Below are 72089 nucleotides of genomic sequence, written 5' to 3'. Positions count from 1 at the left end.
AACAAAAGAGAAATGTCTCTTCTCTCATGGAGTTTACGCTCTGATTCTATTCTATAACACATTTCTACTTTTTCTTGGAAAAGAGACTTAAATATAAATCTTTTATGGGTAGAAACTTTGCTTTTTTTGTTTATCACTTTCTATTATGGTGACTAGTAGATATTAATTATTCCATAAATATTTATTGACTAAATAAATGAATCTCACTTCCAATGGAAACTTGCTGGCACGGAAATATCTGCATTTATTGGTCACAAATAATAGTCCAAGAAGAGATTAAAATCCTTAGAACCCAAGGGAATGAGGAGATAAGCGAAGTTCTCTTTGTATTTAAATGAGGCCAATCTAATAGTTTTCAGTTAGTATCAATATGACAAATGAATTGTCAATTTTCAATCGACACTAAAAATCGTTCTTTATTAGGTAAGAATTTAACTAGAAAGTAAATATGATTACAGTTACATAGAAAAAGTAATGTGAGAGAAATGTAAATAAAATAATAAATGTATGAATAGAATTTAATTCATAGTTTAATGAAAGAGTATTCTTTTCGCACAAATCATATGAGATATAGTCCAGAGCTTTAAAATAAGCCAAAATCATACTCTTCATTGATTGATTTTTGTCATCTCATCTTGCTTTCTCTTTTAGAACCCCTATTTTTATTTTAAGATCACATTTTATTTTTCATCCCAGTACACATTTTCTTATTTCACCAATTTGTGTATGTATATGAGAAAGATTGGCCCTGAGCTAACGTCTCTTGCCAATCTTCCTCTATTTTGTCTGTGGGATGCTGCCACAGTATGGTTTGATTAGGGGTGTGTAAGTCCACGCCCTGGATCCAAACCGGCGGACCCTGGGTCACTGAAGCAGAGCTTGTGGACTTAACCACTATGCCACCAGGCTGGCCCAGATTTTACCAATTTTATTTCATTTTTAATGGTCTATTTTCCCCACGGATCCAACTATTTCCATTTCAGTGTCTATCAAAATTTGTATCAAATGAGTTATTACCAGGTCTCAGATCAGATGCCTGTTATTATTGCACCAGAAGAACTTAGGATGGCGGATTCTCAGAGAAAGGGTTCATCTCCCAGGAAAGTGATATGTTTGTGATGTGGCATGGGGCTGACAGCCCGCACTCACTCTTTTTGTATCCCTGAAAACTACTGGTTTTTCATGCTTGCTGGATAATTAAAAGACAAATGAATATGTTTTCTTGACTTTAGTGACAGCTACTAAGTTCTTCTTAAAAGAATCAAGTGAGTTCACCTTAATTGTCTCTAATACAAAGGGGTCAGGTCAGGTTATCGGCTAAAAGCAATCAAGCAGTCAACCACATATGTTCAAACGAATGAGCGATGAATAATTGGTTTGTTTTTCTGTTATATTTAATACAAACTGAGTGAATAGAACAGATGGGAAAGCAGGGATAAGAAAATATATGCTGTTCGATCCCTCTGTGAGCTTGGTTAAGCCGAGAGGATGTTTTAACAAGTGGCCTAAAATAGCAGAATTTAAATATTTCTCACTACCGTGCAGCTGCTTCTGAATGAAAAGTAAGTACAATAAAAAGAATAGTAATTGAACACGTACTATGTACAAGACAATCCAACAGATACAAAGATGAGTAAGACTCAATTCCTATCTAAAATAAGATCGCAGTGGGAGAAAAAGAGACGATGTGTTAAGCATAAGGCAGAAAAAGAGGCATGAAAGAGAGATATCAAATACAACAGTCATTAAAAAGAAGTGCTCTCTGGTGGGAAAATGGAGACAAAGATCAATGGGAGCAGAGATATACAGCTGTGAAGGAGCATGAGGTGTTCTAGCAATAGCAACTATGTCTCTGGGGGCTGGGGAGCAGAGGGTCTGGCGCATGCCCGGTGGAGGGGGAGCGGTAGAGGAAATGGAAGAAGCAGCAGCTGGAAAGATAGGGCAAAGAGTGTCTGTGGACAGCTTCTTGTGCCAGGCATTAACTGTACCATTCTGTAAGAAAGGAGAGCTATTGAAGGTTGAGAGCTGGGAGTTGACCATCATCCTAGCGCTGTTCTGAAAAGATAATTGGTGGCTACGTGAAGGACAGATGACAGAGGAGAAAGACTGAAGGCTGGATGAAGGGTCTGGGACGTGATGAGAGCCATGCTTTTAGAAAACTGATCTGCTGGCAGCTGTAGGGCTGCGGAAGGCGCACAGAGGAGAGGACTGTGTGGTTGACAGGGGTTCTAGGAGGCCAGGCAAGGACCTAAACAAGGATGGGGGAAGCAGGCAGGGGAGAGAATAGGAACACCAGAAATGCAGTATTCAGCACCCACCGGCAACAATTACCTCAATGTGAGCAGTGAAGAGAAGCTAGGTGACTCTGGGATGTATTTTCTCTCTTGCTTGCTTTTGGTGTGTGTGTGTGAAGACGATTGGCCCTAAGCTAACATTTGTTGCCAGTCTTCCTCTTTTTTTTTTTCCTCCCCAAGCCCCAGTGCATAGTTGTATATCCTAGTTGTCAGTCCTTCTAGTTCTTCTATGTGGGATGCTGCCACAACACAGATTGATGAGCGCTGTGTAGGTATATGCCCCGAATTTGAATGGGCAAACCCTGGGCTGCTGAAGTAGAGTGCACGATCTTAAGCACTATGACTCCCGGCTGGGATGTATTCTCTAACCGGTGTTTTACTAGGCATTCTTTTAAAAAGTAGGGAGGAGGGCATTCTATCATCAAATTTTTTTTTGAAAAAACACTAGTATATACAAAGTTAAATTATTTTGTTTTTTCCTGAAGGACCTCTCAGAGCCTTTAATATGATAACGTGCATTATGATTGTCCAAGAGAGAAGAACAGAATGCAGCACTTATGAAGCCCAGTGTAACACAAACATCTATTTTAGACCTATTAACACAATTTGAAACAAAGTACAGTAACGTTACTTTGGGGTTTTAAACCTACGTGCCTGGGAGGGTGAATTGTAAAGTAGAGGCCCTCTTACTGAGTCAACTAGGATGCAGATTTGGTTTTCTAATCAAAATATTGGGTTGATTATTTAAAATTTTAGTCACAAAACATTGTATTTTAACTTAAAGTATACAACAAGGCATCCCTTGGCTAATTTCTTGAGGAAGGACCAGACGCTCTTCTACCAGTAAGCACTCCCTGATGGGACTTTCCTGTCCTCGTTCAGGCATAAGCCGCACGCATACAGCATCACCCACAATACCCAGTTTCCACTTCTTTGAAGCAGAATGGAAAACTCTACTGATGCACAGACGAGTTAAGAAGAGGACTGTGGGTGGGAGGGGAAGTTGATGGCTTTAGCTTTGGATATACTGAATTTACAGTGTTTTTAGAATATGCGTGTAGACATTTTTAGTAAGTACTTGGAAATGCATAAATTGCCTTTCCCTATGAGAATTAATCACAGTTACAATATTTACTTTAATTTTTTGACACGTATACAAGAGTGTTTGTGTTTATTGTTTCTTTACCTACTGAAATCTGCTAATGAAGTTATTAAATCACTATCAAATCTCGTAAAATTGCATGGTTTATTTTAACGTCTACCTTCACAATAAACATGATTTTCAGACCCAGGAAGTTTACATTTAGATATAAAAGATATAGATATAGATGCAATGCTTCTTGTCCCCACTACAAATCACAGAGAAGAACAAACAGGTGCCACCCTAGTAAGGATGCGCACCTTTTGTTGAAAACAAGTCTCACAATTATAGGAATAAGAAAATAACTTCAATGGAAAAGTCTTGAAACTCTATAGAAAAATATCTTGAAAACTGTCATTTCTTTGGCAATGACAGCATACCATTCTGTTATACATCCTTGTAAAGATTTTACACCATCGAGTTGTAGTATTATATTAGAAGTTTCCTCTAAATGAAATTGGGTTTTCCATTTATTTGGAGGAAAACAACTAGTTTCTCAAAATAATTTGAATCTCCCTGAATGCTAATGATTTGTGAGTGGGTGTATGAGTTTGACCTGTTATTATCATACCTAGTGAATAGATTCTCATGTTGGATGTGTGTTTTGTGCATACACATACCATGTGTTACTTCGTGAGCTCCATGTATTGAGTTGAACACTCATGCATATATAGTTAACATGTGGCTTCTCTTCATATATAATTTATCAAGGTGAAGACAATTACAGAATTCAATTTATATTATCCTTTTTGATGCTGTCTGCCTGGAAATTCTGATAAAAATGTAATGTTAGTAAGAACTTCTCTTATTTCTTATGGTTAATTTATCTCCTTCTTTCTCATGTTCTCAATTTTTTAAAAAAAATTTTACTGTATTAGTCAGGGTTCTCTAGAGAAACAATGTATAAGATATATATATCTTATTCATATATATGTATATACATATACAGAGACACAGAGATATTTTAATAAATTGGCTCATATGATTGTGGGGGCTGGCAAGTCTGAATTCTGCAGATCAGACCAGCATGGTGGAAGACTAAGAAAGAGTGATGTTGCGGCTCAAGTCCACAACCAGTCTGGAGGCAGAAATTCTCCCTCTGGAGAACCTCAGTCCTTTTCTCTTAAGGCTTTCAACTGATTGGATGAGGCCCACCCATGTTATGGGGGGTAATCTGCTTTACTGAAACTCCATTCATTTAAATGTTAATCTCATCTAAAAACTACCTTCACAAGAACATCTAGACTGATGTTTGGCCAAACAACTAGGCACTATAGCTTAGCCCAGTTGATGAACAAAATTAATGTCATATGTAATAACGGTATCTTGTGTCCATGTAAAATCCATCCTGAAATTCTTAAGAGAAAGAGTTCATACTCAAGGCAATGTGCAAATAAACAAAATGCTCCAAGTCCTAAACTATTGAGCTAGGCTAGATCACAAAGGCTAGGCATGGTTAAAAGACTGACAAGAATGATGAATCGCCTCAGTTTATCATTGCTATCACTTAGATTTATTACCAAATCAGTCAATAAGCAGATCAAAGATGTGAATGGACATGAATACCCAGCAGCCATCCCCTCACAGAGAGGCATGACGAGGTGGTCTGTGTAACCACAGGGAGTAGGGGACTTACACTGTCAGAGGAGCTCAGAGCCGCACAATCACCTTTCACAATACTGGTCTGGAAGAGAGCCACACCCACATTCAGTGGTCTATTTTAGTATAAGGAATTTCTTGCTGTGCCACCTGTTTTCATGTTACAATTATTATTATGCCCTGCCATAGCCTACCTTAACATTTTAAAAAATAGTTTAAGTGTGGTGACAATAGTCAAAACTTTAGAATCTGTTAATATTGGATACACATCTAACTCCTCATAACTCCTCATAACTTATCACTGATAATCTTTTGAGTGAGTCCACAGATATTCCTTAAAGTTTCACCCCCCAAATTATATACTGTTGTTTTTAACACAGCATATATTAAAGAGCAGATTTAAATGTGAGTGTTTTTACAGAGGTTACAATTAGGTTCACAGTGTTGAGTAAAGATAATCAGATAAGTGAATGGAATCTTTAGGAAATTTTAAATAGCTTGCAGCAAGCAAGATTTTAAAGAATTATTTACTAAGAATTTTAGCTTAAAACACTGAGAAAACCTAAAATACAATATTATTTTCGCCACAATGGTGTATTTATCAAGTATTTTTGGTAGTTGCTAGAATCTTAGGTCTAGAGAATCCTTTCACCTAGCATTTGGGTATCTCATAATACATAAAGATAGAGCTACTTTTCATTCACAGAAAGACAGTACAGTCACAGCGTTTAGTATTGTAGGCGCCAAAGTTAGACTGTGGGGGCTCACATCCGGCTTTTTCACTCATCTACCGCATGCTATTAGATGAAGTGCCGAAACCGCACTGCAAACTTTGGGCGTCTCATCTGTAAAATGATTACCCTTATCGTGAAGCTAAGTGAATAGAGAATATAAAACATTCAACTAATTTGCAACTTGAAATTTCATAATTTTAATACATAAAAACATATAAGATTCTCTTGAAATAAAAAGCATGATAATTAGAAATGAAGAATTCTTTCAACAGGATTACCAACAGACTGTACACAGCATAAGAAAGAGTTAATGAGGGGCCGGCCCAGAGGCGCAGCAGTTAAATGCACACATTCTGCTTCGGCAGCCCAGGGTTCACCAGTTCAGATCCCGAGTGTGGACATGGCACCACTTGGCAAGCCATGCTGTGGTAGGCATCCCACATATAAAGTAGAGGAAGATGGGCATGGATGTTAGCTCAGGGCCAGTCTTCCTCAGCGAAAAGAGGAGGATTGGCAGCAGTTAGCACAGGGCTAATCTTCCTCAAAAAAAAAAGAGTTAATGAACTTGAAGATGGTTCAATAGAAATTATCCAAATTATAAACAAACAGGAATAAAAATAGCAAAAACAAAACCACAGGACAGAGGATCAAATTCTGGTACAACATCGAACAGTCTAATATATATGTAATTGTAGTTTCAAAAGGAGAAGAGAGAGAGGAAAGGGGGCAGAACAAATTTGAAGATAATATAAGACAAGAATTTTCCAAAAGTAATGAAAAAAAACAAACCATATAAGCAAAAGCTAAGAAGGTTCTAAGCAGGGTAACAAAGAAAAAGACATTTAGAGACATTCTAACTAAACTACTAAAAATCATACATGAAAAGTAAATCTTGAAGTTAGCCAGAGGTTGCAGGGGAGGGGTGCCCAGGGGAAGTCTGAGGAGGAATTAAATACAAACAAAGAATGACAGCTTTTGTCCCACCAGAAACTTTGCAAACCAGAGGACAATGTGCTCATCTTTAATGTACTGAAAGAAAAAAATCAACACAAGATTATATACTCAGGGAAAACATCTTTCAAAAATAAAAGTGAGGTAACATTTCAAACAAATAAAAGGTGAAAGAAATCATCGCCAGTAGACATGGGCTATAAGAATTGTTAAAGGAATTCTTGAGCAGAAGAGATATGATAGTGGATGGAAAACTTGACCTGAAAACAAAGAAATGAAGAGTGCTAGAAATGGTAAAAAAATGGGTAAATATAAAGGGTTTTTTCTTATTTTTATACCTTTAAAAATAGTTGAGTGTCTAGAGCAAAAATGTTAACAATGCATTGTGGGGTTTATGTCATATGTAGACATAAAATATATGACACTAATAACACAAAGTGTAGGAAATACAAAATGGAAATATATTATTGAAAGGTTCTTAAGCCATATGTAAAGTGTACTTTTATCTGAAGGAACACAGTTATAAGCTAATGATGTGTACGGGAGATCCGAGAGCAATCACAAAAAAATAAAATAAAGATCTATAAATAATAAGCCAAGAGTTAGGATAACATGGAACCAAAAAATAATACTTACTCCAAAACAAAACAGGAAAAGAGAGAATAAAGGGACAAAGAACAGATGAGACGAACAAAAAACAAATAGCAAGATGGTAGACTTAAACTCGATCATATCAACAACTATATTAAATGGAAATGGTATAAATATTCCAACTGGAAGGCAGAGATTGTTGACTGGATAAAAAGTAAGAACCAACTGCATACTATGTACAAGGAACCCTATTTATAAAGAAATAAATAGGTTAAAAGTAAAAGGATGGAAAAAGATATACCAGGAAAAAAGACTTTAAGAAAGTTGTAGAGGCTGCACTAATATCAGACAAAAGAGACTTCAGAATAAGGAATTTTGCCAAAGATAAAGGAGTACATTGAATAAAGACAAAGGGTTCAATTCATCAAGAAGGCACAACGATTCTAAATTCTTAAGCAAAATCTGAAAGATATGAAAGGAGAAAGACACTTAACCACAACTATAATTAAAGACTTTAGAACTCCCCTCACTGATTGATAGAACAAGTAAACAAGAAAATGTAAGAGGGAGCTGAACAACACTTAATCAAATTGACATAATTGGCACATATATAACACTTAATCCAACAACAGCATAATAAGTATTTTTTTCAATTGCACATGGAACATTACCAAGATAGACAGATACATTCTGGGCCATAAAACAAACCTCAACAAATTTAAAAAGACTGAAGAAATTTATATAGAGTATGTTCCCTAATGCCATGGAGTAACTAGAAATTATTAACCAAAACACATCTTTCCAGAAAATATTTGAAGTAATACCCAAATATTTAGAAAACAAACACATTTCTAAATAACACGGGTCAAAAAGAGAAATCAGAGGCCAGCCCAGTGGCATAGTAGTTAAGTCTGGGCACTCTGCTTCAGTGGCCCAGGGTTCACTGGTTTGGATCCTGGGCCCGGACCTACCCCCTGCTCACCAAGCCATGCTGTGGTGGCATCCCACATACAAATTAGAGGAAGATTGGGACAGATGTTAGTGACAATCTTCCTCAAGCAAAAAGAGGAGGATTGGCAACAGATGTTAGCTCAGGGCCAATCTTCCTCACCAAAAAAAGAGAAATTAGAGGGTAATTAAAAAATATTTTTAACTAAATGCAAATGAAAAACAATATGCCATTTGTAGAATGTAGTTAAAGCAGTGCTTAGAGGGAAATTTATAGCATTAAATTATTATATTAGGAAAGAAGGAAGATCTCAAATATTCTAACGTAAATTTTTTCTATAAATGGCAAGACAGTAAATAATTTTGGCTTAACAGGTCATACAATCCCTGTTGCGACTACTCAACTATATTTTTGTAGAGTGAGAGCAGCCATAAAGATTCTGTAGAAGATAGCTGTGGCTATGTTCCAATAAAGCTGTATTTACAGAAACAGGCAGAGGACTGTGTTTGGCCTCCTGGCTGTAGTTTGCTGACTCCTCATCTCATCTCCCACCTTAAGAAACTAGAAAAAGAAAATCAAATTAAATCCAAAGTTAGCAGAAAGAAGGAAATAATAAAGAAAGAGCAGAACTCAATGAAACTGAAGACAGAAAATGAAAGAAAATCAGTAAAATCAAAAGCTGATATTTTGGGCGCCGGCCTGGTTGTGCAGTGGTTAAGTCTGCACATTCAGCAACCTGGGGTTTCACAGGTTCAGATCCTGGGTGTGGACATGGCACCGCTCAACAAGCCATGCTGTGGCAGGTGTCCCACATATAAAGTAGAAGAAGATGATCATGGATGTTAGCTCAGGGACAGTCTTCCAGAGGAGGATTGGCAGCAGATGTTAGCTCATCTTTCTCAAAAGAAAAAAAAAAGCTGGTACTTTGAAATATCAATAAAATTGACAAACATCTAGCCTGGATGATAAAGGAAAAGGAGGGAAGACACAAGTCACCAATATAGAAGTGAAAGAGAGGACATCACTACATATCCTACAGATATATGAAAAGGGTAATAAGGGAATTTAGGAACACTTTTAGGTCAATAAAGGTGATATTTTAGGTCAAATAGAAAAATTACTTCAAAGACCCACAGCTCAAGAAATAGGTAACCTGAATAGCCTTACATCTATTCTTTTTAAAAAGTATTTATGGTAAAACACTTTCTTAATAAAGAAAACTTCAGGCTCAGATGACTTCACTGATAAATTATACCAGCACTTAAGATAAAAAAAATACCATTTCTACATAAATATTCTTCCATAAAATAGAGGAGAAAACTTCTCTACTACTTTTCTGAAGTCAGTGTTACTCATACCAAAACCAGTCAAAGATATTTCAAATAAAGAAAATTTCAGACTTATATTCCCTATGAATAGAGACACAAATGCAAGTCCAATCCAGCAATGTATAAAGAGAATAATACATCATGATCAAGTAGGATTTATTTCAGAATTGACTGTACGATCATCTCAGCACAGGCAGAAAAATCATTTTACAAAATTCAACATTCATTCATGATCAAAAATTCTTCACAAACTAGGAATAGAAAGAAACACCCTATGTGATTAAACGCATCTACAAAAGATCTACAGCTAACATCACGGTTAATGGAGAAAGACTGAAGGCTTTCCCCCTAAGGTTCATAATAAGGCAAAAATTTCCATTCTTAAAACTTATTCAATATTATATTTAGGGCCCTAGTCAGTGCAATAAGGCTAGAAAAAGTAGTAAAAGATGTATAGATTGTAAAGGAAGATATTCACTTTATTCATAGATGACATAATCATCTACATAGAAAATCTCTAGGAAACTACTAAATATCTACCAGAAATAATGGGCGAATTTAACGAAGTCAGTAAACACACATAATGTTATTCCCATATACTAGCAACGAACAACTGGAAAAAGAAATTTAAAAAAAACCCACTATTTTACAAAAACATCAGAAAAAATCTTGAAATACTGAGAGGTAAATTTAACAAAATACGTGCAACAACTCTTGCACTGAAAACTACAAAACATTGCTGATAGACTGATATATTGTCTTCATGGATCAGAGGACTTCAAATTCTTAATGTCAATTCTTTCAAAATTATCTATAGATTCAGTGATATCTCAATCAAGATCCCAGGAGGCTATTTTTTGTGGATATTAACAAGGTGACTTGAAAATTTACATGGAAATGCCAAAGACTTAGGATAATCAAAACAGTTTTGAATAAGAAAAAAAATTGGATTTACCATAAAAGTAATCAGGAGAGTGTGGTATTAGCATAATGATAACCATACAGACCAAGAGAACCGAAGAGTCCATGAATAGATCTACACATATTTGTTCAATTGACTTTCAACAAAAACGCCAAAGTAATTCAATGGTGTAAGGACAGTATTTTTATCAAATAGACATTTGTGTCTAAATATACAGAGAACTTTTACTACTCAATAATATGAAAACCTAATTTCATCCTAACTGAAAAATGGGCAAAATATTCAAAGATACTTCATCAAAGAAGATATAGAGATGGCCAACAAGCATGTGAAAAGAGGCTCAACATTAGTTGGCAGGAAAAAACAATTAAAAAATCACAATGAGATTTAACTATATAACCACTGGGATGGTTAAAATTTTAAAAGACTTTTGGTCTAAACAAGGTGGTGTGGACTCATTTCCCCTTGTTCCTCCCTGCTAAGGACAACTACAAACTCTGGACATAAGGCAAGAGGCAACCAAAGTAGAAGTCTGGAACGTGGTGAGAGGAAAGCAAACTGGTTTAGCTTTCCAGCCTGAAAGTACGACACGGCAGTACAGTGTCTTACAATTCCCCAACATGACACACAAAGGCAACCCAGGCCTGGCTTTGCCAGACACCCAACCTAGGAAGAGAAGACAGCCCAGGTAGGCTCGTTTCTCTCCCTCGTCAACAGTCTCACTGACAACCCCAAGAACAGGCAAGAGGGATTGATCCTGGGCCCCACTAACATATATAAGTGACCAAAGGTAGAGCTCTCCTTGCCCAGGGGCCTGAGACTTTTCTCCCCAGCCTTGAAGTGGAGGGGGCCATTAGCAGGGAGGGTCACACCACAACTTGACACCCCCAGGAAGTGTTTGTCTCCTCCCCCACTGAGTCATGGGAGGGGGGACCATGGCCTGGGGAAAACCCTTCCCACCCCTCAGGCAGCACCAGCAGAGACCAATGGGAGCCCAGCAGGTTACACTGAGAAACTAGTAAACCAGCAAAAGCAAAGAAAATTAACCCAAAGCAAGCAGAAGACAGGCAATAAAGATCAGAACAGAAATCAATGAAACTGAAATAGGGGCTTCAGCAGGCCCAATCAAGAAAACAGAAAAAGAAAAGAAAAAGAAACTGAAAGCAAGCAGAAAGAAGAAAATAATAAAGGTAAGAATAGAGATCAATGAGGCTGAAATAGAAATCAATGAAGTTGAAAACACTAACAATAAAAAAGGTCAATGAAATCAAAAGCCGATTCTTCAAAAAAAATCAATATAGTAAGTTGATAAACCTTTAGGAAGAACGACAAAAATAAAACAAAGGAAGACACAAATCACTAATTCAAGGAATAAATCAGGAGTGATAACTGTAGATCCTGCAACCATGAAAGAGATAATAAGGAATACTAAGAACAACTTTACACTTGTAAAATCGACAACTTAGAATAAATGGATCAGTTTCTTGAAAACTACAAACTACCAAAGCTCAACCAAAATGAATTAGATGCTATAATCATTAAAAACTTTGAATTCATAATTAAAAAGCTCCTGAGTAAGAAATCTCCAAGCCCAGAGAGTTTCACTATAGAATTCTACAAAACATTCAAAGACTAATTAACATCAATTTTACATAATCTCTTCCAGGAAACAGAAGAGGAGGGAACACAGTCCAACTCATTTTATGAGGTCAGTATTACCAAGACCAAAACTAAATAAAGACAATACAAACAAAACTACACACTAATATCTCCCATGGGCTTAGAGGTAAAATTCCTTAACAAAATGTTAGCAAACTAAATCTAACAATGGATAACAAAATTTATACGTCATGACCAGGTGGAATTTATTCCAGGTATGCAAGGCATTGGACAAAATCTAACACTCATTCATGATTTAAAAAACAACAACAAAAAACTCTTTAGTAAGGTAGGACTAAGAGGAATTAACTCAACTTGATAAAGAGCACCTACAGAAAACCCTATAGGCAACGTCATACTTAAATGGTGAAAGACAAAATTCTTGCCCCTTAAAATCGCAAACAAGACTCAAATACCTGCCCTCACCTCTTTATTCAACATAGTACTGGATCATCTAACCACTGCAATGGCAAGAAAAAGAAATAAAAGGCACACGAATTGGGAAGGAACAAATGATACTGTTCCTATTTGCAGATGGCATGATTCTCTACACAGAAAGTCCCAAGGGATCAAGGGGGGGAAAAAAAAGGAATTCAGTAAAATTACACATAGAAATCAATATACTAACAATGAACATGTGGAACTTGAAATTAAAAGCCCACTTTCCAATTGCTACAAAGAAAATGAACTACTTAGATATACATTTAACAAAACATTTAAGGATGTGTATATGAAAAATTACAAAATGCTGATGAAAGAAATCAAGGATCTAGATAAATGGAGATACATATCATATTCATAGATTGGAAGCCTCAACACAGTAAAGACATCAGTTCTCCTCAAATTGACGAGGTTTATGCAATTTCTATCAAAACTTTAGCAAGTTTTTTCGTTTTAGAAGAGCCTATTCTAAAATTTCCACAGAAAGGAACAGGCTCTGGAATAGCTAAAATGTCCATGGAGAGGCACAGGTCCTAGAAAAGCTGAAACAATCTTGGAAAAAAAAATATGGGAGGAATCACTCTACCTCAAATTAAGGCTTACCATATATCCACTGTAATCAAGACAGTGTGATACCGGCAGAGGGAAAGACACATAGACCAAAAGAACAAAACAGAAAACCCAGAAATAGACCCACGCAAATATGCTCAACTGATTTTTGACAAATGTGCAAACGCAAATTAGTGAAGGAATGATAAACTTTACCAAACAGTGCTGAAGTAACTGGACATTCATAGACAAAAAAAGGAACTCCCCCTAAATCTCACAACCAATACAGGAATTAATTCAAAATGGATCAAGGTCTTAAAAGAAAATGTACAAACTGTAAAACATTTAGAAAAGAAAGGCTAAAAATCTTTGGGATCTAGGGATAGGCAAAGAGTTCTTAGAGTTGACAGAAAAAGCATAATCCATAATTAAAAAATTGATAAATTGGACTGCAATTGAAAACATTTGCTCTGCAAAAGACTATATGGGGAAAGTGAAGACAAGCTAGACTGTGAGAAAATATTTGCAAACCACATATCTGACCAAGGACTAGTAGCTACAATATATAAAGAACTCTCAAAACTCTACATTTAAAAAAACAAAGACTTCAGTTAGAAAATAGGCAAATGATACAAACATTTCACTGAAGAGGATCTATAGATGGCAAATAGACACATGAAGAGATGTTCAACACGTCATTAGAAAAATTCAAATTAAAACATGATGAGGTGCTACTACACACCAGAAAGGCTGAAATAAAAAATGACAGCACCAGATGCTGGCAAGGATGTGAAGAAATTGGAGCACTCATCCATTGGTAATGAAAATGTAAAATGATACAATCACTCTGGAAAAGTTTGGCAGTTTCTTATAAAACTAAACACGCAATTACCATGTGACCCAACAGTTGCACTCTTGGGCATTTCTCCTAGAGAAATGACACCTTATATTCACAGAGAAACCTATACACAGATATTCATAGCAGCTTTATCCATAAGAGCTCAAAACTGGAAATGGTCTGGAAGTCCATCCATGGGTGAACAGAAAAATAAACCGAAGTATATACATACCATGCAATACTACTCAGCAATAAAAAGAAAAACTACCATAACAGACAACTTGGATAAATCTCAAGGGAATTCTGCTGAGTGAAAAAAGCCAATCCACAGAAGCTACATACTCTATGATTCTATTTAACAATTTTGAAATAACAAAATTATGGAAATGACGACTAGATTAGTAGTTGCCAGGAGTTAGGAATGAGGGGCTGGGTAGGAAGCAGGTGAATGTAATTATAAAAGGCCAACCTGAGACATCCTTGTAGTCATGAACTTTTGTATTCTGACTGCTGTGGTGGATACAGGAACCTATACATGTGATAAAATTGAACGGAACTAAATACATGCACGCACACACACACACATAAATGAGTACAAGTAAAACTGGAGAAATCTGAGTAAGATTGGTGGATTGTATCAATGTTCATATCCTGCCTATGATACTGTTCTATAGTTTCACAAGATGCAACCATGAGAGGAAACTGGAGAAAGGTACTTAGGATCTTTCTTTATTATTTTTTTTGAGGAAGATTAGCCCTGAACTAACACCCACTGCCAATCCTCTGCTTTTTGCTGAAGAAAGACTGGCCCCGAGCTAATAAGCATGCCTGTCTTCTTCTACTTTATATGTGTGGAGCCTGCCACAGCATGGCTTGACAAATGGTGTCCAGGTCCGCACCCGGGATCTGAACCAGCGAACCCGGGGCTGCCAAAGCGGAACGGGTGCATTTAACCGCTGTGCCACTGGGCTGGCCCAGGATCTTTCTGTATTATTTTTTACAACTGCACATGGATCTACAATTATCTCAATTAAAATTTTAATTAAAAAGACAATACCAAATGTGGGTGAAAAGGTGGAGAAACTGGAACTCTCATCCATCGTTGATGAAAATGCAAAATGGTACAGTCACCGTGTAAAGAGTTTCATCAATTTCTTAGAAATGTAAACATATACTTACCTTGCAACCCAGCAATCCCACCCCTAGGTATTTATCCAAGACAAATGAAATCATGTCAACACAAATGTCTAAACACAAATGCTCATAAAAGCATTATTCATAATAGCCAACAACTGGAAACAACTCAAAAGTCTATCATCCTGTGAATGGATCAACAAATTGTGGTACAGTTCTACAAGTAGAATATTGAATACTATTCAGCATTAAAAGCCCTGCTACTCATACACGCTACAACATGGATGAATCTCAATACCATCATGCTAAGTGAAATAAGTCAGGCACAACAGTGTCTACATATTTTATTTATCAGACATTTCCAAAAAGGCAAAACTATTAAGAAATTAGACCAGTGGTTGCCAGAGGCTGGGGGTGTGAGAGAAGGGAATTCATTTCAAAGGGGCATGCACAAAGTAACTTTTTGGGGTGATGGAAATACTCTACATCTCAGTTGTGCTGGAGTTTATACTATATACAGTCATCAAACTATCCTTAAAAAGCATGAATTTTATCATATGTAAGGTACACTTTGCTTAAAGAAATAAATTTAGCAAGACAATGATAGTGTGTATTGAAAGAGCAGAAATCTAAACATGCAGTACATTTCAAATGACTCCATTTCAATATTGGATTATTTTAATTTTATAGGAAGACAGGCAAGCAGAGGCCCTATCTCGAAAATAAGAATTGTGCAAATATTTGCATGATGAATGAAGTTTTCCCAGATATTCAGGAATCTAAGCCTTTGGTGTGCATCTCACTGTTAGTTGGAATCCTTCCAACTGCTAGGGCAAAGGAGTGAAAATGTTAGTCATTGCCAAGTTCTCAGTGTATTTCCATGGATCACCACGTAGAAAACTCTGTAACATAGTTTATTTAGTCAACCAGTCTCTTTTAAAATTTTTCTATGTATGTCACCGATTTGTGTTTAAACATTGTTACTAAAAGTTTTTAGAATAAAATTTTTATTAATCCAGCAAATTTATAAAGAATATAACGTAATTAATTATTGCAGTACCCTGTAATTATGATAAAATTACCTAACAGAAAATACCATGCTGACCTTCTTAGAAACCTCTCTTTCGTATATATATTCTATTACTATTCTCTCATATATACACATATATGATACTGAGTTCTAGTGGGGAAGCTGAAGGTCAGGAAAAATTGACTCAACTTAACTGAGTAAAGAATATATAGACATTTATTTAGAAAATGAATAACAACGTTTGCGATAAAACTCCAAAATATCAAATGTAAGATGGCCACAATACTCTGATGATCAAGGAGCACACATTCACACAATTTATTGGATTACTGCAATTTCAGAGGCATGAAACCTGACATGGTAAGATATAGTATGTTATCAGTCAGGAAAAAAATAAAAAGAACATTAAGTCCTTATGAAGCTTTAGGAAGCTATAAAGGCTAGATCATTTTGTCTTCTTAACTGCCTTTGGAAAGTTCTTATATCTCATCTTTTTCTTTGTAAAATGTTTCCAAATTCATTTGTTCAGTATTTATTTAAAATAAGTAAGCATGTCATGCATGTTCTATTGAATGTTCAAGGATAAAATTAAAACAAGATATCCTCTGTAAAGCAAATATATTTATTATGCACTTTCATATACATAGGGATTTTTGCTTAATATAATACAAGGAATAAAATAAACTTTTACAATGTGAAATTCAATGTACATTTTAGGCTATTTACATACCCAGAACCAAGGGAAAAATAAAAAGAAAGCATTTGTCTGCAACTACATTTGCTGAGAAGCGTAAATGGAGGACATCAAGCAAAACAAACATTTGCATAGCCAAATAATATTGAGAAAAGTATTTACTTCTGTTTTTTAAGTAGTGAACTATTTTTAGTGATGATTCTGGTGGGGGTGGGGGTGAGGACAAGGGACAAGGACATTGGTTGTATTTTGTATTTGTAGTACACACTGAGTTCTGCAATTTTCCTTCCAAAACCTTTCCTACAAACATTCAGAGTTTTATTTTTCATAACTACATTTTTTGTCACTTCCCTTACTATCAACTCATGACTTTTAGGGAATGGGCACAGATGGAATGTTACAAAAATGGTGTAAGCACATGGCGTCACAGGTGTGTAGTGGTATCAGGTGATTTACAAAATTTAAACATTTTAATTTTTCTAATAGTTATTTAGGAGTTTTATATTTGGGGGACTTATTTCTACTCTTCTCAGTGGAGCAAGAGCCATTTTCAGTCATGGTCTTAAATCCCCCACAAAAACAAACAGGCAGAGCAGGGCATTATCCTTATCCTAACGAAAAGCCACTTCTGTCCTATTCCAAAACATAATCAGTATAAAAACATCCAGAGGAATACTTACTTTTGAAAAATCTTATTTTTCCAAGAGGTTCTCTTCCTACCAACTGTTTCAAGTTTATATAAAAATGGATATGAAAACATTTAGCTCTTTGAAAAACATAAATCCCTTATGTAATGAGTCATATCTTTGCCCTTTGGCCACAAGGTGCATTTTTGTAAAAAAACAATAAAATTAAATAAATACAATTCCAATAATTCAAGGTTAATAGAAAAACTGGCAGCTTTCAGGGTTCTCTTTCTAAAGAAAAATACACCTAATAAGAAATTACAGCTTCTTCCTCTACAGTAATGTAAATGTACTGTATTTGAGATATGAGTAAGATTGGTTCTAATAATAGTATGTGTTCATATTTATTAATAGAATCATCAACACTTTTAAGGCTACTTTGCAAGAGTCCTATTAAGTGTATTTAATAAATGTCCCATAGGGACAAAAATTCAATACTTGAAACATTCACATTCGAGTTATCAATATTGCCATGTCACCTTAATATCAATTGAACTTATCTCCTATTCCTGAAATGACTTGATGACATAAACAGAATGAGTTTTGCTGACTTTGAAAAACAAAAGCAAAAATAAAAGCCTTACATGAAGATTCAAGTGAAACATTTATCACAACCAATTACACCTTTCTACTTCTGTGAGCAATGCATCACGTGTGTGTCCTTCACATATGAAGATGACATTACTGACCTCTATTACTAAGACAGTTTTTAAAGATTTTTTTGCCAGTAGTAGCAATGGTTTTGTGCTGAATCTCTAAATTCTCTTTCCTCATTCCTCCTTCTCATCAACAGCACATGGAAAAAATAGAATTTCTGGGTTTTGTAAGATTCTCAGGGCTTATTCAAAGATCAAACTTGGCTTCTAAACAATGAATCTGAACCTTTCCAGACACACACACAACCCATCTAAGCTACCTTCACTGGTTCAGGGGCCACCCAGGAGGCCAAGGCTGTGGGTCACATTTGAGCAGTCAACTTTGTTTCCCTTGGTCACAGATTCCACCCTTAACCCTGGCATTCCGTCATCCTGCAAGCAATTGTCCAAAGAAGAAAACAGAAGAGTGTGTAGACAGAAAAATGCAAATCCGTCACTATTGTTTATCAAACACCAATAAAAAAATACAAATGTGCTATAAGCAACAGGTTAGTGGTGCCATCTGTGAAGGACAGCAACGTGTTACATTCATCAAGAATATTCATCCAACTAACCACGAAAATTGATCCAATTGATTTTGGGTGGGGGCTATTTTAGTCACGAAGAGATTTACAAAATAGAAACAACTGAAAGAGAAGCAGCATTAAAATTTACACTGGTAAATTACTTTATTTAGCTGGATGGACGAGATAAGGCTAGTCAATGAATTGTTCAGGGATCAAAACTCTACCCTCAGATAGACAGGTGAGTCTCCCTCTACACACACAGCACTGAGGCTGGCTCTGGCCCTGAGAATGCTCACGCCTCAGGAATGACAGTCCGTCTGCTAGGAGGTGGAACGACAAGTGAGTGGAAGGTGAAACTGTACCCCAGGGGAGGAGACAGAACTTTGTTCTGCCCAGAGTCTGGGTTTGGGTTATTTTGACACCTTTAGCCGGAGATTAGGAGGATTCTACCAGGAAACCCAAATTTAAACTACTTAGAGCAGCTCCCTAAAATACTAGAAGTTATTTTTAAAAAATCTGTCAAGAAACCATTTTTTCACCTCAATGTGGCATTAAATAGAAACTCATTTTTAACCAATGCTGAAGGTGTAGAAACATAAAATAGTTGATTTATTTTATTGAGCAACATTTTTAAAGATACAAGAAACAAGCCATACGCTACAACAATGCAAATGGGACTGAAACAGTATGCTCACGTTTTGTTTGCCACAAAAAGAAAAAAATAAATACAAGGAACACTGCCTTTTCATATATATTTGATCATGGCACATGCACATTTATCAAATCTTAACTTAAAGAACTTTACTCAAAAATTTTTTCAGCTTTTATCAGGGAACTGCAGTATATACCTGCACTACAAAAAAAGTGCTTATTCTTGTGTAGTGAATACAAAGCACACAAAATAAAACTGTTTAAGCACAGAGGGTTACACTGAGAAGGCAGCCTTACTATTGAGGCACATTACAGTAAGTAAGGTAACTGTACTGCAGATAGCACATTCTTCATTTTTTTTCAGCAAATCAACAGGCATTTTATGCTTCCATCCAGTAGCTGAAGAACCACTCCAATCACAACGTCTTCTGTTTCACGGACCAGGAAACTAACGCAAAAGTTAAAAAAAACAAATTATTTCTACATTACAGTTATTATATAACTACATACAGTTTTAAGATGCTATATAAGAATACATGCATATTTTTTTACTATGTAAAACACAAAGTAGACCTATCTATTAGAGATTCATTATTTAACTTATAAGTCACTTTCAAAGATTCCACAAATGTTTACCTTTAATTCACGTTACTGTTTAATATATATTTACACTTTGCCTTTACAAATGGTATCATGAGAGTTGGAGGTTTCTGTCATCAGAACAAAATATTTTTAAAATAAATCACATTGGAGAATGTATAACTACTTTATAAAAATTATTTTTGAATGAGATTTGATCAGTTTTCCGGAGATTCACATTGAAGGGTGCTTATTATTAGAAGGTATGGGGAATTTATTCACTACAACGTTGCACTTAAAATATTCCTAAAATATATCTCCAAAGACGAAAGAAGTAAAAGAAAGAGATTTCAGTTTCCTAAAGGAAAGAGTCTGATTTTGTTAGAGAATGAAAAATGACTGAGCAAAGTGTGATAAATATACTGGTAGCATAAATTAGCAAAGATTCCTAATGAAATCTTTGTATTTATCGCCAAAACGAAAAATGTGCTTCTGAAAAAGTATCCATGATATAAAATTATGTATCTATTTTCCCACTAACTTCCCCCATGTAACTAGTGAAGCATCCATTGTGGTGGAAAGGAAAAAAAAATGTTTTTTTTGACAAATATGACTTTATTTTGAGGCTAACACATTTAATTCCTATGTCTAAATATACTGGACCCTAAATACCCTCTTGCCACCTATTCTTGGTGTGTGTGAACTTTACTTTGAAATTTCTTAAGAGGTGTGTCATAATGAAAATTACCTTTTGCTGATTAAAGCTTCAACTTCTTCCAGAGTGAAAAGGAAGGAGATGAACATTTATTAATCATCTACTAAGCGCTATATATATGACTTTATTCAAACCAAAAAGATGAGTATTACAAAAACAGCCCCTCCCTCTGTTACCATTGAAGAACTTTTAAGAGGGAAAATGACTGTAGACAGAATCCTTAATCTGAGACTCATAAATAGTATAATCATTCCTTCACTTATTCAACACATTTTTACTGAGAAATGACCATAAGTCCAAGCAGTATTCCAAGTACATGGAATGTATCCCTGAACAAAAGAGATCAAAGTCCCTACCTTCACAAAGCTTACATTTCAGTTGGGAGGAGACAAATAATGAATCTAACAATAAGTAAAATACATAAGGGATGTTACATATTAAGTACTTTGGATAAAATGAAGCAGGAAAGGGAAAACGGAGTGCCGGAGGCAGAACTCAAATTCAAAAGCGTGACAGGGGAAGGTCTTGCTGAGAGGATGGTATCTCAGCAGTGATTAGGTGAGGGAACTGGCCACGTAACTATTAGGGAAGAGTATTCTAAGTAGAGGAAACTATATACTTTTGATATTTTATCCTTTAAGTTGATGCTACGTTACCTTTTATAATGGTGTTTCCTTTTTATAGTTGAAGCTCGGGTCAGAACCCTCAATCTGAAGCTTCAGGGCTTGTTTAAGGCTTAATTCCGTCTCTGAGGAAGGATACCCTTCTAACACTTCCTGATGCCCTCGATCTTGTACTGTTCGTGGGACCGAAACCCTACCGAGAAAAACCTGGTTGCTCTGAAGATGATAATTTGGATTTGTCATTATTCCATTTCTCTTCTTCTGCTCCCCACTTTGTTGGTGAATAAGAAATTGCTGTTGAGATCGACCAATTTCTTGCTGAGTTGAAGGTATCATAATTTTGCACTGAGATTCTGCTGGCATTTGCTTCAGCGGGGCGCTAGTCCCAGATTTGGCTGTAGGCCCTCTTTTATCAAACTGAGTCATTTCATATTCTAAAACTTTTGGCTGTGAAGAGTTATTTTGTTTAGCTTTTTTCCCAGCTGACCCAGATTTACTGGAATTTTCTGATTTCCCTCCTTTATGTGTTTTAGTTGACTTCAAACTGGGCTTTACTTGACTCCACTCAAACTCACTACTCGGTGAATTATGGCTCTGTCCCAAGGACTGCGTTGTGGAAGACGGGGAAACAATCGACTGTCGACTTCTACTGCGTGGCAATGAATGCTGCTGAATTTGTTCTGTAAATGACAAGTTGTGAAAGCTATCAATCGGCACTGTTTGAGCCGTTGCTGTAGATGAAGTAGTTCTCAAAGATGAATTTTTTGAGCTTTTCAGGGAATTATTTGACAATGATGACTTCTGACGATCTACAGTAGAATCTGGAGATTCTGAAGGAGAGCTGAACGCATGAGCTGGCCCATTAGGTAAACCACGCAAGGAAGGCTGCATATCCCCTCCACCAGTACTACCAGAGCTGTTTGATTTAATTGTTAATGATTGCATTTTTGAAGACACTGATTGCAGAGGTTTTTGCTCCATTGTGTGAACAGGAGATGGCGAACAGCCATTCAGACTAGATGCACCATATTTTTCTAATAACTTAATTATTTGAGAATGTCCATTTTTGGCTGCAACACGCATAGCAGTGCGTCCAAATTGATCAGCATGGTTTGGATCAGCACCATGCTCTAATAAAACCTGCACAACGTCAATGTGTCCTTCCTGGGCGGCAATACACAGTGCCGTGGCGCCCTGATTACATGTGTGGTCAACTACAGCGCCATGCTCAATCAGCAGCTGAACCACTTTGACATGGCCCTGCCAGGCTGCAGACTGCAAGGCAGATCGCTTCTCATTGTCTGCAGCATTGATGTCAGCATGGTAGGTTATCAGAACCTGCACCATTTCCAAATGGCCTTGCCAGCAGGAAACATGAAGTGCTGTCCTTCCTTCAGCATCACTTGCTTCTACATTTGCACCATTTTCTAAAAAGTACTCAGCCATTGTAAGTTGGTTTTCTAAGGCCAAAATATAAAGTGTAGGCCTACCATCGGCATCTTTGTAGTTAACATCAGCTCCATGGCTAAAAAGCAATTCAACAATGTCCCTGTGCCCTTCTAATGCAGCAACCCGCAGTGCATTTCTTCCATCATAACCTCTTTGATCAATGTTAGATTTATTTTCCAATAATATTTGAACACAATCATAATGACCCTCTTGCGAGGCTAATATGAAAGGTATTCGTCCGTCATTATCGATCTCATTTGTTCTAGCACCTTGTTCAATAAGTGCTTCACATATTAATCTGTGACCTTCAAAAGCTGCCATGTGCAAAGGTGTCCATCCAGCATCATCTCTGTGATTTTCATCTAACCCTCTATCCAGCAGAGTACGTACTACCTCAACATTTCCTTGGGCTGAAGCTATGCTGAGGACTGTCCTACCTTCACTATCAATGCTATCCACAGCTGCACCCCAAAACAAAAGTGTGTTTACAACTGAAGCATGGCCCATAGAAGCTGCTGCTAAGAGGGGTGTACGGCCATTGTTATCTGTGTGGTCCACATCGGCTCCCCCCTCTAAGAGCAAGTCAACCACATCGACATGTCCTTCATAGGCAGCTACTAGCAGTGGAGTCATGCCATCTTTATCACAATGATCAACTTCAGCACCTCGATCAATTAAAAGGCTAACGACTGATGCATGTCCTTTACTTGCAGGCACACAAAGGGCAGCTACAGAGAGTGCGGTCCTGCCATCAACATCCTCATGATTCACTTCTGCTCCATGGTCCAGCAGGTGTTCCACAATTTCTCTATGTCCCATGTATGCTGCTGCTATCAAAGCAGTTCTACCTTCATTATCAGCTTTATTGACTTCAGCACCATGTTGTAGCAAATTCAGTACAATATCCTCATGTCCTCCCCAAGCTGCTGCTCTCAAAGCTGTTCGGCTATCAGCATCTGCACAATCCACTTTTACGCCAGCATAAAGGAGTGCAGAGACTACCTCAGTGTGGCCACCCCAAGCAGCAGATCTTAATGCTGTCCAACCATCTTGATCAGTATGATTAATATTTGCTCCACACCCAATCAAACAATTGACCACCTTGGTATGTCCTTGTCTAGCAGCTAGGGTGAGTGGTGTATGTCCATGAGCATCTTCTATCTCTAAATCTGCTCCCCTAGAGACAAGTAAATTCACTACATCAAGATTGCCACTGTATGCAGCATTAGCCAGTAATGTTCTTCCATTTGAATCACACTGATTTACTGAAGCTCCATTATCTAATAATGTCCGAATGGAATCCTCTCTTTCTAAGGCTTGTCGGACTATGCATGACGTACGATCATCTTCGCTGTTGACATGAGCCCCAGCTTTAACCAACAGCTGTAGCACTTCTTGTTCCTTGGGTATTAAAGTAGACAGGGAGTCTCTGACAGGTGTACCATTCCAGATCATCCACAGAGCTAACTCAGCTGTCTCTAACTGTAAGTTTGAATTAATTAAGTGCAATGCAAATTCTTGTGCTTCCAATGGTGTTAAATTCTTGGCTTGACAGGTATAACTCATAGCCAACATTCTGTGTCCTTCTGCTGCATTACATAAATACTTCTGAGTGCAGTGTTTCACATCCAGAAGCCACTCTGCAAAACTATAGTGAAACAGTATTTTCGTATTTCCTAGTCCATCAACAAGCAGTTTAGAGAGCACATCTAACTTGCGTTGAAAGTCTTCCAAAGTTAATGACATATTTTTGGTCCATACTGCATGATACAATTCTGTTATAGTCAAAGGTCGGCAGGCTGCAAGAATCACATTCAAAATAGGCTGAACCTTCGCAAATTGTTTTCTTACAAAAAGTCTTTGACAGAGCCAGAGATACAGACCATTCAGAGTTCCTGGGATGTCACGAATCTCTCTCAGCATAATAAAATTTTCTACAACTCCATCTAGGACTCGTTCTAGATAAAGAAAGCATCCACTGCTTTTAATGTGCAGTTGATTTAACATCTCTGCAGTTTCTTTTGTGAGGTGTTGTCGCAAAGCTTCTTCTTGATCTAAACGATGAAGAATGTACTGCTGAACATCCTTAACAATATACGCCTTCCGAAGGTCATCTAAACTTATTTTTCGAAAACCTACAGAAGAGACAAAAAAGCAGATGCCATCAGTTGAAAATGATTATAGAAGTTGCCATATACTCAAAAAAAATGTCTTTAACATATAATGTATAATAAACTAACAAGCAAATAAAGCAATATTAAATCAGCTAATACTAATAAATTAATATCTATTAGTATATAAATCACTTTTCTTCTCCTTCTGTAAAAACACACTGATGGCAGATAAACTGCTTCATTTTCCTATCTACAAGTGGAAGGATTTCCTATTCTTTTATGGCTCAGTTCTCCTCTCAACTTCAATAAGAGAAACTAAACTAAGCAATAGACAGTCTTACATACATATCCATAAAAGCACCTTGTCAAGATTTTTTGAACCCCTAAATGACTAGGAGAGAACGTTGCAGAAGATATAACAAATAAAGTTTGTTTGTTTTTACAACCTGATCTTTTTCATATGACAAATTTACATATTTCTATTTACATACCTGAATGTACCCTAGCCTTAATTATGGGCATGAGTATTTACATCATCACCTGTCACTGCTTTTAAATTACATTATTTTATGTGTTATAAAATTAAAATAATTAAATCTCAGACTGTCAATAAATAGCTTGACCATTAAGATGCAACTTGGTCAAATTAAGCTAACAAAACTTCAGCACTGTAAAAATAAAGCAACTTAAAACTCAAAGCAACCTAAAAACATACTAGTCACAGCTATTTGAAATTCACTTTAACTTCTTTACAGGAAACCACAATTTCATTTTCCAAAGGAAGATATCCTGATTTCTAAACACGAATTTATTAGACAATTGTGTATTCATCTTACAAAAGAAAAAAAATGCTGAGTGAATGAACTTCCTTTAGAGATAAATCCAGAAATCAAGCAAAGATTAGCAATGTCAATTAATACTGAGTAAAATATCCTTTTACCCATTGAATAAAACAAATATATATATCACAAATATATATATTTATATCACCTACTATATGTCAGTATGTCAGGTACTAGGTGAGGAGATTAGATTTTTATTTTGTCATAAGAAGTCAGTGAGGAATTTTGATCAAGGCAATAAAGTGACCAGATTTGCATTTTTTTACTTTTTTTTGAGGAAGATTAGCCCTGAGCTAACATGTGCTGCCAGTTCTCCTCTTTTTGCTGAGGAAAAGTGGCCTGAGCTAACATCTGTGCCCATCTTCCTCTACTTTATGTGTGGGACGCCTGCCCCAGCATGGCTTGATGAGTATGTAGGTCTGCACCTGGGATCTGAACATGTGAATCCTGGGCTGCCGAAGCGGAATGTGCAAACTTAACTGCTGCACCACTGGGCCAGTCCCCAGGTTTGCATTTTTACAGATCATTCCAACATCACTAAACAGGAAGAACTGGAGTAGAGACTATAGGCAAAACCTTTTAAAGATGCCGTGATAAGGTCTAGATAAGAATCACTAAGGGCCTAAATAACCACAGCAGCAGCAAAGATAAAAATAAACTATGGATTCAGGAATTACTGATAAAAAGCTAAATTGCATAGAGCTTAGTGAGTGTGGAGAAGGAAAGAGAAGAGGAGTGAAAGCTGACAGTAATTTCCCGCTTGGCCAACACAATGGGAAAAAAGACCACTGAAGGATAAACAATAGGTTTGGAGAAAAAGCTGATAAATTCAGTTTTGTGATAATGAGTTTGAAGTGCTTAGATGAAATGGGACAAATTTATTGAAAAATACAACCTACTAAGAATGACACATGAAGAAATAACAAATCTGCATAGCTCTAAATCTATACAAAAAATGGAATCTGTAATTATATCACACACACACACACACACACACACACACACACCTCTTTAACTGATTATACATATAACTGGGCATTTTCCACAGAATTAACCAAAAGATAAATTTTAATTATGAAAAAAAAATTCCTGACACAAAGAGAGTTTAACACATGCTTAGAAATTCATAATAATCTACATTTACAAGTGATATAAGATAGCTTGCTTCCAACCGTTTTCTGTGTTCATTTGCTTTTGGCTTTAAAAATTCATTAGAACAATTTAAGTTGGAAAACACTTGGCATGATGCTAATAAAAAGCATTTTTAAAAACAACGGCTATCTTACATTATACACTGTTTTCAAGTTTCCAAAGTGATCTTGTAGATACTGACTGATTCACATGAAAGATCCTATTACCTACTCTAAGTAAATACATATAATTTAAACCTACTTAACTACGATATCATGATTGAAACTTGAGATAACTAAGACAGAATCTAGCCTAAGCCTCCACAGTAACAGGTTCTGTTCCTGAGAAAGAAACAACGGAGATCAACATGTACTGAGAATCAACTATTTTTAAAGCAGCCCGTCAAGTACTTATCATATCTGACTTTTCTTTAAGTCAGGCTTATAAGTTTCCCTGCTTTAAAAATGAAGAAGTTAAAGCTTAGAAAGGTTAGGTAAATTGCCCAGAGTAACACACCTAGTAAACTATAGATCCAGGATTCTGCCTGTTTTGACTTTAAAGTTTGCTCTCCATAAGATGAGAATAAGCATAGAAAGCTGTGAAAGAAAATGCGAGTGCTTGATAGAGGAGTAAGGGGTAGAGGGCCGGGGCACCGGATTAATTCTAAAACGAAGGAGAGAAAATGTCACAAAGAACAGATAGAAAAGGTTTGTAATTTAAAAAATAAAGCTTTCCCAAATCTAAATGCTTAGTAATATGAATTTGGATAGAATAAATTATTAAGTTTCTCATTAAGGACAATTATCTGCTCATTAAAACAGAACTTAGAATATCTGTTAATCAACAATTTGAATATCTTGAGTTAAAGTTACTGAAAATAATCGCTTTTTTTAAATTGTAACTTATACATGTAATTCCCTTATTATGAACACGCACAATTTAACACATTGCTATCAAAGTGCTTTAAAAAAATTTCATAAGAAAAGGCTGAAAAACGCTCAAAATTTTTAGGGGAATAAAAACACGATTTAGTGAAATGTTGGGCCACATTTCTATCCTTACTTAAAACATTTCTCAGGGCATGAGCCCACTCAGTGGTGGTGAGCAGAGTGAAGGAATGATAGGCCCTGTGCCAATATTTACAAACCGGCGCTCGCTGCAATTCTTTATTATCCTGAAGAGCCTGTGAGGATGGGGACCAGGACAATAAAACCTAAGAGCGCACAGTAAGAAAGGTCACTTCTGGCATATTGATATACTAATAAATTATGCAGCCATTAAAAGAGTTATTAAAAAGACAACATAGTGACACTAAAAGGCTTATAAATGTTAAATTTAAAAAGCAGTAAATCAAATGGATGTAAACTAGGATCTCAACTAGGTAGTATAACATATACAGAATTTAATACAAAATGCTGGTGGTCAGTTATTACTTTATTTCTGAATGATGCAATATTTTAGTAGTTCTCATTTAAAACATTTTCTATGTGGAATATGTATTTTTTTATAATCAGATAAAATAAATATACACAAAAATCTTCAAAAATTTTTGAGGGTTGATTTCTTTGTGCACAAAATGTTTTCAAATGGGCTGCTATTTCTTCCAGGACCATAACAAGTACCAACTGCTATTAGCCTATAATAATACCCTCACATATTAGTCAAGATTCTGCTTAAGTGCCAAAGCCATTTTCATTAAATTAACTCTAACCTGAAATGAAATAAAATTTTTATTTAATGAAAATGCTACTAGTCAGTATAGTAAATACATCAGGAAAAACAGAAAATCTGTTTCCAAAATGTTACATCTTCAGATATGAGTAGATGAAACTGATTTAGAGAAAGTAAATATCTTAATGTTACTGCCCTATGGTGATACATCTGTCATCTCAATTCAAAATCCAAAGATTTCAACTTAAAATAATAGCAAAAAGCAGAAAGAAATGTGTAACACATATATAAGGAAAACTGAAAAATCTAAGAAAAAAGTTGAATAAATGAAAAAATATGCTATGTTCACTTATAAAAAAAAGCATATTTTAAATGTCAAACTCTTCCTAAATTAAAAGTTTTAACCAAATTAAAAAATGTTTTTGTTTATATCATTGGTAGTTATAATTTTAAAAAATATGCTATTAAAGTCAACTTGGAGGAATAAAGGTAAAAATATATAATTTAGAACAACAATATTAATGGCAAAGACGGCTGGGAAGTAACTGTGTAAGAAAATTAAAAATATTAAACCAATGCAGCATTTGCTCAAAAATGCCAACAGATAGTTTAGAAGAGCAGACAGTTTAGAAATATCTCAATAACACACAGACACACATATATGCACACATACCTAAACTTAATGTACAATAAAAGCCGCATCACCAACTAATGGTATGGGGGCCAGTAGTAGTGCTGAGAAAATTTGTGGTTTGATAAATTATACAAGTTAGAGCCTTATTTTACTCCCTTCAGCGGAATACATACTACATGGATAAAAATCACTAAATGTAAAAATAAGAACAAATATGCAACAGTGAAGGACAATACATTAGATTACATATAACAGACTTCAAAAGAATTACAATAACTTAAAAAAGCTGAAGAAAGTAGTTGCAAAGAATAAAAGAATATAAAACAAACAACCTCTTACTAATCAATAAGAGTATCACTAACTTCCTGAAGGAAATATATGTAAAGGTGAGAAAGTACTAATTCACAGGAAAAAAAGAGACAAACTGATAAAATAAGCATAATGGGGAGAGAATTCAACAGTAAGTAAGAAGTGCAAATAAAAATGAGGTACTATTTTTCACATACCAACTTTGCAAATATTAAAAAAAAGATATAGTTCAACACTAGAAGTTCAGAGAAATCAACACTCTCAGGTAGGAATATAATCTCTTTCTTTCTGGACAGTAATTTAACAGTATGTATTAATACCTTCACTAACATTCTTCAGTGTTTACCCCTAACTTCCACATCTATCATCAACAGAAATGAGGTCAAATGCTTACGTACGGCCCAGCATGTTTAATGATTAACAACAACTGAGGGGAAGGCGCAGGGTAAGAGAATCTGACCATAACCCAGTCCTTCCTGATTCCTCCCAGTTCACTGATTTTTCCACCAAGACATGGTTCAAAGAAAATACAAATTCACTTATTCGCAATAACTGAATGAGAGCTTTGTTCTAAGCTCTGTTCTAGATGCTGGGGAGACATCACGGTGGCGAAGACGAGCAAAATTCCCATTCTCGTGTAGGCCACGCCCTAGTGGAGGACACAGACAAACAAACAAACATAACATACAAACAAATGTTCAATAGTAATAAGACGTATTAATAAAACAAGATCTAAAGAAAGAAAGCATGTGACTAAGTAGCTGGGGAGGCAAAAATAGAAATAGAATAGAAAAACAGAGAAGTGAGATTGATATTTGAGCAGAGAACTAAATGTTAAGACAGTAAGAGGCTCAGGGGAAGAGCATTCTAGTTAGAGGGAACAGCACGCACAAGACCCTAAAGCAGAAAAAAGCAGATGTGAAAATAACAAATGTTGACGATGAGAATGTAGAGAAAAGGGAAATCTATATGTTGCTGGTAGATGCATAAATTATTTCAAGCACACTAGATAGCAATTTGGCAAAATAAACTAAAGTTAAAACTATACACACTGTAACCCAGCGATTCCATATCTAGGTTTATAATGTAAACCTTTGGCACATGTGCACAAGAAGATGTGCACAGCATTTTCACGGAGTGTTTTTTATAATAGCAAAAAACTAAAGTAATCTAAATGTCCATGAATAGGATAATGGAAAACTTGGAAATTTATTCATGGGAAGGAATAGTATACAGCAGTTTAAAGCAATGAACTGAATTACTTAGCAGTAATAGGAGTAGTGCTCAAAAATAATGTTTGCTAAAAAAAGAGGATATAAAGATAATGATAATAATAGCAGCAATATGTTTATGAAGCACCTACTATGTATTAGGCATTGTTCTAAGTGCTTCACATGTAATCAATCTGTCACTTAACCTCACAAAAACCCTATGAGGAAAGTAACAGGAACGTATAATCCCTATTTCATGGATGAGGAAACTGAGGCACAGATAAGTAAGTTGTATAAGATCACACAGCCAGTGAATGGTAAAAGCTGAGATGGTCTATGCAGTGTTTCATTTGTGTAAATTATAAAAATATACAGAATATAGCTAAGAGTTGGAAGGATATAAAATAAACTGATACTAGCTGCCTCTAATGAAGAAGAGAAAGGAACGGGATGACAGACCAAAAGGGGCTTCCACTTTATCTGTGTCCGCCACATTAAATGCTGCATAAGTATTAGCTATTATCATTCCAATCCCCAAACTTTTATCAACTACAGATTTATCACTAAAACAAAGCAGAATACTATAATGGAGACCAAAAGTGCCACCATTAGTAGCAGGGGAATCTAAAAGAGACAAGCTGACAGAGGGAACAAAGCTGTTATAGGAAATCATTTTAACAAATTAATAAGGTTTCACCACTTGGGAAAGTGTATAGAACGATTTAAAAGTGATATGACTAATTAACCAGTAACTTGATTATTCTCTCTCCAGTTACACCATAAATTCTGTGAGTGGTCCTTGTTTTACACGCCTTTTATTTCCCAGAGCAAAAAGAGTGTTTTACAAAATCTAACAGGAGTCACCACAACTTTACTGTGATAGGAAAAAAAAAAGTAAAAAAGTCAAGTCAGAAAAAAAGAAAAGTGAAAGAAGGAAAAAACCTGATCATGTATTTTTATATATTATATAGACTGTTTTCTCACATATCAGAAAAGCGTTAAAAAAAGGATGTATTTCAAGAGGTATCCTCAAAAGCTATTGACTCTGTCTCTCCTCTTACACAAAAAAAGGTCTTAGAGTAACTGCCATTCACTTTTTTTTTTTAAAGACTATTTTTTTTAAAGATTTTTAAATTTTTTTTCCTTTTTTCTACCCAAAGCCCCCCGGTACATAGTTGTATATTCTTCGTTGTGGGTCCTTCTAGTTGTGGCATGTGGGACGCTGCCTCCGCGTGGTTTGATGAGCAGTGCCATGTCCGCGCCCAGGATTCGAACCAACGAAACACTGGGCCGCCTGCAGTGGAGTGCACGAACTTAACCACTCGGCCACGGGGCCAGCCCCTGCCACTCATTTTTTTAAAAGGCATATTCACTACTCTCAAGATGCTCGGAATAGTTAGGAAAAATATTAAACTGATCATGGACACAATAGCATAATAAATGCAGCCCTACAAAAGTACAGCAAGCATGAAATACTCCTAACCTTTACTAAGGAAGTTAGCAAAAGAATCTTGAGAAAAAGGTAATGTCGAATGATCTTAAAACATTCTATGGCTTGTTTTTAACACAACTTAAAAAACTACAGTTGAGATTAGCTAATGGAACAGATAGAATAGCTGACTGAAGAGTAGAAGCAACAATTAGATTTTCAACAGCGTACTCTCCTCTACGAAAGAAACGCACACACTAGTTCATCCATGAAAAACATTTGAGAATAATTATGCTTACCGGTAAACATTTTAGTAACAGCCTTACTCTGTTTTCGGGCAGAACAGAGAAGCAGTAGCCATGGTGGGAAGAACTCATGGTGCCCAGCTAAAAGCTCTGCAACAGTCCCAGATAAGCTGGTAGATGTCTGTTCCCCTTCAGGAACGTTACACCCTTCATCAACAGAATCGACCAGAAGATACAGGCTTTGCTGGGGAGGCTTCATTCCCAAAAGAGGGAGAAGAACGCACCTGTAAAACAGAGTCACAGGAGCATTTTCAATGTTACTGGCGATGATGTTAAAACTTATTATTCAAACACTAGTATTACAGGTTATAAATATGTTTAAAGAAAAAATAAATTAAGATTTTAGAATAAAAATATTGTACAACTTCCAATTTCTTACTTTAAGGAGAACTCTGGTCCTAAATAGTTTACATTTCCAATAACAAGATTTTCCACAACAAAATGTGTGTATGTGTGTGTATTAGTAATTCAGCAAAATTACAGAGAAGAGCAATAGGAACTTGAAGAAATAGATTTCAATATTCCCTCCCCAATGTTTTTCAATCAACAATAAAAAAGCTTGAATTGTTTATAATGAAGCTGAAATGTGTTGCAAAGGGAAAAAAACCCCCAACTTCGGGGATCACTTTAATAAGAAGAAAAATATCAATGGTTATATAGAATTTAGACGTGTTTTGTCATCATTTCTCTTAGAAAATGACTGCACCTTATACTAGCTTGTTGCACACAAATTTTATTTTAAAAGATTGCACAAAGATAAACTAGTTTAGGTCCCATTTGATGTATGTTCAAATTTCAATGCAAAGAATAAATTATTAGGTTTAATTCCCACTGAACAATGCATTTTCTACTCATATAATTTATATTTCAGTTGAATATAACTTTTTTGTAACTAAAACAATGCTCATTCATTTTCAACAAATATTTACTTGAGGCAGGCCACATGCTGAATCAGACTGAAAGATAAAACAGTGAAGAGGTCATAATCCATCTAGTTATGAATCTCAGAAATTTGCAGATAATCCTTTCTACAACTCTCAATCTTTCAATCCCATAGCAACCAAGATCCAATGTATCACTATGTCCTCTCAAAATTTCTTTATAAAAATCTCTCAAACACACCTCAGTCTGTAACGTCATTACCCTAGTCCGAACTACCATCACCCCTTTCACTGGGCTACCTAATAACCTACATGCCTCCAACCACTCCCCTCCAGAGCTCCTACTGCAGCCTACTTTCACAAGGTTGCTCCGGCCACACCAGCCTTCTTTCCATGACTTATTACAGACAGTTACACAAGGACCTTTTCATTCGTAGCTTCCTCTGCCTGGTTTGTGCTTCCCTTCTTTCTTCATGTAATTAACTCCTCCTTAATCTTCAACTGTAAGCTTGAGAGTCACTTTCTCCATGTTAAACTTTTATCATATGCTTTCATAACATCAAACGTTTCTCTTTCACAGCACTAGGCAATTTGCAATATTATACTTACTTATTTAATATCATTAATTTTTATTTCTCCCTTTAGATTGTAAGCATCAGAGGACAGGGACTATGTTAGCTTTGCTCATGAGCATACCCCCAGAACCTAGCATACTGGGTTTTTTAATTTGAATCAACAAAAAAATCTACTATGGGCATACTGCCATGCCCATAGTAGATCCTAAATAAAGACTTGACGTTGTTGTAGTCTAGAATGGAAAACAAATAACTTTAATGCAGGGTGCTCAGTGCTACGATAAAAAGCAGTAAAATTACTAACGTGGTAGATAAGAAATGATCAAGGGAAGTGGACAGGAAAGGCAGAGGATGGCAAAGAAATATTCAAGTATTAGGTGTTCAAGATGAACTAAATTTTGAAGAACCAATTATAATTTTCCAGGAGTTGTAATAAATTTACAATAAATTTTACAACAAATTGTAATAAAGGGAGGGCAAGGCAATCCTGGAAGAAGGAATATGCTAAATTTGGGAATATTTACTTCATTGTATCTTATGTATACATTTCCTTTACTACGAGAACAAAGAAGGTTGATGAAAAACCAATACTATAGGAGTGCAGTACTACATTATATATAGTATATAATATACTATAGTAATATACTATAATCAGTGCCACTTCAGAGAGAACACACAGTGCTGCGGGAGTACAAAGAAGGCCAACTAATCTACTTTGATAGGGACAGGGTGCAGGCAGAGGTCAGGGAAGCCAGAAGGAGGAGCTGAGTCTGGAGAAAAAGTCAGAGTATGGGAGAACACAAAGAAAAAATAGAATCTAGTTGAAGCAACAGCACATGCAAAGGCTTGGAGAAGAGAAAGACCAGTGAACAAAGCATGGAAGAAAAGAATTAGGAAAATGAGTGAATGCTGGGCTCTGTAAACTTTGTTAGGAAATGTAGACTTTGACCTAAGGGGCCTGAGGAGCCACTGAAGTATTTGAAGCAGGAAATTGTATGTTTATATTTGTGTTAAAAAGACAACTGGCTGCATGTGAAGGAAAGCCTGAAGCAGGGTAAGTGTAGAAGGAAAAAGTGAGACAGGAGGCTACTGCTCAGAACTTTAAAAAAAAAGAAAGAGAGAGAGAGAAAAAGAAAGAAACCAATCTCCACCCTGAACTAATCACCAAGACCACCACTAACTTTAATTCAGTGCTTTCTATGCTTTAAGCACTTTACACATCCATTGACTTATTCGATTCTCACAGTAACTCTTTAAGATGGGTACTACTCTAACACCCATTTCCAAACGAGGAAATCAAGACACAAGAGGCTAAGTTGCTTGTCTGGAGCTAAAGGAAGGATTCCAGTACAAGGTCTGGCTCCAGCACCTACACAAGGGTCGACCATTCATCCTGGTTTGCCTGGGACTTGCCCAGTTTTAAGGACTGAGTCCTGGGAACCAGCTGCCCCTCCTCCCTGTCTGCTACTCCTACCCCCCACCCCACCCTCGCCTCCCCCACCAGTCCCAGGCAAACCAGGGTGAATGGTCACCCTGGTCTGCACTCATCCAGTATGGTCTACTGACCATCTGTAATCAATATTTTAAATAAAGTAGTAGCAGCAGGGGTAGAATGAAGTAGACAGATCTGAGAAAAAGCTGGTGGATGAAAGCGACAAGAGTTGATGATTATTTCCTTTCTTTTGCTTACTCCAGGTTGTTGTTCTTTTCCTAGTTTTTAAAAACAGAAATTGAAATTACTGTTTCATATTTTTCTTCTCTTGCTATATAATCCTTTAATCTTATGAATTTCCCTCTAAGTATTTTCAATATCACCCCATTCAAAATAATTTCCCTTTGATTTCCTTTTTGAAACATAGGTATTTAGAAGTGGGTTGTATAGCTTTCAAATATTTGGGGATTTCCCAGGTAGTTAATGTCATTCATTGTGTTATTATCATTATTTAATTCACTTGTGATCAGATAACATACTTTGTATAACTCGCATAACCTTTAAATTTGTTAAGACTTGTTTTATGGCCCAGAATATATCTTCCTTAGTAAATGTTGTGTGGGCGCTTGAAAAGAATGTGTATTCTGCTATCGTTGGGTGGACTGTTCTATAAATGTCAATTAGGTCAATTTGGTGATAGCGCTATTCAAATGTTTTATATACTTCCTGATTTTCTGTTTATTTGGTCTATCATTTATTGAAAGGGGAGTGCTAAAATATCTGACTGTAAGTGAAGATTTGTCCTTGTATTCTTGTAATTATATTCTTTCTTTTTTTTTTTTTTTGAGGCAGATCAGCCCTGAGCTAACATCTGCCATCAATTCTCTTCTTTTTGCTGAGGAAGACCCGCCCTGAGCTAACATCCGCCCTGAGCTAACATCTGTGCCCATCTTCCTCTACTTTATATGTGGGATGTCTGCCACAGCATGGCCCGACAAGCCGTGTGCAGGAGCACACCCGGGATCCGAACCAGCGAACCCCCGGCCACCAAAGCAGAACGTGTGAACCCAACCACTTCACCACTGGGCCAGCGCCAGCAATTCTATTAGTTTTTGATTCCTATATTTTGAAGCTCTGTTATTAGTAGAATAAACACTTACGAGTGTTCTATCTTTGAGGAATTGACCCTTTTATCACTATGAAATGATCTTCTTTTATCCCTGGTAACAATCTTTCCTCCAAAATCTACTTTATCTGAAATTAATGTAGCTACACAAGCTTTTCTTCTGATTTGGGGTAGCATGGTATATATTTTTTCATTCTTTTACATTTAAGCTATGTGTCTCTTTACATACAAAGTGCATTTTTTGTAGGCAACATATAATTAGATCTTGACTTGTTACCCAATCCAACAGCCACTTAGAGTATTTACTATTTACATTTAATGTGATTATTGCTATGGTTCAGTTTAAATCCAGCATGTTGCTGTACATATCATCTTGCAGTGTCCAAGGACATCTGGAGGATATTTTCCTAGCATTAGAGTTGCTAGGATAAGAGGCACGTCTGTGTATATTTTGATAGATATTGCCAAAATGCTCTCTTTAGACATTATGTAAGTATACATTCCCAACAGCTGTGGAAGAGTGTCTGTTTCCACAGCCCTCCATAATAGTGATTAACATTCTTTAATTTTTCCACAGATACTTGAAAAATAGTATCATTATACTTTAAATTTACATTTCCTTATCATGAGGTCAATCATGATTATTATATATGCCTAGGAGTCAAATTTCTTCTTCTTTTTAAACCATGTCTTCATACCCTTTACCAGTTTCCTCAAAGATGGTTAATTTTTCTCTTTTTTAGTACTCTTCAGTATTAAAGAAAATAAATTTGGGGCCGGCCCGGTGGTGCAGCGGTTAAGTTTGCACGTTCCACTTCGGCGGCCTGGGGTTTGCTGGTTCGGATTCTGGGTGTGGACACTGCACCACTTGTCAAGCCATGCTGTGGTAGGCGTCCCACATATAAAGTAGAGGAAGATGGGCACAGAATCTTAGCTCAGGGCCAGTCTTCCTCAGGAAAAAGAGGAGGATTGGCAGCAGTTAGCTCAGGGCTAATCTTTCTCAAAAAAAAAAAAAAGAAAGAAAGAAATTTGTTGCTAATATTCTCCACCATTTGTTATTTTTCTTTTCACTTTTTCCAGGTTTTTTTTTTTTGACATGTACAATTTCTTTTTTTAATTTTTATGGAGATAATATCTCAGGTTTTTTTGTTTTATGACTTCTGAGTTTTATGTCACATTTCTGAGGGGCCTTCTCAACTCTAAGATTAAAAAACATTTCTTCGTGTTTTCTTCAAAAGCTTTGAACGTTTTCATTTTATTTTTTAATCAAATTAATTTTGACATAAGATGTGAACTAGGGTTCCAATTTTTTCCCACATGGCCCCACAGCTATCCCCAAACTACTTACTGCATTATGTGTCTTTCTCCTGGTAATTCGATATATTTCCCTTTTCACAGAGTAAATCCTTATACATGTTTTGGGTTTGTTTCAACTCATTCTGTCTCACTCTCTCTTCTCCAAGCACTTATATCTCTGCTTCATGCAATTGTTTAACTCAGGCAATCGCTCACTATGTTTTCATTTAAGGCAGTATGTTTGGCCACAGACTTCCTTTCGTACCATGGCAACATTTTTCTGGTGAGTGTTTCTTGTGCTGTCTTTCAGATTCCTTCCCCATTTTGTTCTTGAGGTATGTTTTGATGTATCTTGTGACAGCTCTTCTTCAATAAGATAAGTTTTTTCTGGACCAATAATTGCTGGTTAGTATCTCCAGTGCCCGAGCTTGTAAGAATTTCCCTTATGTCTCAGAGTTATGAGGATGAACAATTTCTTTGAGCTTCTACTTCTCGCCAGACAATTAAGATCAGAAGCTGTGGGGATGTACATAAGGCAGGAGTTCTCACCACAACCCCCTCCCTTACTAGCCCCAATGTCTGACTGTTTCTTACATGTGGCTCATCTATGTCATTATTCTTCCTTGCCCTCTTTGTTCTTTCTTTCTGCTAACTGGGTCCAGAGAAACTTCTAGAATAGGTCTATAACCTGTCTCCATGGTTCCAAATAAGAGCCTTTATGCTTTTGATGGTATGCACTTACTTTAAAGAATACACATTCTGCCAGTTCTATCTGCATCTCAATTTGATATCAACTTCCACATTATACTAAAGTTTGGGTTTACAGGTCTCTCACAGGCTCACTGTCTTGCTTTGCGACTATTTCCTAGGCCTTACTCAGTCGTGTTAGAAGCCAATCCATGGTTTTGAAAACGTTGAGCTATTTTTCCTCACTTTAACTTCACCCCTAAAGTCAAAACTGAAAATCCCCAAAACTATTTTTCTGTCATCTCCCTGTAGACGTCCTATAGTAAGCCAAATTTAACATGTTTAAAGAAGCATCCTCTCTCAGTTTATCCCCCAAATAAGTTCCTCCCTGCTTGTCTTCCCCATGTCAATTAATGGTATGCCATCATCCCGTAGTCTTAAACCAAAACCCTAGGTTCATTCCTGAGTCCTTGTTCCAGCCACACTGTTCTCCTTTCAGTTCTAATAGCAAGCTTTCTTCCAGGCAGGGCCTATGCACTTGGTCCTCCCTCTCCCTAGAAAGCTCCCTCAGGAAGAATTTCTTATCTTTCAGGTTTCAACACAGATTTTACTCCTGAAAGAGGGCTTTCCTGCTCACCACATCTAAGCAACCTTCATCATCACTTACTGCTGTCACTCTAACAGCCCCTCCCAGCAGTTTCCTCTGCGTGCTTTTCATATTCTCAAATGAACTTAGGGCATTATTTGTGTACTGTTTTTGTTCTAAGGCTGGAGTGAAGCTCCTCCACCTCCATACCCCACCCCCAGGACCACGCCAGACTTGCACACTGCTGGAGTCCCAGGGCTCAAAACCATTCTTAGCACCTCAGAAACACTCAATAAGTTTGCTTCATGAATGAATGGTAATAGAAAACCTGCTACTTTAAAACACTAGATAAAAAATTTATGAGAGTCAGAGTCCCATATTCAGTTCTCTTTCAATGATTCCAAGAAAAGCACCCATATGAGGATACCTATACATCACCAAGTAACATACAGATCCACATTTTCTATGAGATTTTAGTTTATCATTTTATAAAATGAAATCTCACCCAAATATGCATACACAAAGCATGAGTAATTTTGATAGTCTAAAACAGATTTTCCTCTGTTTGTGAATATTTACATATATAATATATATGCATTTTATTATCATTCAGAATGAGATAATGTAATTGTGCTAGGTTATCACAATCATACAAAGATAATCACCATCTTTAAAAGCAGCAGTATACTGAGGGGTTTTACCTTTGTATATATACATTATTAAATGTCTTACATTTCTTAGCTTCCTTATTAAAATTAAGCCAGTATGTATTATATTCTTAATGTTTTACTAATTCAATTTAAAACTCTTGAGCAGGATTTTCTCCCTTTTTCAATTCATCTTGAATATGAGTACTGGCAGCATCACCCCTCTGTAGCTGGCCTTCTGATTTCTTGGCAGAAAGGCAGCTGAAAGACTATTCGTCCAATTCTGAAATGAAAAACGTTCTTTTTTGGGATACAGTGAATTTACTTAGTGCCTCTTTTAGGAGGCTAATTAACTTTTAAAACCTGCTGTAAGTATTATAAGGAATATACTGTTAGATAAATAGATAGATGGATAGATAAAGACTATATGTACAATAGTTTCCTTAGAGTTAAAAATTGTTATTGTTGAACATCCGGTTGCAGCTTACTCACTGGCTCATTGCCTCAGGTGCAGAGAACTAGAAAGAGTCTCTCTTCTGGCCTTACAACAAAAAAAAGCCAGACAAGTTGCAAGTTCAAGACTTTTCTTGAACCTGTGAGAAAGCCTTAGGTCCCAGGGTCACCAACTAGCCCAAATCTAAGGAGAGACAGCCATGTGCAGGGAGACAGAATGCGAGCACCTGCTAACCTGGGGCAGAGGCAACTGAGGCTGGAAAACGACCCGAACGAAAAACAGGCAAAAGACCTGAACAGCCACCAAAGAAGTACACAGATGGCAAGTAAGCATCTGAAAAGATGTTTAACATCATATGTCATTAGGAAATTGCAAACTAAAACAAGAAACTACTACACATATTCTAGACTGGCCAAAATTCAAAACACTGACACCACTAAATACTGGCAAGGATGTGGAGCTATAGCAACTCTCATTCATGGCTGAGGGGAATGCAAAATGGTACACCCACTTTCAAAGACAGTTTGGTGGTTTCTTACAAGACTAAACATGCTCTTACCATACAAGCCAGCAATTGTGCACCTTGATATTTACCCAAATGAACTGAAAACTTATGTCCATGCAAAAACTTGCACAAATGGGGCCAGCCTGGGGGCATAGCAGTTAAGTTCACGAGCTCTACTTTGGCAGCCCAGGGTTCATCAATTCGGATCCCTGGTGTGGATGTAGGCACCACTTATGCTGTGGCAGGTGTCCCACACATAAAATAGAGGAAGATAGGCACAGATGTTAGCTCAGGGCTAATCTTCCTCAAAAAAAAACTTACACATAGATGTTTATAGCAGCTTTCTTCATAACTGACAAAACTTGGAAGCAACCAAGATGTCTTTCAGTAGGTGAATGGATAAACTGTGGTACATCTAGACAATGGAATATTACTCAGCACTAAAAAGAAATGAGCTATCAGGCCATGAAGACACAAAAGAACCTTAAATGTATACTGCTAAGTGAAAGAAGCCAATCTGAAAAGGCTACATACTGTACGATTCCAACTTTCAGACATTCTGGAAAAGACAAAACTATGGGAACAGTAAAAGGATCAGTGGTTGCCTGAGGTTATGGGGAGGGAGGGATGAATAGGCAGAACTTACAGGATTTTTAGGGCAGTGAAATTATTCTGTATGATAATATAATGGTGGATATATGTTGTTATACATTTGTCAAAACTCAGAGAACGCACCACATCAAGATGAACCTTAATGTCAACTATGGACTTTAGGTGATAATGATGTATCAACATAGGTTCATAAATTATAACAAATGTACCTCTGTGGTATAGGATATTGATGGGGGGAGGCTGTGTGTGCTTGGCGACAGGGGTACAGTTGTCCCCCTTATCTGTGGTTTCTCTTTCAGCAGTTTCAGCTACCCATGGTCAACTAAGGACTAAAAATATTAACTGGGAAATTCCAGAAGTAAACAACTCATAAATTTTAAATTGTGTGCTGTTCTGAGTAGTGTGATGAAATCTCATGCCATTCTGCTCCAACACTCCTGGGATGTGATTCATTCCTTTGCGCAGCGTATCCATTCTGTATACAGTACCCACCAGCTACTCACTTAGTAGTCATCTCAGTTATCAATGGACTCTAGCAGTATCACTGTGCTTGTGTTCAAGTAACCCTTAATTTACTTAATAATGACCCCAAAGTGCAAGAGTAGTAATGCTGGCAATTTGGATATGCCAAAGAGAATTTGGAAAGTGCTTCCTTTAAATAAAAAGGTGAAAGAAAAGAAAAGAAATTCTTTGCTGAGGTTGCTGAGATCTATGGTAAGAATGAATTTTCTATCTGTGAAATCATGAAGAAGGAAAAAGAAATTCATGAGAGTTTTGCTGTCACACCTGAAATATGTACGATTAGAAAAAAAGAGGGTTCGGTATCGCCCGTGATTTCAGGCATCCACTGGGGGTCTTGGTTCCAGTCTTCCCCATAGATAAGGGGGGACTACTGTAAATGAGAACTCTCTGCACTTTCTGCTTAAGAGCAGTGAGCCTCAAAGTACTCTACAAAACAAAGTTTGTGAAAAATTGGCTTCCTATATTTATACTTGTCTGTTTCTAGATTCTATATGTCTATCTTTTGTAATACCATACTTTTTAAAAAAATAAATAAACGCCAATTTTTCACAAAGTTGCAAAGGCAATTCGGTTGAGAAAGGAAAGGTTTTTTTAACAAATGACACTGAATAAATGATGGCAATCATACATCCACATGTAAAAAGAAGAACTGCAACACATCTTTCATGTCTTATACAAAAATTTACTCAAAATGGATCATAGACTTAAATGTAAAACATAAAACTGTTCAACTTCTTGGAGAAAATATTTGTGATCTTGAGTTAGGTAATGAGTTTACAGACACTATATAAAAAGTAGGATCCATAAAAGAAAAAAAATTGATAAATTTGACTTTATTAAACTAAATTGTATAGTGTCCACAAAAGACATGGTTAAGAAAATGAAAAGACAAGTTGCAGACTGGCGGAAAATATTTGCAAAGTAAATTTCTGACTAAGGACTTGTGTCCAGAATATATAAAGAACTCTCAAAACTAAATTATAAGAAAATAAATTTTAAAAAAAAATTTTAAAAAGAGAGAAGGTTAAATAAATAAAATCAGAAACATAAGAGGAGAAATTACAACAGACATCACAAAAACACAAAGGATTATATGAGAATACTATGAAAAGCTATATGCCACAAATTGGATAATCTAGGAGAAATAGATAAATTTTTAGAATCATACGACCTTCCAAAACTCAATCAAGAAGAAATAGAGAATCTGAATAGACCAATCACTGGTAAAGAGATGGAAATAGTAGTCAAAAACCTGCCAAAAAAACAAAAGTCTAGGACCAGAGGGCTTCCCTGGTGAATATGACCAGACATTCAAAGAAGATTTAACACTTATCCTTCTCAAACTCTTCCAAGAAACTGAAGGGGATACTTCCTAATTCATTCTACAAAGCCAACACTACTCTGATACCAAAACCAGACAAGGACAACACAAAAAAAGAAAATTACAAGCCAATATCACTGATGAACACAGATGCAAACATCCTCAACAAAATATTAGCAAATCAAATACAACAATACATTAAAAGGATCATACACCATGATCAAGTGGGATTTATTTCACAGATGCAAGGATGGTTCAATATCCACAAATCAATCAATGTGATACATCACATTAACAAAATGAAGAATAAAAAAATCACATGATCATCTCAATAGATGCAGAGAAAGCATTCAACAAGATATAGCATCCATTTATGATTAAAAAAACAAAAACTCTCAATAAAATAGGTAGAGAAGTAAAGCACTGGGGCCAGCCCCATGGCAGAGCCGTTAAAGTTCCACATGCTCGCTTAGGCAGCCCAGGTTCTCAGTTCAGATCCTGGATGCGGACCTACTCCACTCATCAGCCATGTTGTGGAGGCATCTCACATACAAAGTGGAGGAAGACTGGCACAGATGTTAGCTGAGGGTGAATCTTCCTTACCAACAACAAAAGCAAAAAAGTACCTCAACATAATAAAGGCCATATATGACAATCCACAGCTAACATTATACGCAGTGGTGAAAATCTGAAAGCTATCCCTCTAAGAACAGGAATAAGATAAGGATGACTACTTTCACCATCTTATTTAACATATACTGGAAGCCCTAGCCAGAGCAATCAGGCAAGAAAAAGAAATGAAATGGATACAAACTGGAAAGGAAGAAGTAAAACTGTCGCCATTTGCAAACGACATGATTTTATATATGGAAAACCCTAAAGAATCCACCAAAAAACTAGTAGAAATAATAAACAGAGTAAAGCTGCAGGGTACAAAATCAACATACAAAAATCAGTTGCATTTCTATATACTAACAACGAAATAGCAGCAAGAGAAGACTACAATCCCATTTACAATTGCAAGAAAAAGAATAAAATACTTAGGAATAAATTTAACCAAAAAGGAGAAAGACGTGTACACTGAAAACAATAAAATAATGTTAAAAGAAATCAAAGACGACACAAAGAAATGGAAAGATATTCTATGCTCACGAATTCAAAGAGTTAACATAGTTCAAATGCCCATACTACCTAAAGCAATCTATAGATTCAATGTAATGCTTATCAAAGTCCCAGCGACATTTTTCATAGAAATAAAACAAATAATCCTAAAATTTATATGCAATAATAAAAGACCTCGAATAGTCAAAGCAATCTTGAGAAAAAAGAATAAGGCTGATGGTGTCACACACCCTGATTTCAAAATATACTATAAAGCTATAGTAATCAAAACAGCATGGTAGTGGCACAAAAACGGAAACACAGATCAGTGGAACAGAATCAAGAGCCCAGAAATCAACACACACATCTATGGTCAGCTAATTTTCAAGAAAGAAGCCAAGAATGGAGAAAGGAAAGTCTCTTCAATAAATGGTGTTGGTAAAATTGGACAGTCACAAGCAAAAGAATGAAAGTAGAACATTATCTTACACTGTACACAAAAATTAACTCAAAATAGATTAAAGACTTGAATGTAAGACCCGAAACCATAAAACTCCTGGAAGAAAACATAGGCAGTACACTCTTTGGCATCAGTCTTAGCAGTATATTTTTTAATATCATATATCCCCAGGAAAGAGAACAAAAGGAAAAATAAACAAATGGGACTACATTAAGCTAAAAAGCTTCTGCATGGCAAAGGAAACCATCAACAAAACAAAAAGACAATCTAACAACTGGGAGCAGATAACTGCAAATCATATATCTGATAAAGGGTTAACATGCAAAATACATAAAGAACTCATACAACTCAACAACAAAAAACCAAACCACCCCATTAAAAAATGGGCAAAAGATCTGAACGGACATTTTTCCAAAGAAGATAAACAGATAGCCAACAGGCACATCAAAAGATGTTCAACATCACTAATTATTAGGGAAATATAAATCCAACTACAATGAAGATACCTCACACTCATCAGAATGGCTATAATTAACAAGACAAGAAATAACAAGTAGATGTGGAAAAGGGAAGCCCCATACACTGTTGGTGGGAATGTGAAATGGTGCAGCCACTATGGAAAAGACTATGGAGATTCCTCAAAAAATTAACAGAACTACCATACAATCCAGCTATTCCACTTTTGAGTATTTATCCAAAGAATATGAAAACTCTAATTCGAAAAGATATATGCACTCCTATGTTCACTGCAGCATTATTCACAATAGCCAAGACTTGGAAACAACCTAAGTGCCCACCAACAAATGAATGGATAAAGAAGATGTGGTATATATATACAATGGAATACTACTCAGCCACAAAAAAAGATGAAATCTTGCCAATTTCAACAATATGGATGAAACTTCAGGGTATTACACTAAGAGAACTAACTCATAAGCAGAAAACCAAATACAGCATGATTTCACTCATATGTGGAAGAGAAAAACCATCACCACAACAACAAACAAATACATAGATATAGAGATTAGACTGGTGGTTACCAGAAGCGAAGGGGAGAGGGAGGAGGACAAAAAGGGCATAGGGCACGTGCACACTGATGGATGGTAATTATTCTCTGGGTGGTGAACATGATGTAGTCTACACAAAAATCGATATAATGATGCATACCAGAAATTTATGTTATAAACCGTTACCTCAATAAAAAATTTTTTTCAAAAAAGAAAAAAGACTGAAGTTGACTGGAAAAAAAATGGACAGAGATCAGAATAGACACTTTAGAAAAAGTAGTATATGTGTCGTATAACCATATGAAAATATGCTCAACATCATTAGTCATTAGAGAAGTGTAAACTACCCCACAGTAAGATACCACTAGAAACCTACAAATTTCTGACATAAATGAAAACCCTGAAAATACCAAGTGCTGGCACTAATGCAGAACAATGATACAGTCATTTCCAAACAGTACAGCCACTTTGGGAAAGTTGGGCAGTTTCTTAAAAAGTTAAACGTACACCTACTCTATGACCCAGCAACCCCACTTCTAGGTATTTACCTAAGTGGACTGAAGATCTATGGCTACACAAAAATCTGTACGTGAACTCTTACAGCAATTCTATTCACAAACCTTTAAGGCAATGGCAATCAAAATTACTGATTCTCCTCTACTGGAAAACAGTCTACTAATTCAAGCTGCTCTGCTTTCAGAAGTTGGCAATAAACCAAAGTTCTCAAGTACTAAATACGCAAAATCATACACATCCTGAAACACAGGCCTGCATGTCACTGAACCAGTAGATACGTTAAAGCAGGTTGGCTTTCCGATGGCAGAGGATTACTTAGCATGATGTAATGCATTTGTTTTCTAAATCAAATATATAGATAATGTGTGTTAATTTATTTTCTCTTTGGGAAACCAAACATTTAAAATACAAAAATGGGAAATAAACATCCTAAGATTTACTGTGTGCTTACTATGTAAGAAGCACTTTGCCAAGTAATCTCTATGAACTTGACTGTTTATCCCTCACAAAAATTCTGTAAATACTATGATCATTTCCACTTAACAGATGAAGGAACAATGTGCAGAGGCAAGGAGCTTGCAAACCTGACACCTGCTAAGAGGCAGAAGTGGGACTAGAAGTTTATAGGTTTCAAAGCTTCTCTTCTTGATTTTTATGCTAAATTGCTTCTGAAAATAAAAAGTTACATAAGAGTTTGAGGTGCAATATAAACAAGAAAGTTATTAAACAACCTGACTACACCAGGCAAGGGAAGTTAATTTTTTAGCAATTAAATTATCTGAAAACATTTTTATGGAAGAAACAAATTATATGTTTTAAGGTCTTCTAACTGAATATGCTACTTTTCCAATTTTACTTTCCTGAGAGTATTAACATTCATGTTCCTTTGCTACACATTCTGTACTAAAAGTTACTTGTCTCAATATTGAAATTCCAGAAAATCAGTTGATGGTAGGTGTTCCTAATAATTCTGCAGAAATTATTATATGATTATGTCAAGGGTTTAAGTATTTATGGCTCCTGAATTCACTAAATTGAGATATGTAGTTGATTTTCTGTGATGTATCAGCATACTCTTTCAATACATAAAGATCATTCCCACGTGTTTCATTTCATTCAGTCACCTCATTATACTACGCTAGACAAAGCAGAATTATGAATCATTATTGCCCAAAAAGATACCCTCAGATTTAAAGCTTTTTAATTACAAGTATCCATTTGTTTTTCTACATTCAGTATCACCTACCTTGATATTTAGGGAATTTTTAGAATTAAATTATACATAACATTACTAGATTACCCATTTTGAATTCTGAAGCCTGAAATCTCACTGCTATCTGATGAAATTTAACATTAAAACAACTACAAATTTGATCTCTGTCTCTATGAGTTTGGTTTTTTTAAGATTCCACATATAAACAAGATCATACACTACTTGTCTTTCTCTGACTTATTTCACTTAGTATAATGCCCTCAAGGTTCATATATATTATCACAAATGGTAGGATCTCCTCCCTTTTTATGGCTGAGTAGTGTTCCACTGTGTGTGTGTGTGTGTGTGTGTGTGTACACACACACCACAATTTCTTTATCCATTCATCCTTCTGTGGACACTTAGGTTGCTTCTCTATTTTCTTTTCTTAGGAACAAAATTACTCATCCAATAAATTAAAGCATGTGAAATAGGCGGTAAAAAGAAATGTATAATCAATATCTCTAATCAGTTAAGGATCAAATATTAAACACTCTAGTAAGAATAATTTATGACTAAAATCAAGTCAGAAGTTTGGCCAAAAGGTAAGGCAAAATTTCTCTCTGAACTTTTGACCAAGATGGTGTAGTTAACTTCACGCTTTTATGAACTGTCACCCCTTAGCTAAAAATATAATAGGGAAATACGGAAAGAAAAAAGAAAAACATAACCAGAGTCAAAAATAAAATAAAAACATTTCAAAGTATTGGAAAAGAAGCATAATGTTATGAGTGAGTCTAAAACTCTAGCTTTCCGAAAAAGCATTCGATGGCGGTCTGCAGATTAGCTGGTGGAGGTAGAAGGGACCACAGGTTCTCCTGCCTCCAGCACAGGATTCACACTCACTGTGTGAACTGGGGCTGGGGCAGGGGCTCTCCCTATTAATAACCAAAGAAAGAAACAAAAAGCACCGTTGACCACCGCCTAAGGCCATGGCTTTTAAGAAGCAGCCCAAGGAGGACACAAAGCCAGACTCAACAGAGACAGAACCCGAACCTGAAAAGATCATGGGTCACTGACTAAATCAACAAAATTGCTAGCAGCATCTTCCAGTAGGAACTTCACATCTCAATTATTAGCCCTCGTTCTAGAGCACTCTGAGGGTGGGGAGTGGTGGAGGCGATGAGCAATTAGAACAGGGAGAGCAAGGTGGTAGAAACCATGACAAAAGGAGGATCCAAAAAGGAGAGTGAAAAGAAATTACTTACGAAACTCACAGTGCCTTGAAAGAAAGCAGCAAACTCAACAATCAGAATATGTATTCATATCCAAATGAAAGTAATTTCTAAAACTACCAAAGAATTTAAAGAAGACATATGTGTGATGTTCAGAAAAATAAAAGGGATAAAATTCATTAAAAAACAAAAGAAATAATTTAATAAACAAAGGCACAAATCAAATAAAACAGGAAAAAACCAGAGAACTCTTCCTCATTGGGACTTCCACTGCTGGATAAAATGCAGTAGGTGGCAGCAGCCCAAAACTCCCACTGCAACAACTAGAAAAAAATGGGTAAATTTCAAAATCTATATTTTTAAAGACATGAGAGGGCTGTTGAAGCAAGAGAACAAGCTGAATTAGAAGTCCAGAGGATGGGAGTTTTTTCAAAATGAGCAAAAAACTCACCTGCTGATCTCTTCTTGGGCTGATTTTAAGTATACACTGAGAATCAGGCTTGTCCCACCCTGAGGGACTCCACCAGAGGAATAAAGCCAGCAAGGCCTATAAAGGTCAGTCATTTCTCTGTTAGACAGCAGAGTGCAAATTTGAGGTGTCCCAAACAAGAAGCTGATTTTCCCTAAGGTACACTTGCTAAATTCTGGGCTGTGCTTAAAGAACTGGGGAACTAGTCCAAGTGTGTCTAAAAACCAGCATGAAATCTCCCATAGTCTGTACATTAGAGACAAAATTCCGCTTAAGGGAGGGTGCTTACTTTAAATACAAAACCCTTCAAGAAATTTGTTATTTGAAGCTATAAAGGGCAGGAAGCTAAAGAGCTAAACATAAACATTTCTTGGGGAAGAACTGAACTATCAACACCTCTTCAGAGCTCTCAATCAAAATCTTAGAACAACCATACCAAAATAACAGAAATAAACCTGCAGTCATTAACATTTACAAAGAAGCCCCAGTCCAGCCGGCTCTGGCTCTGTGATTGCATCAGCTCCTCACCCTACCTGCCAATGAAAGGGAAACCTTATCTGATGAAAGACATCATCTGGAACTTTACAAACATTTAACACACTGTCTGACACAAACCAAAAATTATGAGACAGAAATACGTGATTGATAATCTAGAAGAACAAGAGACAATAGATGCAGACTCAGAAACAATTCAGATATTATTGCTGGCATAGGTTAAAATAACCATGATTAACATGTTAAGGAAAACAGAGTAGATTGGGGAAAAACTGGGTAAAAGATGGTGAATTTCAACAAAAAAACTCAGAATCTATAAAAATGAAGAATTAAAATTGCATTCCAGAACCAAAAAAAAATAATATTTGATATTAAGGACTGTGGATATATTCACTACCACCATGATTACAATGAAAGACAAGATTGCCAATTCAAGAGAACAAGCGGATAGAAAATATCCAAACTGAAACATAGAGAAAAGAAGGATAGAGAAAACAGAACTGAGTGGAAAAGACATGTGGGACACATTTAAAAGGTATAACATACATGCAATCATGGTCCCCAAAGAAAAAAAGTATCAGTTTAAAGCAATATCTGAAGAAATAATGGATAAGACTTTTCCAAAACTTACAAAAAGTTATCAGTCCACAGATTTAAGAAACTCAAACTCAAAACAGAAAAAATACCAAGAGACCACACTCAGGCACATAGTCACACTGCCAAAAAAAAGCAAAGTCAGAAAATCTTAAAAGAAACCAGAGAAAAAGGCATTATTGTCAAAGGAGCAAAAATAAAAATTCAGGAAATTTTTCAACAGAAACTATAGATGTATAAGGCAAGTTAAAGATATCTTTAAAAAGCTAAAGGAAATAACACACACACACACACACACACACACACACTTCCTCACAAAATTTTCTAAACCTCTAACTCTACACCATGTGGGAATACCTTCAAAAGTGGAAATGACTAGAGAATAACAATTAATGAGTGAATTTAGCAAGGTTGCTTGTTACAAGGTCAATATACAAAAATCATTTGAATCCCTCCACACTAACATTCAAAAATACATAAAATATTATTTACAAGTAATATTATTTACAATAGCATCAAAAAATACCAAATACTTGGGAATAAATCTAACCAAAGATGTGTTGGACCTGTACACTGGAAACTACAAAACACTGCTGAGGAAAATTGAAAAATCTAAATAAATAGAGGGGATATACCATATTCATGGATTAGAGGATTCAATATTGCAAACAGGTCAATTCCTAGAAATTAATCTAAAGATTCAATGCAAACCTAAATAAAATTCCAGCCAGAATGTCTGTGCACTCAAGTGTCTCATGCGGCCTCTGGAAAGCTCCACCATCCCCTCAAAAGAGAATGGAAGTGAAAAAAAAATACTATGTGAATATTATTTTCAAAATAATTTTGATGTCATAGGGTCTCAGAGATTTAGGGTCCCCATACCACACTTGGAGAAACACTAAACCATCCATTACTCTACTTGCCTAGATGATCATTTCACACTTTTTTCTTCTCAAACTCCAATTTCTCCTTGTTCCCTACCCTCACACCCAACTATTGACTTTCTTTCCTATCTAACAAGAAAGCATTTAAATAAATAAGTATAAATAACATATATAAATATCTGCATACACACACACTCCTATGTATTATTAGAAGAGAACTTCCACATACTCACTGGAATATCTATTCTCCAACCCACCTATATTTATATCTACATACTCTGCCTTCTCTCCTCTAACTATGGATGAACCATCTGTGCTCCTATCCCATTCATTTATTTACCAGATCTTACCCTATCTCAGCTACTCAATGACATACTGCCAGCAACTTACCCTTTGTCCCTTGAGTCACCAATCTCATCTCTTCTTTATCACCCTCACACCCATATCCTTCTCCAGCTACTCTGCAACTTCGCTGCTCCTCTTCACAGCAAAATGCCTCACAAATTCTGCCTATATTTACTGTCTATTTACTCCTCCCATTCATTCATGATCCTACTATAATCAAGCTTTATTTTCCACTCTATCAACATCCCAAGACTTCCATGTTGCTATATTCAATGCTTAATCCTCAACTCAGCAGAAATATTTGCCATAATTTATCTCCTCTCCCTCCTTCTAGTGACTCTTTCTTCACTTCCTCACTTGGCTCTCCTCCTATCACACTAGCTACTCTTTTCTCATATCTTCCCAACCTTTGAATTTTGAAGTACATCAAGGTTCAGATCTTCTCTCTTCTCCATTTACATTCACTCCTTACAAAAGCTCATTAATGCACTTAAATATCATCTTTATTCCATTGAAACCAAATTTACATATACATACAGCCAGCACCTGTTCTCTGAATCTAGACTTGTAAATCTAATTGCTTCCTCAGGTTCTCTGCTTAGACGTCTAATGTTGAACATACTCAAAACTAAACCTCTGACCTCTAAGCCCCATTTTGCTCTTCCCTTAGTCTTCAGCTTTTCAGTAAATGGCAACTCCATCCATCCAGTTTCTCAGGCCAAATATTTCAGAACTGTTCTGTACTCCTCTATTTTTCTTAGACTCTCCATCCATGTGCTATCCAATCAATCTTAAAAATGATCAGAAAACAACACTTCTCACTACCTCCACAACTTCACCAAAGTCCAAGCATCACTGCCCCTCACCTCCATTACCGCACTAGCCACTTACTGGTTTCCCTGCTTCCACCCTCACCACCCTAGTTCTCAACACAGCAGCCAATGTGATCCTTCAAAATCTTAAGTCACATGATGCTACCTCTCTGTCTAAAAGACTTCAGGGCTTTCGATCTAGTTAAAGTAAAAACGAGCGTCTTCACAACAGTCTCCAAGTCCATACATTGTATGTATGGCTCCTGACTACTTTTCTGCTTGTTTCCTACTACTTGCCCCTTGCTCATTCTGTTCCAGCAACACAGGCTCCCCCTCGTTTTTCTAGGATAATGTTAAGCCAACTCCCACCTCAGGACTTTGCACTTGATAGTTCCTCAGTCCAGAACACTCTTGTCAGAGACTTCCTTTAGAATGTCCTAACCTCTCCTATCTAAAACAGCAACCCCTCTCTCCCAACCTACGCAGCACATCACTCCTGTCTTCCTTACTCTGCTTTGATTATTCACACAGCACTTATTGCCAAGTGATCAGCTATACATTATGTTCTTAACTTTTCATTTTTCTACCAATCACCCAATCCAACCCTCAAAATGTAAGCTCAATAAACACAGATGATATTTGCCACTTTTATTTACGAATATTTCCCAGTATTAAGAATATTATCTGGTACATTCCTGGTATCCAATATATATTTGATAAATCAAAAAATGAATGAATAAACCAAAGAAGAATAGAGAACTCAGAAATACACACATACCTGTGTAAAGGGTAGTTTGGTACTATCTCATAGAGCTGAAGATGAATATACATACCCTATGATCCCAAATTCATATCTAAGTATGCAATTTGGCATCACCCTTCACTACTTTACTCTTAGTATATGCCCATGAGGGTATCCAAGAATGTTCTTAGTAGTTTTGTAAAAGTTAAAAACTTGAATATATCTTAAATGAGCATTAATATGACAACAAATGAATTATTGTATAAAGAATGGAATTACATACTGTATAGTAATTAAAGTGAATCATGTAGATCCACATGTAATGACATGGATAAACACAAAACAACCATGTTACACAGAAAATGTTGCAGAATAGTGCTGGCACCACAACACCAGTTAGACAGAACAATGGTTTTCAAAGTGTGGTCTGCGGATCCCTGGGAGTCTCCCATAACCTAAAAACTTTCAGGGTCCTAATAAAACTAAGATGTTATTTGCCTTTTTCATTCTCATTCTCTTTCAAGGATACACTGGAGTTTTCCAGAGGCAGCATGCAGAAGCAAATATGATAACTCAGCTGTCTTTTATTAAGCCTAATATTAAAAAAATGTGCAAAATATGTAAAACAATGCTACCCTTTTAAATGTTTTTTTGTCTTGGACAGTATTGCTATTGTTTCATTAAAGGTTATTTATGTCGATATATAATAGATTTATTATTGAATATATTAATACATATTTTTAAAAATTTACAATTTAAATTTCAAATACAGCAAATATTGATAGATATAACCCACATAAACAGAAGTTCTTTGGGGTCCTCAATAATTTTCAACAGTGTAAAGGGGATCTGGAATAAAAAAGTTTGAGAACCACTGATACGGAATTAAAAATGCACACAACTAGAGCATATAACAAGTATGCATATTTACGCATCTCCGTATGCAGTCAATCTGCGTATAAACTATCAGACCACATAGACATAAAAAGTAAATTCACAGGAGGGCTCACTTAGTGAGCTAAGAATTAGGAAGGGATACCAGGGTGGCTTCAAATGCGGATTATTTTTTCTTTAAAACAAAACAGAAAACCCAAATTCAAAGCAAATATGGCAAAATGGAAAGGAACACGCATGTTCATTTTCCTATTTTATTTACTTTTCTGTATAACTGAAATACTCCACAGGTAGGAGCAATCTATTATTTCCTCCACAAATTTTTTTCTACAACCATTTCTTCCCCTTTGGTATCATTAATTTTTCCCTTTCAGGTCCTGTGAAGTCCACGGCCTGCAAGCTGCTTCTCTCTATAAAGTAGCAATTTAACAAATACATTAACTCAGATTTATGCTACAAAAGCTTTTTCTCCTTTTCAAATGAATATGAATTTTAAACGACAATCTCAGACAAAATGATAGGAATTCCAGAGATGAAACTATGGATTTATAGAAGAGAGGCAAAAGACGACTTCCTATGAGTCACATCACACAAATCTGATACTGGTAACAAAATTTTATTTGATAAAAATTAATTTTAACATGAATTATAAAAGATATAAACAAAATAATCAAAAATACTGGTTTAAAATGGACCCTTTTCATCTTTAACTATATAATCTATATGTATAAACTGCTCCACAGAAAAACATGGACTACTTCAAAACTGAATATGATTAGAGGAACACAAATTATCAATGTGACCAATATTACAATGTTTTAAATTAAAATACAGTTATTAACTCAAGAAGTAGTTACTGAGTCCCTACTATATTGTAAGCCCTGGGGATACAAAGGTGACAGGACAGGCTCGCTTATTCCAACAGGCAAGCAGAAAGTCAAAGTAAGCAAATGCACAAAATAATTCCAGATTATGCTGGACACTGAAAATTAAGAAATAAAAAAAAAAATGGGATGATGTGATTTAAGAAACTGGGTGGAGAGACTTCTAAAGATTCAGTGGACAGGGAAAGTTCTCTGAGGGGGTGACGTCAAAGCTGGTGCTAAGTGATACCAGAGCAAGCAGCCATACAAAAATCTGCTGGCTGGAACCTGATCTATTTCAGAAGGTACTAAGGCAACGTGGGTGAAGAGCAACGAACAAGGCGGAAAAAGCCATCCAGCCAACATCAAAGGCTAGGCAAGGGCTGGACCCCGTAAAGCTCAGATTTTATTCTAAAGGTACTGAGAAGTCACTGGCAGGTTTTAAGCAGAGAATTAACATGATCTGATACTCTTAACTGCTTTGTGAAGATAAGAGGGCCAACAGAGACCACTGCAGGAGTTGAGGCAAGAGACAATGGGAGCAGCAGCAATGGGGACGGAGAAAAGTGCAGGTTATTTGTTTTGTCTTGGACATAGAACAAAACGAGCTGATGGACTGAGTGCAGCGCATGGGTGAAACTGAGGAATCAATCATGACTCCTAGATTTTTGATAAAACTAATCATTTCCTATTTGAAATATCATATCCTTAGTTTTTGTATCGTTAGCTATTTTCATAATAGTGGTATATCATCAACCATCCCAAACCCAGTGGCTTAAAACAGCAATCATTTATACTTCTCCTGTGTCTCTGTGTTTGTTGATCTACCCTAGGCTTGGAGTCAAGCTGCATGTGGGGTCCGCTCTGCCCCACATCTCTGTCATCCCCCTTGGACCAACAAGCTAGCCAGAACATGTCTTTCTCACAGTGATGGCAGAAGCAAAGAGGACCACTCGTGCACATTTTAAGCCTCTGTTTGGGTCATGTCTGCTAACATCTCACTGGCCAAAGCAAAGTACATGGCTGAGCCAAAATCAAAAGGCAGAGAAGTATACTTCTCCTGTACAAGGACCTGCGACATCACATGGCAAAGATGAAGGACACAGAGAGAGATGAAGAACAAAAGCAAACAGTCCAACCCATCCATACAGTTTCTATGTATTCAAATCATGAGTCATAATTGTAAAAGGTCACGAGTTTCTGGAAAGCTCCAGACCATTCTTCAAGACAACCACAAGCAGAATATAATTAGTCCTCTGAATTAACACTTATTTTTATTAAGCAATTACATGAACATTTCAAATTCTATTTTATTACCAAAGACTATAGCTAGCTATACATGTATATAGTAGGAAAAAAGTGACATTAGGAATATTTCTCAGATTAGGATAACGTGAAAGAGAGACACTGGTTTAAAATTTAAGACAATTATCTATGGTATGGTCAAAGACATCACTAGAACTACTACAGGGTACAGACAGGCAAACAATCCGAATATACCTCAAAGATATTTTTAAGGGCAGAAAAGGAAGTACTTACTTATTTTAAAAACCAGCAAAACTGCTAAAAACAAAGTGAAGGGCTAAAAAACAAACTGCAAAAAAAAACTACAACACATATAGTAAACAAAAGGCCTACATCCTTATTATATATATATGAAGTTCTTACTAAATACTAAGAAAAACAAGAATATTCTTACTTACTCATATTTCCTACCAGCTTTAACACTGTCTCATGTGCTTAAAAATATTTCTTGAAAGAATAAATGAGCTTAATGTGCTCTGATGAGGTTACGGAAATGTGATACATACTTTAGACAAAGCAGAACTAAATTGTCGAGATTTTAAAGGTAAGCAGAGAAATTTGAATTCATTGTGTAGGTTATCACAGGCTCAGAGGAATGACCTCAAGAAAGTATTGTTTTACTACGGTTAAATTGGCCAACTGCGAGCAAAATGAATTAGAATATAGGGAGGATAAAATTAAGTAGACCAACTAGGAGTAGATGAACAGAAATTCTAGATTAGGGTAAAAGAACTCAAGAAACCTTCCAAGAAAAAGATTAAATACCTTAGAAGAAAGTAATATAATAGAAAACTCTAGAATCTAGCCTAGGGCAGTGCTTGTCAAATTTCAATGTGCAAGGATTTGCTTAAGGATCTGGTCAATAAAAGGCAGATTCAGATTCAGCAGACCACAGATTCTGCAGTTCTAATAATTTCCCAGGTGATGCCAATATCGTTGATCTTAAGATCACACTTTTAAGTAGAAAGGGTCTAGGAAGTAAGAATAATTATGGAACAACTTAGATAAAGAGAGTCGGTTTTCCCAGAATTCCAGATAATGACCAAATTTCAGGTTATTGCTTTCTTACCATCCTGTGTCCCTTCTTCTTGGCACTTATCAAAGCTGCCTTTTCACATTTATTTTTGTGATGATTTGTTCAATGTATTTCTCCCCACTTAACTGTGTCCTGTTTGGCTCACCACTTTAGTCCTCACACTTAGCACACAGCTGGCACACAGCAGGTGCTGAATATTTGTTTAATAAATGAATGAATGAGTCAATGAGCAGAAATGAGGGAAGACATGCTGGTTTGAACACAGGAAGGTTAGTGAAGGACACTCCAGTAAAAAGATATATGTTGATCAGAATGAAGATAGAGGCTGTTGACGCAGGCTTGATTGATATTATATTAGATATGAGCATGAGTAGCCATCTAAGTAAATAAAATTATTGAAGGAGTACATAAAAGAGAAAAGATATAAGTAAGCTTTGTTGGACAAAGATCCAGAGAGAAAACAGAGGAAGGGGCACCAAAGAATGTAGTCAGACAGGGGATTCTGAAAGGAAGAAAGCACAAATAACGAAAAAGAGCTAAAATACATCATCTAAGGCTAGACTGAGCAGCGAGTTCAGAAGCTACTCTGCATAAACATCCTTCTGTGAATATACAGGGAGAGAAGCCACAATTGGGTAAGTTGAGAAGAAATGAGCTGGGATAGGGAAGAAGAAGTAGCACTTGCAGGCACAAATTTGAGATAATATGAAAGCAAATTTGGGGGAAGATTAAAATAGTGTTTCTTTTTTCAGAGAAATAAGAAATATGTTCATGTTTGTATATGCCTATAGGAGCCAGGCTGGCATATATAAACACATAAAGTGGTCTTGGGAGAGAATAACAGAGTGGTGGGGACTGAAGCAAGTTAAAGCCTGGAAACCCCATACAAAGACAGCAGTGACTCAGCTCCACCAGATTACTGCTTCAAAGCAATGAGAAGCTAATACTGACAAAATTCCCAATGTTTTTCCAGAAAATCCAAAATCTGGATATGTGTGTGAAATTTCTTCAATTGGGTAAAAACATATTCAACCGATAGGGCACCACTTTACTCTCTGGTCTGAAAAAAATCTGAGTTACATAAAAGAAGGGCCGTGCAGAACTAAGACCATGGCTGACACACAGTATAAACATGGAGCAGTGTGTTCGCCCATTATGGCAGTAGTGATTAAAGGCTGAGGATGGGTCAGTAAATGACAAGGAGTACCAGGAACCAAAGGAAGCAGCGTCTGGATATGAAGCATAAAAGACAGAGCCCATCAAGGGTAGAAAGAAAGCCTCTAGGAAGGGAAAGTGGGAGAGTTTGAATGAATGCAAGTTCATCTTAAACTAAAAATAACACAGCTACAAGTTGGAAACAACAGACAACTCAGTTTAAAGTGACAATCTTAGACCAAAAGAAATGTATAACTTTGATTATGAATAATATACTATTTTATTCAAAATGTGAACAATAAAGACACTTTTACAAGATCTTTTAATCTGACAACATCCATTTAAGAATGGATGACACTGATCTTAAATAGCATTAGTTATATAAAACAGATAACGGAAAAGAGAATATTTTGCCTTGAAAATACCCCACAACTGAGGTACAAAGGGAGCACACATTCCAGTCCCATTCTGTTCTTAGCCCCTTTGTTGAGTTTGCCAAAAATATCTGAAGGCAGTTGAGACAAGATAGACATCTGGCCACTTAAAGCTATCTGGACCAATGCCATGTTCATACATGCTAAAAAGCAGACAGCGGGTTAATAAATTAATAATCACTATACCAGTCTAGTCTGCCTTTACTAAATGCTAACATTTCACTTTCCTTTCTCATGCACGAGCTTCAGCTGTCCCTCAATTAGGTTCAAACATATTCTAGATAGGTAAGTGGCATTATTCATTCACTCAAATGGTAATCATTTAGCACTTACTACATGCAATGTGCTGGTCAAAGCACTATGGTGAATATAAAAAATTAACCAGTCATGGATAATGTCATGGAGAAACACATCCCTAATAGAGGAAATAGAAAATATATGCATAAATAACTACAAAAGAAGCTAAAAATCTAAAGATACAAGTAAAGAACCATAAATATTTGAGGAGAGAGATGAAAAGATTAGAAAGAAGATTCCACCATACAAGGATTCCTATTCAACATAAAAAACAAATGTCAGAGTTCAGCCTTCCAGTTTCCAATCTTTTTCTAACAAGCCGTTGTTGCCTTTCACCATTAACACAACTTTTCTGCTGAACTCTCAAAGTTTCGAGTCATTCATTCTTAATTCTTCATCACAATTTTATTCCATTACACTTAACTTGTGGAACCCCTGAAGATGTTTAATTCCTATCAATATTATACAGAACAAAATCTTTTTACTCAACTCGGGAAAAGCAACATTACACAGAAAACTCACAACTGGTCTTGCAGGTTGTTGACTAGAAACAAAAGTTAGGAAATTATATCCACCAGGAACAAAGATTTGCATTTCCAAGCTCCACATCATCTAAATCTCCAAAAAGACCCTTGGGTTCAAGGACCACTTCAGTAAGGTTCAGAAAGGAGTTTCTGGTTGAATGAAATAACCATCTTCATTTGTGCTTGTACATCAGTCACAAGACGTAAAACCACCACCCTCTCCCTCATTCCCTAACTTAGGTGCCTTGATCCTTCTGTCAAAAACAAACAGAATTTGTTTCACAGTCACAGGACTACTAGGAAACTCTAACTCTAACTCTAGAAAAGACAAATTCAACACAAAATATACAAAGTTTTGTAATAAAAGCCTGAAGGGGAAGGCAGAAAGAAAGATATCAGCCTTTGGTTTTCAAAACAAGTAAAAACGTAATTGTCGTAAAGTTAGTTCCACCACAGAAATGGGGAAAAAAATATTCTAAATGTAATAACAACAGCTTTGTGCTTTAATTAAGAAAGAAAAATGGAAAAAAATTAATGTATCTTCATTCATCATTCCCTTTAGCAGATCATATAATTTTATTAGTGTTAAAATATTCATGTGTTGCATGAACACTATAACAAGTATTTGAAAATAAGATCAATATTAGTGTAAGAATTTAAGCCCCATGAAGGCAGGGCATTTTGTCTGTTCTATTCACTGATTTATCCACAGCTGAACTCTAGCTAACGCACAGCAGGTTCTCAATAAATACCTCCAGCTTAACTGTGCTTAATACACAGAAGGTTCTCCACACATATTGCTGTAACAATGAATGAATGAATGTCTGAAGACATTTCACGACAGCTACATCTAAGAATCAACAGAGTATACTACACCATGTCAGAAGGGAAAGAAAGGAGCAATATTTAACTAGACTAATATGAAGCTCCTTTCACTCTTTTTCAATTATCAAGAAGGAAAAATAATTTCAAGAGACTGGTAATGAACAAGTTACCACTGAGCTACACAACTTCATGTAAGAAGTTAGCTTACAGTACCACATACTCTATATGCTATCATTAAGGGAAGCAAAACTGAAGGAGAGTGGATAAAAAGCATTCATTACAGATCAGTCTGGAATTTCACCAACTCTAGATCTGTGAAGAATTAAGATTTTTCTTTACCAATTTTCTATTACTACTAAACTGTTTCACACATGAATATACACAACCATCAATATCATCAAGTGTAAGCTGTTAAGAAAATAACAACACAATGACATGATCTCCCATTATGTTATAATTAGCTACTTGCATCTCTGTCTCGCTCAAAATATTGTAACCCCTTGAAAGCAATGATCTTTTGCCCCACAGTCTACCTGTTGAATTACATATGCTGCCTAATATAAAATACATTCCTATTAAATAAATAGGGGGGCCAGCCCTATGACGGAGTGGTTAAAGTTCCGCACACTCCAATTTGTCGGTGGCCTGGGTTTGCAGGTTCAGATCCCAGGTGTGGACCTGCTCCACTCATCAGCCATGCTGTGGAGGCGTCCCACACACAAAGAAGAGGAAGACTGGCACAGACGTTAGCTCAGGGCTAATCTTCCTCAAGCCAAAAAAGAGGACGTTTGGGGCTGGCCTGGTGGTGTAGCAGTTAACTTTGCACGCTCCGCTTTAGTGGCCCAGGCTTTGCTGGTTCGGATCCCAGGCATGGACCTATGTACTGCTTATTAAGCCATGCTGTGGCAGGCGTCCCACATATAAAGTAGAGGAAGATGGGCACAGATGTTAACTCAGGACCAATTTTCCTCAGCAAAAAGAGGAGAATTGGTGGTGGATGTTAGCTCAGGGCCAATCTTCCTCACACACGAAAAATAAATAAATAGGAATGTTTATTCCTATTTAAATAAAATACATTCCTATTAAAATTCTCTAAAGACTTATTTACTAAGTCAGTCAATCACTAATAGAACCTACAATAAAATCTTAACTATTTTTACAAAACTTGAGGCCTGAATCATCTAATGCCATAGGCTGGGTAAAAATATTTCTTTTTAACTTTCAGTTGTGTTCTCATATTTGCATTCGACTATGCATTACAGTTTCACAGTCTGAGAGGAAATGCATCTTTACGAATTATCAGAAACAGTTGTTCAAATACCAAAGTTACCGCTTTTATTTAATGATTAATTACTTTAAGGACGAAAGAAGGTGACTCAGGTTTTTGAAAGATCCAATAGGAGATTAAAAGCACCAAAATGGTACAAGTAGAAAGACTAGGTTTTCCCTACCAGAGTAGAGATGGAGCTACAAGGGGATTAGCTCCTTCTGTCAATCAAATACCAGTACTGGTGTGGTTTCTACATACAGCTCTATGAGCTTCTCAGTTCCCTTCAATTAGTTCGTAACTAAAATTCACATAGGAGAAAAAAAATAATAGGAGGACCATCTGAGTAGAAGGATCTTTTTTCAGGAAACCTATGATACTGTAGAGAAAGATGTGTTCAGGCATCAGAATATATCAAAAATATACAGTTCTCAGAAATGATTTTAAATATTTAAAGGTATTAGGATTTATATACAAATCCAAATAAAATAAATTGTATAATTACATAATTTAGTTAGATTAAGTTCAATTTAGTTAGACTAAGCTCTTTGAAACTAGTTTTCTAAGGTGTTAATAAATTCAAATAGTTTATGAAATGACTTATAGAAAACGAAAATTCAGCTGTTAAACTAGTGATAGTATCTTCAGAAAAAGCAGTAAGTCAAGATGAAAAGACTTGCTTATGTAGAGAGTTTAAGTCACTTAAAAAGTAAAACTTTATATTAAAGACTACATTATTGATTCCACACACAGTGATTCCATATTGAAGACCGTCCATCAAACCTGGCATCTCATGTTTGTGCCACAGACGTCGTGTAACACATTTCCTCATTAATTTAAGAATGATATAACAGTGTTAACCTGGATTCTGATGGCTAACAGCAAAAGAGAATAGATTTGCCTGGAGTTTTTGCACTGCACTTAGACACTAAAAAGCCTACAAGAACATCACACCTCTCAAGGACACATCCCTTTAACTCACTTTAATAAACCTCTCCCATGTCTGAGTTCTATACCAGTATCCATAAGGAAACTTCCAGACCACCACTCTCTCTATCACCTATATGGGAAATCTGAAAACTACACTCAAACCACAACTGTGACACACTCTCCCGTCCTCCAACTTTACTATAAACAAATCTCTAAACTACTCCTCTTCCAGTCAACTCCTTCAGAGAATTTCTACGATTATAAACCTGTATACATACACAAGTATTTCAAATCCCAGCTCTGCCACTTACTGGCCTGTAACCTTGGACAAATGACTCAGGCTTTCTGTGCCTCAGTTTCCTCATCTATAAAATGAGAATAATAATAGTACCCACCTTACAAGATTAAATGATTTAATATATGTAAAGCACTTAGAACAGTGACTGACACATAGTGCTTGCTATTATTAGTTTAATATTTTCAATATCATTCAAACTTCACAGATTTCATACCGTTAGATCTGAGGACAATATAGGAACAAACATCATTCTTTTCATAGCAATTCAAAGCCTGCTCAAATGACTCCTAAAGACACATTCAGAGAGATAGACACACACACAAACATACACACCCACATACACATACACACACACACACACACACACGAACCTTCAGTGCATAGCGTACCTGAATCTTTGGGAAACAAACTTTTGCCTGCTAAGAACTACTTATCGTAGAGGAGGAAAAGAATATGGCAAAATGAGTCATTCAAGCAACAGGAAGGCAACAGCAAGCACAAAATAACAATTTGCCTGTTTCTTTTACAATGAGCAGAGCGGTGATACACAAAAAATTATTTTCAAGGAATCGTATTTTCTTGAACATACTTTGAATCTGGAACCACTCTGAAAAGAAACTTGCTCACCTCTTAGACCAATCCATTTACCATGGAGAAAAGCTTAACCGAGGTTAGGGAAAAAACTGGTTTTTGTATCACTCACTAAAAGTACTAAAACAATGTTAAATTTTCATTATTTTATAAATATCACATATTTCAAAATATCATTCAACTTTTTATTTACTTGATAGGAGAATAAATCCCAAAACACATTAGCAGATTTTCTTCAGATTCTCAATGGCCAAAGAACTCTTTCAAAGAGAACTTTCCTTATTTTAAGAAATTATAATACTATAAACAAAAAAGACAGTAAATTCGATGCTGAGCGTTCCTCTACATTCAGCACCACATATATTTCGCCCGCCCTGAAAACGTAGCCTGGTTTCCAGACAGCTAGACGTTCTTCTCTACCAGAACAATAAATTTCCCTGCCAATTATGGGTAACAGTAGAAAAGTAAACACATGTCATAAATTTGAGCAAAAAAATTAAGTTTCTGAAGTGCTTCCCATTCTGTTATTAAAGTAAAAGAAAACACATACTTTTAATACAAAGCTTAAATTTTGTTTCCTTCAATGTTCAAAGTAAACAGGTGTATTCACAACCATATATTATCCCCAAATGTACAGGAGTAGTAAAGGTACCCCACAGTCAAAAAAACAAAAACAAAAAAACCCACTAATTTTTGCACAGAAACCAGAACACCATGACATTCTTATTACCTTTTAAATGCTTCGGCTGGGTTTCTCTCACACTCCCCAGGCTGTAGGAGGCTCTGGACGGCTGGGTCCCTTAGCTTGTCCTCATATCCTTGGAGTAGTCCACTGCGGCAGATCTGGGCAACCAGGCCTCTAACAAACCCTCCAACACACAAAGTATCAGAGTCCTGGGCTTTGCAGAAATGAAAGGCCAAAGCCTGGCGATGTAAACCTCTCTGCAAGCTTGTAGGTGAGCTCGGCCACAAGAGCTCAGTACACAGAGCTGTCTTGCCACTGCCAGGCCCTCCCACCAGTAACACACCCCAGGCAGCTCCTTTTCCAGAGACAACACTAGCATTATTCCCAGAATTCATGACAAGGGACGGTGTGTTGACAGTACTATTGCAGCAGTTAGATTTCTCCTGGAGGCAATGCTGAAGCTTGTGGAAAACCCACTCCCTACAGTAAAACTGCTTCCCCTGCAGTAAACTCGTTTGAGCCATTTTGCAGACTTTCTCTTCCCAAGGATTAGTCATAATAGGTTTCTTATCTTCAACATTTGCTAGAATCTGGATACATCAACACAGGTCTTTACATCCATTAGGACATAACTTGCATACTAGGTTGACTCTGAATGACAGAGTAACCAGCTACAGTAAAGCTCAACAGCCCCAGAGTCCACTTGCCAATAGAATGTGCATGACTTTATTTGGCTCTTTATTCTTGATTATCAGCAGAGAATGTACTAGTTTAATTGTTGAACTGGTGGAAAGTTGCCTGGTTCCAAAGCTTGGCAACCCTTTTCCTATATCTTGATGGGTCACATAACTCCATGGTTACATGTGGAGTTTATGTGATTGTGGATGTTTCAAGTATGCAGATGAGACAATACATCTGGAAAACTAAAGAGAAAGCCCAATCTTTCAATTTGTACAAGACGCTTCTCCAGATTCCAAGTGTTAATTCTGTATCTGAAAATTAGATGCAGAAAAGGTGTCCATTATAGTAAGTGTCATCACAAAGATTACATTTATACAGTAGGTAGGTAGCTCTGTACTTCTTGTTGAAGGACAGTCACTCAAAGTACTAGACCTTGCCAGTTTCAGACATCTGGGCAAGTGCCAGAGAGGGAACTCTATTACGGTCTCTTATGTTGCAGAAATGACAGACCACCGTGAACACCTTCTAGCTCAAAGCATTCAGAAAATGCATTTTTTCAAAATAGTAGATTCTTAATGAACCTGTTCACAGGTTTCTCAGTTTAAGATGTCCGAGTAATCAACAATTTCCATAAGTAACTAAAATAAAACAAACACAAATATCTTAGTGCAAAACATCATATGTTAAGTAAAAGCTCACCTATCAAAGGATGCAATTTACCAGTTAAAATAATCCCCAAAACCCATATACTTCATCTTTGGCACTTTGAAAAAGTTGGATAATTACCCAACATCGTAATTAACATTTTCCTGTCTGTATTTTTCTTCCTCTATGGTTATATTTCCCAAACAGCTACATATTAATCAAGTTATCCTAGATTTTTAAAACCTCACTGTAGTAAGGGGAAAAAAGGACTTTACGTACATACAGTAACATCCTTAACTCTATCAAAAAGCTCTTGCCGACTAGCTTGGTAGAACAGCGCCAGTTAAGGAAGCTTGATTAACTTACACAGACCAGCCAGTCAAGGATTCTGTTTACTGGACCAGCCACACGCTTCTTTGTTGATAGTTTGCAAAATCTAGGGGATGACTACCAGCGTTGCGGCTGGATGGGAACGGGTTAAAAAAACAAGAGGGGAGGAGAGGGATGATTACATGAGTGGTAAATCCAAACACAAATACAACGTGAATCCTCCCTTCCTCTACGCCAAAGGTGAAGGTTTCGGATGGGGGAGACGAGAGGAATCTACTACTGCGGCCGGAGAAGAGGCTGCGGGGAAGAATGCCTTCCGAGGCAGGAAAGGATAAGGAGCAGAGGGCTTCGGAGCTGAAGGGTGTTTGCCTACAGTTCCGGCCTCGAGTTTCAGCTGAGAGACAAAAGGAACTCCGGGACTCCCAGCCACGGGAACCACCTTGGGTTTGAGCAGCCCCAAGGAGCCACAGGGGGGCCACCTCGCAGAGGCCACGGACGGAGGTGCAGCCTCCACACTGAGGTCTTCCCTTCCAGAAGGCTGGGAACGCCTCGACACCCGCCCCGCCCCGAGATCGGGGTGTGTCTTTAGCAGGGGGAGGGGGGCCCGAGGTCTTTGCCAATCGCTAATGAGGGGTCGCCTCCCGGTCGGTGTCCGGCTCCGCGCCCCCTCCCCGTGCGCCGCTCCCGCCCCCGCCAGGCCCACGGTGGAGCCCGGGGAGAAGTCGGGTCTGGGGCCGGAGGCTGGAAACGTGGGTGGGTGGCTGAGGTCCAAGCGCCAGCCGTAGCCCCCGAGCTCCCGACCCGAGGGAGGGGCCTCGCTTCCCCCGCCGCCGCCGCCGCCGCCGCCCCCCGGTTACCTCGGCCCCAGCCGCCGTGGACGCCGTAGCCGCCTCTCGGCTCAGACACTTGCTTCGCTGAGCAGCCGCCGCCGCCAGCGCTCCCCGGACGCGCGCTGCAGCCGCCTCCGCCGCCCGGCCTCGAGCACGCTCCCGGCTGCAGAGCCTCCTCTCGGTCCCGGCAACTGCCAGCTCCAGCTGCCCCAGCAGCCTGCCTCGCGCTCCTCCCAACCCCCACCGGCCAACCGCCGCCGCTGCCGCCGCCGTCAGGGCACTGACTGTCTCAGGCAGCCCGGCCCGGCCCGGCCCGCTCCGCCCCGCCCCGCCCCACTCCGCGGCCCCGCCCCCGGCCCCGGCCCCGCCCCCGGCCGCTCGGCCTTTCTTCGCCCGCCGGCCCCGCCCGTGGCCCCTCCTCTGGCCCCTCCCCTCCCTCTCAGCGCTGGCCCGTCGCCGCCCGTGCCTGGGCGTGTGCGGCCGCCTGGGACCCGCTGCCAGCACCGCGGGGAGACCTTGCTGGGGACGACCTTGGGGCCCCGCCTTCTCAGGGAGGGGTCGGAGAAGGGGGCGGGGGCTGCGTTCTCACGTCCCCGAGCTCACGCGAGTCGCTGCCCCCACCCACCCCATCGCCGCTCGGCCCTGAGCTTTCCTTTGTCTTACAGGCCGCAGGGACTCGCTGGCTTTTGGGGCCGCATCCGCTCCTGGGAGGGGCAGTTGAGCTGGGGGAGTTGGCCTTTGCCTCTCCGTAGACCACCTGGCCGCAGAGGCCGCTCCAGACCTATCCTACTCTTCAGTTGTCCGGGTGCCCTTCCAATCCTTTAAATTCCGCTGATGCTTTTACTTTCTTAGCCTGGGACTAAGAGAAGCAAGGAAAGGACTGGGAAGAATGTGAAAATAAAAATAGTAGGGGTATAGGACAGCGTTCCCACCGCCTCATGAAAAGGACGTGGCCTTCACCAGATGGGGGTTGAAAGCAGTTGTGATTGGGTCTCAGGCCCCTGACCTGGACAGTTTGATGACCCGCAGGGCCGCTATAGGAGAAAAAGTTCATGGGCGAAGGCAGAATATAGAATCAGATGAGCTGCCCTGGAGGGCCCGACCACAGGCAGTTACTGTTGAACTAGACAGGCCAGTTGTTCGCAGTCACGTGGACCTGGATTATTTAGATTCCAAATTTCTGCTGGGAAAGTAAATGTACTGTCAACTGATAGAATAGAAAATGTGCTCTCTATTATTTTATTGCTTATGGCAAAACTGAGCTCTCTCTCTCCCATTCTCCGTTAATTTGAATGGGTTTTTTTCCCCCATATATTAAGCCAATCTCCTATTTGGTTTTAGAAATTTCAAAGTCTAGCTATCACCCTTCACTAGAAAAACCGACAACCAAATAGATTGTGCTTGTGCTTACTTTTCATTCTGTTCATTCTCGGCCTGGCCGTGGCATTTGTAGCTTGTTGATCTTAATGTTTAATTTACTGTGAATTCTGAGATTCTTTTCCAAAACACAAGCAAAAGACAGAAGAGTATAAATTCTCCAAAATTAGAGAGATGAAAATTGATTTTTAAAAAACTACAATTTTGATTTTCATTGGTTTAAGCAATTTTAATTACCACTTAGCTTGTTTGCCATGAGGCTTTATAATCATTGACTCCTTCAGTTTCATGGTTGTAAAATTACATATATAGAGAAAATTTTTAAGTAAGAAATATGTATATCATTATCATTTCCATTAAACTCTTGCTAACACGATAATTAAAATAATTTCTGCCCAATAGAGAAGTTACAGAAACTTTTGGTTTCATAGGCCTGATTTTTAATGACAACTATCATGGAATGCTGTTTTAAATAAGATCAGTCATAACTAAGCAGTAACTCGTCTTCAGACGCATTTAGAATTTTTCTTGCTTTAAAGTTTATTTCACTTTTCATTTTTATGGCTTTTTGCTTTCCCTAAGAGAAAAACTTGTGAAGAGCAGGGACTGTGCCCCACACATCCTTGTATTCGGGACACTTAGCGAAGTTCCCTGCGTTTAAGGCTTGTCTGTTCTTTCATTTGCCATCACTTACTCAGAGACTTTCTATGCGCTTGGCATTATGTTGAGAACAGTGGCTGGTTATAAAGATGGATGAGCACAATTTCTTAAAGTCTGAGATGCTATTGCAGGGCAAAGGAAACTCGGGATTGCTTTAGCCATCCTTCCTTTTCAAAATATACATTTATCTCCCCAATTTTTGATATGAAGCTGTGATTTTTTTAAGCCCTTTCTACCTCCTCTCAACGAAATTGCTGCCTTGAAGTCCCTCTCACCAAAAGTCTGAAATCTCCATTGTTGAAAAGAAGAGGAAAAAAAGTGGGCCTATTTATTAGCCAAACCGAGGCATTTTTTCAGAACAAAAAAGAGAATAAAAATAATTAAAATTGTATAATTGTGTAATTCTTGGATATACTTATTTGTTAACCAGAAACTTATATTTGGTATAGATAAAGAATGGTTCTATTCAAACATCATTTTCCAAAAAAATGACAATAACAGATCTCTTAACACGTAAATTTTATGTAAAAAATTTTACAAAATATCTTTTTATCAATCACCCAAATGCTAAAAATGGCATAAGCAGAGTACTTACTCTGGGTACATATTCACAGTTTAATCCATTTCTTAGCATATTTTCTCTAACACCACATACTGGTATTTTTCCAAAGAATGCATTTTTTTTAAACTTGATTTTCCTTATTTTTAATTTGTTCATAATAATTGCCTGAAGTCTTCCTCACATTTGCGTGTCTGAATTTGAAATATCCCAAATCTTTTCATAGGTGTGTCGTTTTTTCAACTTCACTCAGAGTAACATCCTTCAACAAATATTTTTACAAGACAAAGCTCACCATATAAATTTTCTTTATTTATGTTTATTTTGATGGTTTAATCAAATTTAGATACTGCAAATTATAGTTCTTCTTGTTTTTAATCCATTTGGATACAAAACATGATTTTATCCAATTAAAAACAGCAACTCCATCAAAAGATCCTCCACACGAGTTGAGGTATTCCAAAGCACAATTATAAATTTGAAAGCTGGGTCTTTTATAATATTTGTACTCTTATCATGGAATATATTCAGTTCCTTCCTTGATTAAGAGATGTAAATTTCAATATCTTCCCATTTGCAACCTTTGTTTTCAATGATTACAATACCTAAAAGCTGCAAAAGTCAAAAGCTTTGATTTTAGAGTTGCGATGATTTTAAATGAAATGCTATGAAAATTTAGAGGACTCATTTCAGTCCTCTAGTTTAACTAATGTAGGTCACTCAGGTTATTTACCAAGTAATTCTTTAAATAGTTATCGCTGGCAATCTTTCAGATTATGCCACAAATTTGAGGAACGCTGTTCACTGTACAGAAGTGTTCAGCCAACTTGCTGTGTGCTCTGCTGCCGGGTGACAGTCTCTATTTCACATATTTCAGATACACCTTCCCTTTAATCTTCCACATTCACCACTGATTCTCAGAAGTGGCAGCCTGGTGAGTTCATGTGTGTCAAAGACAGCAGCAGCCCAGGGCATGCCTGACTAGTACACCAAGCTCCCAGGATCAGCAAGCTTGAAAGTTTCTCCAACTACTACCAAGACCAGGGTTTGCTGTACCTAACTTCTCATATCAAGCTGTATTGGTTTTTTCAGCTAGTATGCTGCATACTATTCTTGAAAAGAAGGGGTTAGTTACTTTGCATCTGGAAAGAGTCCAGAAAAAGAGTTGTTGCTGGCAGGCTTTCAGATTTCCCCACAAATTTAAAGAACTCTGTTTGTTGCTAATGCATCTCACTCACTATTAAACAAGATCATGGCAGAAGCTGGAAATAAGTATGAGAGTCTACCAAACCCATTCCAGATTATTTTAATAGTACTCTTAATAACAGTAATTTGTTTACACAAACTTGCACGAGTCATGTTTGTTATGTTAAGTGGACTTGCTGCGGTCCTCGCTATAGAAAGTCTTTGATTGACATAGTAAGCATAATGATAGGAACATCCAGCTGTGGTTGCCCTCTTAAATACCCTTTTCAAAAGAATGCTTATTTAAGCCTTACATTTTAAAAGTACTGTTGCCAGCTGTATTTGTTCTTGTTCTTGAAAACAAGCCTAAAAATAGTTTTTGCTTATAAAACGTGTAAGGTATAGGCCTTTCCTTCAAAGAATTAAACGAACTCCAAAATAAGATGTATTTTGCAGAATTACCAGCCAAGGGGAATAAGACTTACCAGCTGTGGTTATTGAGTAGCTGGTTACAATGTTCCCCCTTATCCTACAGGCTTCTAGATAGAGCAAAACCTCCCAATAGACCCCAAAATTATACCTACAGTACACATGATAGTATGAATCGGAAGTTCACATCTTTGGCCACCTCTCCAATACTATAAGGAATTTAAAAAAGCAAATTGGGATCTTCTAAAATAGATCCCTCTATTGGATTCTCATAATTGCTTTTTCCTACCTTTTCTTCCATAGGCTTATATATACTTTAAATGCTTCTGCCCAACCACAAAGTCACCATCACACTTTTATCAAATTTCTCATCCTGATAAAGGTCATTCAGGAACTATTCTCTAAACCACATTTTAAGTATCTGAGAGCACCTGAAACTGACTTAGTAATGTTACATTCCTGACTCCTGTGTCATATGGTCATACGTAAAGATAGCAATAATTACATATAATTATAGTAATTTGAAACTAATGCTAAATGACATTTATCAAGGTGGACTTTCACAACTTCATTATATCCATTATGCATTCTTTGACCAGATTTCAGTGGAGTTTTAGATATAATCTCTTGATTTGTTGCACATGGTTTGTTAACTTAATAGGTTCCCAGGTAAATGAGAGATATTTATATTTTATTTGTTGTCCTCAGTCTCTCTGTTCTTCTAGAACCACACCTTATTTTTTCTTTTTCCAAACATTAGCCACCTCTGAGAGGTAGGCTGTATTAATTTGGAAGATTAATGCTATGTACTAGAAAGCATAAAAATAAACTGAACAAAGAGTCTGTGGAAGTAACTCATCTTAGGAGACAGTTTCCGAAGGTCACAGAGGCTCCAATGACTCCCACACTTCTCATCCTGCACACATTACCAAGGAACGCGTTTATTTTGCACTGTAGTGATGGTGGAGGCAAGGCCAGTCGTACAATACAGCAGTACCCAGGGGCCTACGGAAGAATGGTTAACTTCTCAGAAGTTTTTGTTTCGTTTTTTTCTCTTCAGGCTGGATGTTAAATGACCTCCATGAGGTAATTCATAATTTCCTTACTCGTCAGTTTCAGCTTGATGCCTATATTTCTTATTAGCACTCTTTAGTTAGCCTAATATGTGATCATTCCCTTAGATCATTTATTTTATTATCATTTAATTTTGATTATGCCTCGTCTATTTCGAAAATTCTTCTCCTTTTATTTTTTGAAAATTCTTCTGACAAATAATCATAACTGAAATCCCATGTCTAGAACTGAATTGGTCGAGGAGCACGATATGCCAACGTTTTTCACTATGAGCTAGCACCCTATCAGAGATGATCGCTATACTAGAAACGTACTGAAAATACGATTGCAAAATTATTTTCTGAAAGGCTCATG

General features: G+C 37.0%; 1 protein-coding gene across 2 annotated transcripts; it reads right to left on the bottom strand.

Annotated features, from left to right (window-relative positions):
- Window positions 1-16766: 16766 nt before the first annotated feature.
- On the bottom strand, window positions 16767-66781 carry ANKRD50 (ankyrin repeat domain containing 50). Of its 2 annotated transcripts, none has more exons than XM_070609137.1 (5): window positions 66479-66781; window positions 64011-64957; window positions 32360-32589; window positions 21304-24854; window positions 16767-19801 (listed from the first exon to the last, which is right to left on the bottom strand). In XM_070609137.1, exons 2-4 carry the CDS (start codon window positions 64520-64522, stop codon window positions 21307-21309), a joined length of 4290 nt encoding a protein of 1429 aa, XP_070465238.1. In that variant the 5' UTR covers window positions 64523-64957; window positions 66479-66781; the 3' UTR covers window positions 16767-19801; window positions 21304-21306. The 2 variants fall into 2 exon arrangements, with proteins under 2 accessions (XP_070465238.1, XP_070465239.1); XM_070609138.1 differs by having other exon boundaries at window positions 64011-65284; window positions 66479-66771.
- Between the last annotated feature and the right edge of the window lie 5308 nt (window positions 66782-72089).

Source organism: Equus przewalskii, chromosome 2 (genome assembly GCF_037783145.1).
Source record: "Equus przewalskii isolate Varuska chromosome 2, EquPr2, whole genome shotgun sequence".
Classification (NCBI taxonomy): domain Eukaryota; kingdom Metazoa; phylum Chordata; class Mammalia; order Perissodactyla; family Equidae; genus Equus; species Equus przewalskii.
This window is presented reverse-complemented; position numbering and strand designations above follow the sequence as displayed.

Bases quoted from the DNA above. Each gene is read 5' to 3' on its own strand.
- ANKRD50 (XM_070609137.1), bottom strand. From the start codon at position 64,522: ATGACTAATCCTTGGGAAGAGAAAGTCTGCAAAATGGCTCAAACGAGT. The intron at 32,590-64,010 runs GTAATAAGAATG...TCTGTTTTACAG, and splicing joins CCAGCCGAAGCATTTAAAAG to GTGCGTTCTTCTCCCTCTTT. The intron at 24,855-32,359 runs GTAAGCATAATT...TCTCTTCTGTAG, and splicing joins TGTTACTAAAATGTTTACCG to GTTTTCGAAAAATAAGTTTA.